Source organism: Lolium perenne, chromosome 7 (assembly GCF_019359855.2).
Source record: "Lolium perenne isolate Kyuss_39 chromosome 7, Kyuss_2.0, whole genome shotgun sequence".
NCBI classification, from domain to species: domain Eukaryota; kingdom Viridiplantae; phylum Streptophyta; class Magnoliopsida; order Poales; family Poaceae; genus Lolium; species Lolium perenne.
In genome coordinates this window covers 219,269,186-219,341,274 of record NC_067250.2, presented here as the reverse complement: position 1 = coordinate 219,341,274, position 72,089 = coordinate 219,269,186, and positions in this window count along the sequence as shown.

The window sequence follows — 72,089 nt, the reverse complement described above, 5'->3', positions numbered from 1 at the left end:
TATAGCAAGTAAGAAAGGAGTGTCAATGCCACCAGGACTTACAAAAAAAAAGGGAATTAGCACTTCGTAATCTCTTTGTTTTTACACATACCTTCTGCTCAGGAATCCAGGGCCTAGGGTCACATCAAGTCATAATCAGAAACCAAAGTCGGTTCCCATGTTCTCCAATTCAAAACGCGTACAAAATATTTCAGTGTGTGAAATAATTGTATTCAATAGGCAGGAGGTATATGCTACAGTGTTGAGATTTTGAATTAGACGGTTGTTAAGCTATTGATTATATGGAGTCGAAATTTGGTAGTATACATAAGTATCTTTGTTCACAACTCGCCTGTACAGAAGCAGGAACAGCTGTTGTGTTGCAGCACAACACAAAGGAGAAGCACTGTTCCGTTCATTGCACTCAATACAGCGATGAATGAACCAGACCAGTTGACAAGCTTCTAGACCTGGGCTATATGTAGAAAATTTGGAAATCAATGGATCACAGAAAATCATCAGTGTCAAGCTTTAATGCACTAGCCAATGCGACCAAAAGTTCGAACTTGAGACTATGGGCTCTGATACCATGTCAAGCTTCATCCACGAGCCAACGGAACCACAAGTCAGAACTGATGGAAAGGGCTAGGCAATCCACTTATAATATTAACAATCGGCCAGGTTCGGTTCAAAAAAATCCCCATCACAACCAGCAAACGACCACCCAGATCATAGCAATTGCATATAAATGCACCTACGAAATATGCTCAGACTAGGAACCATTTTTACAAGACGAAGGTAATGACCTGTCACTGTCCCCGTTCATCTCCAATTATCTAGCAGATACTCTTCTTACTACTTACTAGCATTCCTAACCTGCTCCAGTGGGGCCTCCTTGCATCTTGCTATCGTTCTAAAATTGTCGACTTCTAGTCTTAGCGCAGTGATGCAGCTCGTTCTACTTGGAGTTGCTCCTCTAGAACTTGAGCATGCAAATACTTTGACTTGGACATGGACTTGCACTTCAGTCTCCAAAGCATTCCGTAAGAAAGTGTTTTTGGCAATGCCTTTCTTTTTTATTGCCATAGAAAATGCCTTCACACATTCTTCATCGGTTTTTCCACACCGTTTTACCGGGTTTTGCCATCTCTAATTTCATATCTTCTGCAAAAAATTCAATTCGTACACATGTGTAAACATGATAGTTACTACTGAGAGAAACTTGTCGATAGTAGATTTATCATGTGTATGACCTACTTTTATTCCTACGGTTTGGCATGTCGATTCACATCACATGAATTTTAATAAACATATATAATATCATATTGACATGTACTTTACTACTCCTACAAGTTGGGATGTGAGTCGTCACAAAATTTCAATCTTTTAGAAGACTTACAAGAACACTCGTGCGACTTCTCCAATCACTTCAAGTTTGTTCTTCTTTCTTGATTCAAAAATCTATGGAATAGTCATCTCTTTATTTTTTTCCCTTTTACTTGCATTATTTAACATCTGAATTTTAGTACTACCATTTATAAATCGAATAACGTGGTTGAAATGGAGGATCATAATATAAGCTGCACACCGGTGTATATACTCGCATGATCTTTTACTAAAATATTTCTAAATAGCAGTATAAAACAACATGTCCTTACTTTTTGCCGAATGTGCACTATAAGGTTACGAGATCCCGTACGGCTAGGTAAAAGTAGTTTACCGCGGTTTTTCCGATTCTGTTTAGCCAAATTCTGCAAAGGAGACTAGTGAGACAACGCTATAAATAAGAATCCAAGATGTGATCTGGTCTCAGTCTTACAAATCATACCATATTCTTTGGATCAGACCAGTGCTTCACAAGATCTCCCCTTTGTTTGTCAATCATTTGCTTAAAAGGAGATATAGTTGGAACACTCCAAGGTAATCTTTCCGGTGAAGTATTTCTTCTTTAGCTTTCTGCAAATCTTGTTGTGACGATCTGAGAATAGACTCGTTGAGAACATGCTTTACTTCCTCTTGGTCCTCATCGAACTCGAACCTTAACCGTTCACAACAATATAAACCGTTGGTGCGATATACATAGAGCCAACAACAAGCTAGAAGGAACGGACGTGCCAATGTGGTATACTAGTATGAGTAACATTACCAAGAGAAAGATGACTTACGTGTAACCTCGTGCACTAATTTTTCAAAATGTGCAAGAGGTGTCTACGTGCTCTTTCCATGTTGGGAAGATAGGAATTTCATTCTGACGAAAATTCCTACATCCGATGCTAATTTACAAGATTCTTAAGGGTCCAGTGGCCTTCTCGCCACCTACGATAGATGAAAGGCGAAATCTTGATTCCATCCCAACAAGCTTAGCTACGAACATTTTCCCTCTTTGTTGGGCCCCTCGTTTTTCTTGATCGTGGTGCAACTACAAAGTTAAGCATTACATCAAGCTATCAAGGTAGATATATATATTTATATTTATATATATATATTTATTTATTTATTTATCTATAAAGTATAACTTTATAACGGAGAATGAAACTATAAGCATTGGAAAATGTACCTTCTTCGGTGTGGGGCTCATCCTCAGGGGAGTTGTCTATGGCAGGACTAATATGGGTCAAGGGTGGGAGATCATCAACAGTTTGTTGATGTTGTGCTAACGATGTTTGGCCGATTGTGGTTGTGTCACCGGGACTGGTACAAAGTGTGTCCTTGGGCAAGATTTCCTACCACAGCTCTGCTGATCCCAATTGTGGCTGAGAAGTTGCCGTGGAAACTGGTTCTGCTGCCAATTGTTGTTGAGAAGTTCTTGTGGAAACTGGTTCTTGCCAATTGTGGGCGAGAAGTTCTTGTGGAAGCGGTTACTGCTGCCAATTGTGGCTGAGAAATTCTTTGTGGAAGCCGGTTCTGCTGCCGATTGTCCATTTGGTTGTTGGATTGGTAACAGGTGGCTGATTCAACCTCTTGGGGTGTTCACCACGTTTTTTTATTTCAGTACTCTTAGCATTTTCGTTATTTTCTTCAACTAGTGCCATGAATCGCTGAGACTGTCTAGTAGCAGAAGCAGGTTTCTTTTTTGGGTGCAGCTTTGTTCTATCACCGATTCAGTGCATATTGAATGGTCTTCCTCTCATTGGTGGTTCTGCGAAATTCTTACTTGAAGCTGCAGATTCCTAGCACACATCAACGATATTTCAGTCGACAGAAGTACCATATTTGATGAAATGTACATGGGATAGAATGATGAACAGTCAAGGATGACGTGAATGCAGAAACATATATATTATGCAGTATGGAGACGGCGAGGTGGCCTGTGAACATGGTTGGTGGGATTCAGGATACAAGTATACAACACATGGAAGTTGCAACAGATATCTCAAAGTAAAAACACGTAAATCACCTGGTGGGGTTGAGGAGAATGGTCAGGCAAGGCATCTTCCTGAGTCAGCTCTCCAAGAGGCTCAGCAGGATCAAATTGTGAATCATAACATTGTTCTTTATCTTTGGGGAGGGGAAAGGGTTCTTCTCCGATTTTGTTCAGGTTTGCACTAGAGGCAATAGCGTTACAAATGCTTGTGCCCACACGGCTTGCATATCTTCTACATATATTCCGTATCCGTTTCTCTTTTAATTCATTCTTCTGTATTGCAATAATATCTAGCATGCATTACAAAAAAAATGCTAATGAGATGGCGGTGCAAGTAAGCAAAAAAATACTTTTCGAAATCACATGCATAACGAATGCGGCCATATCAACCTTCTTGGAAGTGGGCGCGTGTACGCTTTGGTTTCCTGCCGTGGACCATGGAGGCGCCCATCTCTCGATCCGGTGGATGGAAGGAGTTGGGTATTAAGATACGCGAACCCGGCGTGGGTGACGGTCGCTGACAAGGCGGGGGTGGAAGTCGGCTAGGGAGGAGCTCTTATGGTACCGTGGTCGGCGGTGGGGGGGGGGGAGGTGGAAGCTACTCCGGCTTGCTAAAAAGCAAGGGAGACGGTGGAACGTCGTCGGTCACTATGGTGGCCGATGAGAAGGCGATAGTGCTGGTGTGGGAGTGGGACGATGGGCCGGCGCCGGCGTGTGAGATGATCCGGTGGGTCATGCAGGGTGGAAGCGTGAGAGAGAGATGCGGGGTTCGGCGCCGCCGGTGATAGGTCTGAATTGAGCGGTCCGGGGGGATAAGATCGACACTGTACTTATTTCACATCGCTTTGAATTTTGGAAGCGGGAGGGGGGGATTTCGGCGGGAATTTTGGGGCGAGTTGAAATTATTACTGGTTGGTGGAAAACTGTGGAACCCTAGCCTACGAAATCCCAGTGTCTGAAAGCTGAGGGTCCTTTTGGTGTGGCTTTTGGCTTTTGGATTTTGGAAGCCAAAAGAATATAATATTTGTTTTTGGCTTCCAAAATCCAAAAGCCAAAAAGGCAAAAAAAAAGCCACAACAAAAGGGCCCTGAGTATGTTCGGGGTCAAGGGGATATGCTTGTTGGTTCTTGGGTGCATATGATCTCTTTATTTCGGAATTCATCTTCTATACATTTTGAAAAATGTCAAAAAAGAATAAAACGAAAAATGCATGTGTACTTCTTCGCTTGCTTTATACACATAAAATATTTCAATGGAAAATCGAATAGTAATTTGGGCTATGTAAAAAAGAGTTACTCCGTAAAAAATGTGCTAACCATAAGGCTTTTTATGAGACATGTTTTCTCTCTTTTTACATCGACCATGAAAAAACTTGTTTTTACATCAACCATGAAAAATACTTTTTTACATCGACCATGAAAAATACTAGGAATTTGCTAAGAGCATTCACAACGTGTAGCCAAAAGTGGTTCCATATTTGATTTTTGGCTTTTGGAACTAGTTCCATACATTGTAGAGGTAGTTCCAAAACCAGAAAAACAAGGAACCGGAGTAAGTAGGTGCTCCGATGCCAAATTTCACTTTTGGCATTTGGAACTAGTTCCCTACATTGTGAGAGTAGTTCCATATTGGCTTTATGTGTTGTTTTAGCTTGATGGCGGGTCCCACGTTATAAATAATTGGAACCACTACATTGTGGAGCTATTGCTATATTTCACACCAAAGCCAAATTCACCATCATATCAGATTTGGCAATAGCAACATTGTGGATGCCCTAAAGTTATATTTTCCATCTTGTACACAATTAAAAATATCTTTAAAACAAACAAATCTCTAATGTCTAGGTGTACCATCTCTACTAGTACTAGTATATACTAGTAAATTACACGTGCCTTGCACGTGAGAGCTCTTTTTTTTAGTGAAACAACTTCGACGCAGGATTTTGTGAAGCTTTTTAACTTAATTGGTCAAACATGCGAAGCATGTGCCATTTACTTGTACAACTTTATCGGAAAAAATTACTTGTACAAGCTAGTTCCCCTAAGTACTACCAAAGGCACATAAGTAAACAAAAGAACCAGGGACATCATCAACTGAAAACAACAATCTATTCATATAGCGGCTCTTGCATCACCCTTTGAAAATCATCTACCCGCAAAGATGAGTGCAGAGTTTCTGCTCGTGCTTTCACTGTTCCAAGATCGTCCGATTGATCTCATGGACATCTGCATCAGCCAAAGCGGTAACCAAGTTGCCAGCCACTAGCTCATGCAGATCAGCAACAAGATGTAGGCCATCTTGAATTGTAGAATTCCATCCTCGGTTCATTTCTTTGTTCCGCCAAGTGGCCACATCCAAGTCCTTTTGAAGACGCCTAATCTTAGCTTCCCCATTGCCACATCCTTCTGTTTTGTTCCTACAAACGTTTGCATCAACTGGAACTCGGACATCTGTGCTACAATGTCGCTTGGCGAGGACATGAGCGATCACTTGCTTCTGCGATTTGCCATGCATAAAATCAATCAGCAGATTAAAAGGAAATATGTTGGTTGATTCATGTCACCACTTTGAGCAACCCATGAGTTTCTAAACCTTAAATGGAGTCTAAAACATTGCAATAAAAGGGTGGGTGCATCATTTGGATGCAGAGGTCGGGCGACCCTATTTTCAAGAAAAAATTAGGAAATCTGAAATCTATATCTATATCTCTACCATCTATACCACTCCACTCCGGTTGACAGTTTGATCTCTTTCGGTACATTAGATTATGTCATGTTTAAAACACTATTAAAAAAATACCTCCTTAATGTTGAGCTCGGGAGGATCCGGATGTGCTGATCCTAGGCGGCCCCTCAAATGATTGCTTGCTAGAACAATAGGACCAAATCCCGCCTCCTTTCTACCAATGTCTGCATCATCGGCGCGCTCCTTTGTCTTTGTTAGGAACATGAGCAGTGGCTAGCTGCTGCAAATCAAAGTTCATCAAATCAATCAGCAAACAACACATATGAAATTTGAGCACTGCGGCTAAATACCTTCTTCTGACTGCCCCACGGAATCGTCCTTTTGGCGGCACATCACACGGGTGAAAAATCTCGGCAACGACTTGGGGTGCGGTGATTTTGTCCCATTCCACGATATGCGAGCTTTGCTGCAATTATCTTATTCTGCAAGATATTTTGCCTCCGAGATTCTTCGTAGGCATTCTCGAGGAATATCTAGCAGGCATTACAAAAAACAGATGCTAATAACAAGCGGTGGAAGCAAGCAATAAACTAGTCTCGGAAATCAAATACATAAAAAAAGCTCACGGAAAAAGTGTTCAACCTTGGTCGACCGGGGGAGGTGGCGCGTTGGCCGTTCGTTTTGGTTCGGTGGATCATGGTGGCGCTTTGTGTACCGATCTCGCCAGCCGGTAAGATGAACCGATGAGTCGGGGAAGCAGATCCGACGAAGCGGACGGAGTGTGGTTGACGGCGTCGTGAGCCAGCTCCGGCGCGGTGGATGTCGGCTACGGATGGAGGATCGAGAGGGAGCGAGACGGACTAGGTGCGAGGTAGGGAGAGGCCCTTGCTTGTGCGTGGGTGGGGCTGGATATAGGGGAAATGAAAGCCCTAGAAGATAGCATCCTGCTAATATCCTAGTACAAAACAATTGAACTAGAAAATCCCGCCAATATATGGTGCTGAATTGCGGGCGGCTCATAGCTTGTGCACAAATAAAATGGGAAAATCCAAAAAATGTACTAGTTCAACAAAAAAAACTCTAGTGGCAAAGTCGCTAGCTCGCCATGAGAAGATGCACTCCGCCAAAAAAATGTCATGAGAAGCTAGTTTGCTATGGATCTTGCATTAACCCTGCTCGATAAAATGGTGGGCACAAAAGACAAGCTAAATCAAAAATAATGGTGGTAGAAAGATGTAACTCTCAAATGTAAACTCTACTAAACAGGGCCAGCTCAAAAACATGCCTCATATTATTAGTACTTCCTCCGGTCCATATTAACTGCCACTAAAATGGATGTATCTACAAATACATCCATTTGAGTGGCAGGTATATGGATAGGAGTAGTAGATCAAGGAGTTGCGAGACAGTGGAGGAAATGAGGTGGGGAGGAGGAGGGTGACGACCAGACCCCCACCTCCACGGCACCGCATAAATAGAAGCTAAAATATGTGAAACAGTGGAGGAAATGAGGTGGAAAGGTCTTCTTTTTAGCCCCAAATATCACCGCAAGAGATCAAAAGTGACATGCACCTATTGCATGTCACCGTGTGACATGTGGTTTAAATTCAAATTTGAACACTGCGAACAAATCTGAAAAAAATCATGCATGTTCATAGATATTAAGATAACCCCTAAAAAATTGAAGTCAAAATTCGAAACATACATCGAGAAACAAAAAAGAGAAATCTGTCATGAATAGTTCCCGAATTCAAATCTGAGTTTCTCTATAGACTATTCACATCTGAGTTTCTCTTTTTTGTTTCTCGATGTATGTTTCGAATTTTGATCTGAAATTTTTAGGGGTTATCTTAATATGAGCTGTGAACGTGCATGATTTTTTTCAGATTTTTTCGCAATGTTTAAATTTGGATTTAGGCCGCATGTCACACGGTGACATGGTGCATGTCACCATGTCACCTAGCTACCGCTCGAGAAATGGAGCCCCTCTCCGCTGGGCTCCATAAAAGCTTCACTGCTCGTGTCAGACTGTTGAAGACACTGGCAAGTGCATGTCAGGGGGACAGAGAATAAATTTCGTCCACGCGTCGGCGCGTGCTGTCTACCCCAAACCCTAAACTCTGTCTTATGAAGTCAAAGCATGCATGAAGAGAAGTGGTTTTTGGTTTCAAACATGGAAATTTCAAAAACCCTCTCAAGAGCTACATTTTGGAGTGACTAATTTTTCATATTCATGATTTAAACTTGTTTAAATGGGCATAAAAATGGGCATAAAATTCAAAATAAATCAAAATAAATGAAACACCAAGGCACATAGTCTTCTTATGTCATATAGTAAGCATTCAATTAAGTTGATAAACAAGGTCTAGACATACTCAAACCAGAAAAATCATGTATCTACCCCCTAACCCTAAACTCTGTCTTATGAAGTCAAGCATGAAGAGATGTGGTTTTTGGTTTCAAACATGGAAATTTCGAAAACCCTCCCAAGAGCTTCATTTTGGAGTGACTAAGAAGCATACATGCATGCTTACCTTTTCATATTCATGTTTTAAACTTGTTCAAATCTTGGTCAAACCTAGGATTTGACCAAGATTCAAATGGGCATAAAAATTCAAATAAAATGAATACCAAGGTCTTCTTATGTCATATAGTATGCGCGCATTCAATTAAGTTGATAAACAAGGTCTAGACATATTAAACCTGAAAAATCATGTATCTACCCCTAACCCTAAACTCTGTCTTATAAAGTCAAGCATGCATGTGAAGATAAGTGGTTTTTGGTTTCAAACATGGAAATTTCAAAAACCCTCTTAATTAAGAGCTTCATTTTGGAGTGACTAAGAAGGATACATGCTTACTTTTACATATTCATGTTTTAAACTTGTTTAAGTCATGGTCAAACCTAGGATTTGACCAAGATTTAAATGGGCATAAAAATTCAAAATTAAACAAAATCAAAAACCAAAGCAAGTCTTTGCATATCATATAGTAAGCATTCAAGTTGATAAACAAAGTCTAGACATATTCAAACCAGAAAATCATGTATATATCTACCCCTAAACCTAAACTCTATCTTTATGAAGTCAAGCATGCATGAAGAGAAGTGGTTTTTTGTTTCAAACATGGAAATTTCAAAAACCCTCCCAAGAGCTACATTTTGGAGTGTCTAAGAAGGATAGATGGTTAATTTTTCATATTCATGATTTAAACTTGTTCAAATCTTGGTCAAACCTATGATTTGACCAAGATTCAAATGGGCATTAAAAATCAAAAAATTCAAAAAAATTGAAAAATCAAGGTCTTCTTATATGTCATATAGTAAGCATTTTTTTAATTAAGTTGATAAACAAGGTCTAGACATATTCAAACAAGGAAAATCATGTATCTACCCCTAACCCTAAACTCTGTCTTATTAAGTCAATCATGAAGAGAAGTGGTTTTGGGTTTCAAACATGGAAATTTCAAGAACCTCCCAAAAGCTTCTTATGTCATATAGTACTAAGCATTAAAGTTGAGAAACAAGGTCTAGACATATTCAAACCTAGGATTTGACCAAAAGATTCAAACATGGAAACTTCAAAAACCTCCCAAAAGTTTCATTTTAGAGTGAGTAAGAAGGATCCATGCTTACCTTTTCATTTTCATGATTTAAACTTGTTTAAATCTTGGTCAAACCTAGGATTTGACCAAGATACAAATGGGTGGGCACAAAATTCAAAAAAATTAGAAAAAATGAAAAACCAAATCACATAGTCTTCTTATGTCATATCGTAAGCATTCAAGTTGATAAACAAGGTCTAGATATATCCAAACCAGACAAATCATGTATCTACCCCCTAACCCTAAACTTTGTCTTATGAAGTCAAGCATGAAGAGAAGTGGTTTTCGGTTTGAAACATGGAAATTTCAAAAACCTCCCAAAAGCTTCATTTTAGAGTGACTAAGAAGGATCCATGCTTACCTTTTCATTTTCATATTTTAAACTTGTTTAAATCTTAATTTGTCAAACCTAGGATCTGACAAAGAGATTCAAATCGGCATTAAATTCAAAAAAAAACTCAGAAAAAGGAAAAACAAAAGCATATAGTCTTCTTATGTCATATAGTAAGCATTCAAGTTGATAAACAAGGTTTGGACATATTCAAACCAGACAAATAATGTATCTCTACCCCCTAACCCTAAACTTGGTCGATCTTCTGAAGTCTAGCATGAAGAGAAGTCGTTTTGGGTTTCAAACATGGAAATTTCAAGAACATCTCAAAAGCTTCTTATGTCATATAGTACTAAGCATTAAAGTTGAGAAACAAGGTCTAGACATATTCAACCTATGCAACTCAAGCATGCATGAAAGAGAAGTGGCGGTTTTGGGTTTGAAACATGGAAATTTCAAAAAAAAGCTTCATTTTAGGGAGACTAAGAAGGATCCATGCTTACCATTTTATTTTCATGTTTTAAATCTTGTTCAAACCTAGGATTTGACCAAGATTCAAATGGGTAGAAAATTAAAAAATTGAAAAAAATGAAAAACCAAAGTACATAGTCTTCTTATGTCATATAGTAAGCATTCAAGTTGTTAAACAAGGTCGATCTAGACATATTCAAACCAGACAAATCATGTATCTATACCCCTAACCCCTAATTAAACTCTGTCTTATGAAGTCAAGCATGAAGAGAAGTGGTTTCGGGTTTCAAACATGGACTAAGAAGGATCATTTTTAAAAACCCCAAAAGCTTCACATTTTAGAGTGCATAAGAAGGATCTAGGCTTACCCTTTCATTTTGATGTTTTAATCTTGTTTAAATCTTGGTCAAACCTAGGATTTGACCAATATTCAAATGAGCATAAAATAAGAAATAAAAAAATAAAAAAACGAAAGCACATAATCTTCTTATGTCATATAGTAAGCATTCAAAAGTTCATGAAGAAGGTCTAGACACATTCAAATCAAACAAGTCATCTACCCCTAACCCTACACTGTGTCTTATAAATGAAGTCAAGCATGACAAGAAGTGTGGTTTTGGGTTTCAAACATGGAAATTTGAAAAACCTCCCAAAAGCTTCATTTTAATTAGACTGACTGATTAATTAAGAAGGATCCATGATTAATTACCTTTTCATTGTCATGTTTTAAACTTGTTTAAATCTTGGTCAAACCTAGGATATATTTGACCAAGATTCAAATGGGCATAAAAATTCAGAAAAAAATCAAAAGAATGAAAAACCAAAGCATGAAAAGAAGTGTCGTTTTGGGTTTCAAACATGGAAATTTCAAGAACACATCCCAAAAGCTTCATTTTAGAGTGACTAAGAAGGATCCATGCTTACCTTTCATTTCATGTTATAGACTTGTTTAAATCATGGTCAACCCTAGGATTAATTTGACCAAGATTCAAGTGGGCAGAAAAATTAAAAAAATAGAAAACTGAAAAACCAAAGTACATAGTCTTCTTATGTACGTCATATAGTAAGCATATTCAAGTTCATAAACAAGGTTTGGGCATATTCAAACCATACAAATCATGTATCTACCCCCTAACCCTAAACTCTTTCTTATGAAGTCAAGCATGAAGAGAAGTGGTTTTGGGTTTCAAACATGGAAATTTCAAAAACCTCCCAAAAACTTCATATTAGAGTGACTAATTAAGAAGGATAGAGGCTTCCCTTTTCATTTTCATGTTTTAAACTTGTTTAAATCTTTGTCAAACCTAGGATTTGGCCAAGATTCAAATATATGGGCATAAAATTAAAAAAAATAGAAAAATGAAAAACCCAAGCACATAGTCTTCTTGTGTCATATAGTTAGCATTAAAGTTGATAAACAAGGTTTAGACATATTCAAACCAGACAGATCATGTATCTACACCCTAACCCTAAACTCGGTCTTATGAAGTCTAGCATGAAGAGAAGTCGTTTTGGGTTTCAAACATTTAAGCCAAAAGCCCCTTTTCAAATATTTCAAACTTATTCAAGTTTGGTTCAAATTTGAAAGACATACAAGTTATAGCACACATAGTGCATACATTTTCACACATACTGCACTAGATAGATGCTAACCCTATATTTTGAGGCCATTTGGATGAGGTAGAAAAAATTCTTGGATTAGAATCGTGTTGTTCGAACCCCGTAGTTGGATTTTTTTGAACCTTGATCTGTAATCTTGGGCAAAACCCTAGTTTAACCTATTTAATTATAGATTCGTATATCGATTTTTCTACCTTTTTATTATTACTATGCAGCACATGTGTGTTTGCCCGTCTAGCTAGAGAAACTCGGAGGAAGAGGGATCACTCATTCACTCGGAAGGTCAGAAGAAGGGAGAGCATTATGGTGTCTCCCCTTTTTCGGGTGACGATGTTGACTATTGTGCAGGGTTTGTCAGTGAGCAGGGAGGTGCGAGCGAGCGAGTCGAGCGAGGCCGAGAATGAGAGAGATTTGTTTTTTTTTTGTGTGTGAGAGGGACAACCGAAGGATCCTGAAGGACCCAGAGACTTCCAATACGCATCCTGATGCGTCTTCTCTTGACAAAGAAGATGGTTGGGAGTTTGCGTACCTATTGCACGTGACTTGTGCTCACTGAAGTGTGGGACCTCACGCGTGGGCACCACACATAAGTGACAGACCTGTTGGTGTAAAAACTCGGTTGATTATTATAGTGCATTAGAACAAAGTTTCCTATGGATTCAAGCGTAGGAAATCCAAGTTAACTCATTTAATTACATGACATTATTTTTTCCATGAAGCAAAGTTAACACATCTATCAATTGGTACATTTTGGAGTGACTAAGAAGGATCCAGGCTTACTTATTCGTTTTCACGTGTTAAACTTGTCTAAATCTTGGTCAAACCTAGGATTTGACCAACAAGATTCAAATGGGCAGAAAAATAAAATAAAAACAAAAAATGAAAAACTAAATCACATAGTCTTCATATGTCATATAGTAAGCATTAAAGTTGATAAACAAGGTCTAGACATATTCAAACCAGACAAATCATGTATATATCTACCCCTAACCCTAAACTCTATCTTATGAAGTCAAGCATGAAAGAGAAGTGGCGGTTTTGGGTTTGAAACATGGAAATTTCAAAAAAAAAGCTTCATTTTAGGGAGACTAAGAAGGATCCATGCTTACCATTTTATTTTCATGTTTTAAACTTGTTTAAATCTTGTTCAAACCAAGGATTTGACCAAGATTCAAATGGGTAGAAAATTTAAAAAGTGAAAAAAATGAAAAACCAAAGTACATAGTCTTCTTATGTCATATAGTAAGCATTCAAGTTGTTAAACAAGGTCGATCTAGACATATTCAAACCAGACAAATCATGTATCTATACCCCTAACCCCTAATTAAACTCTGTCTGATGAAGTCAAGCATGAAGAGAAGTGGTTTCGTGTTTCAAACATGGACTAAGAAGGATCATTTGTAAAAACCCCAAAAGCTTCACATTTTAGAGTGCATAAGAAGGATCCAGGCTTACCCTTTCATTTTGATGTTTTAATCTTGTTTAAATCTTGGTCAAACCTAGGATTTGACCAATATTCAAATGAGCATAAAATAAGAAATAAAAAAAATAAAAAAATGAAAGCACATAATCTTCTTATGTCATATAGTAAGCATTCAAAAGTTCATGAAGAAGGTCTAGACACATTCAAATCAAACAAGTCATCTACCCCTAACCCTACACTGTGTCTTATAAATGAAGTCAAGCATGAAAAGAAGTGTGGTTTTGGGTTTCAAACATGGAAATTTGAAAAACCTCCCGAAAGCTTTATTTTAATTAGACTGACTGATTAATTAAGAAGGATCCATGATTAATTACCTTTTCATTGTCATGTTTTAAACTTGTTTAAATCTTGGTCAAACCTAGGATATATTTGACCAAGATTCAAATGGGCATAAAAATTCAGAAAAAATCAAAAGAATGAAAAACCAAAGCATGAAAAGAAGTGTCGTTTTGGGTTTCAAACATGGAAATTTCAAGAACACATCCCAAAAGCTTCATTTTAGAGTGACTAAGAAGGATCCATGCTTACCTTTTCATTTCGTGTTATAGACTTGTTTAAATCATGGTCAACCCTAGGATTAATTTGACCAAGATTCAAGTGGGCAGAAAATTTAAAAAAATAGAAAACTGAAAAACCAAAGTACATAGTCTTCTTATGTACGTCATATAGTAAGCATATTCAAGTTGATAAACAAGGTTTGGGCATATTCAAACCATACAAATCATGTATCTACCCCCTAACCCTAAACTCTTTCTTATGAAGTCAAGCATGAAGAGAAGTGGTTTTGGGTTTCAAACATGGAAATTTCAAAAACCTCCCAAAAACTTCATATTAGAGTGACTAATTAAGAAGGATCCATGCTTCCCTTTTCATTTTCATGTTTTAAACTTGTTTAAATCTTAATTTGCAAACCTAGGATCTGACAAAGAGATTCAAATCGGCATTAAATTCAAAAAAAAAACTCAGAAAAAAGGAAAAACAAAAGCATATTGTCTTCTTATGTCATATAGTAAGCATTCAAGTTGATAAACAAGGTTTGGACATATTCAAACCAGACAAATAATGTATCTCTACCCCCTAACCCTAAACTTGGTCGATCTTCTGAAGTCTAGCATGAAGAGAAGTCGTTTTGGGTTTCAAACATGGAAATTTCAAGAACATCTCAAAAGCTTCTTATGTCATATAGTACTAAGCATTAAAGTTGAGAAACAAGGTCTAGACATATTCAACCTATGCAAATCAAGCATGCATGAAAGAGAAGTGGCGGTTTTGGGTTTGAAACATGGAAATTTCAAAAAAAAAGCTTCATTTTAGGGAGACTAAGAAGGATCCATGCTTACCATTTTATTTTCATGTTTTAAACTTGTTTAAATCTTGTTCAAACCTAGGATTTGACCAAGATTCAAATGGATAGAAAATTAAAAAAGTGAAAAAAATGAAAAACCAAAGTACATAGTCTTCTTATGTCATATAGTAAGCATTCAAGTTGTTAAACAAGGTCGATCTAGATATATTCAAACCAGACAAATCATGTATCTATACCCCTAACCCCTAATTAAACTCTGTCTTATGAAGTCAAGCATGAAGAGAAGTGGTTTCGGGTTTCAAACATGGACTAAGAAGGATCATTTTTAAAAACCCCAAAAGCTTCACATTTTAGAGTGCATAAGAAGGATCCAGGCTTACCCTTTCATTTTGATGTTTTAATCTTGTTTAAATCTTGGTCAAACCTAGGATTTGACCAATATTCAAATGAGCATAAAATAAGAAATAAAAAAATAAAAAACCGAAAGCACATAATCTTCTTATGTCATATAGTAAGCATTCAAAAGTTCATGAACAAGGTCTAGACACATTCAAATCAAACAAGTCATCTACCCCTAACCCTACACTGTGTCTTATAAATGAAGTCAAGCATGAAAAGAAGTGTGGTTTTGGGTTTCAAACATGGAAATTTGAAAAACCTCCCAAAAGCTTCATTTTAATTAGACTGACTGATTAATTAAGAAGGATCCATGATTAATTACCTTTTCATTGTCATGTTTTAAACTTGTTTAAATCTTGGTCAAACCTAGGATATATTTGACCAAGATTCAAATGGGCATAAAAATTCAGAAAAAATCAAAAGAATGAAAAACCAAAGCATGAAAAGAAGTGTCGTTTTGGGTTTCAAACATGGAAATTTCAAGAACACATCCCAAAAGCTTCATTTTAGGGTGACTAAGAAGGATCCATGCTTACCTTTTCATTTCATGTTATAGACTTGTTTAAATCATGGTCAACCCTAGGATTAATTTGACCAAGATTCAAGTGGGCAGAAAATTTTAAAAAATAGAAAACTGAAAAACCAAAGTACATAGTCTTTTTATGTACGTCATATAGTAAGCATATTCAAGTTGATAAACAAGGTTTGGGCATATTCAAACCATACAAATCATGTATCTACCCCCTAACCCTAAACTCTTTCTTATGAAGTCAAGCATGAAGAGAAGTGGTTTTGGGTTTCAAACATGGAAATTTCAAAAACCTCCCAAAAACTTCATATTAGAGTGACTAATTAAGAAGGATAGAGGCTTCCCTTTTCATTTTCATGTTTTAAACTTATTTAAATCTTTGTCAAACCTAGGATTTGGCCAAGATTCAAATATATGGGCATAAAATTAAAAAAAAATAGAAAAATGAAAAACCCAAGCACATAGTCTTCTTGTGTCATATAGTTAGCATTAAAGTTGATAAACAAGGTTTAGACATATTCAAACCAGACAGATCATGTATCTACCCCCTAACCCTAAACTCGGTCTTATGAAGTCTAGCATGAAGAGAAGTCGTTTTGGGTTTCAAACGTTTAAGCCAAAAGCCCCTTTTCAAATATTTCAAACTTATTCAAGTTTGGTTCAAATTTGAAAGACATACAAGTTATAGCACACATAGTGCATACATTTTCACACATACTGCACTAGATAGATGCTCACCCAATAGTTTGAGGCCATTTGGATGAGGTAGAAAAAATTCTTGGATTAGAATCGTGTTGTTCGAACCCCGTAGTTGGATTTTTTTGAACCTTGATCTGTAGTACTGGGCAAAACCCTAGTTTAACCTATTTAATTATAGATTCGTATATCGATTTTTCTACCTTTTTATTATTACTATGCAGCACATGTGTGTTTGCCCGTCTAGCTAGTGAAACTCGGAGGAAGAGGGATCAATCATTCACTCAGAAGGTCAGAAGAAGGGAGAGCATTATGGTGTCTCCCCTTTTTCGGGTGACGATGTTGACTATTGTGCAGGGTTTGTCAGTGAGCAGGGAGGTGCGAGCGAGCGAGTCGAGCGAGGCCGAGAATGAGAGAGATTTGTTTTTTTTTTGTGTGTGAGAGGGACAACCGAAGGATCCTGAAGGACCCAGAGACTTCCAATACGCATCCTGATGCGTCTTCTCTTGACAAAGAAGATGGCTGGGAGTTTGCGTACCTATTGCACGTGACTTGTGCTCACTGAAGTGTGGGACCTCACGCGTGGGCACCACACGTAAGTGACAGACCTGTTGGTGTAAAAACTCGGTTGATTATTATAGTGCATTAGAACAAAGTTTTCTATGGATTCAAGCGTAGGAAATCCAAGTTAACTCATTTAATTACATGACATTATTTTTTCCATGAAGCAAAGTTAACACATCTATCAATTGGTACATTTTGGAGTGACTAAGAAGGATCCAAAGCTTACTTATTCGTTTTCACGTGTTAAACTTGTCTAAATCTTGGTCAAACCTAGGATTTGACCAACAAGATTCAAATGGGCAGAAAAATAAAATAAAAACAAAAAATGAAAAACTAAATCACATAGTCTTCTTATGTCATATAGTAAGCATTTAAGTTGATAAACAAGGTCTAGACATATTCAAACCAGACAAATCATGTATCTACCCCCTAACCCTTAAACTCTGTCTTATGAAGTCAAGCATGAAGAGAAGTGGTTTTGGGTTTCAAACATGGAAATTTCAAAAACCTCCCAAAAACTTCATTTTAGAGTGACTAAGAAGGATACATGCTTCCCTTTTCATTTTCATGTTTTAAACTTGTTTAAATTATTATCAAACCTAGGATTTGACCAAGATACAAATGGGTGGGCACAAAATTCAAAAAAATCAGAAAAAATGAAAAACCAAATCACATAGTCTTCTTATGTCATATCGTAAGCATTCAAGTTGATAAACAAGGTCTAGATATATCCAAACCAGACAAATCATGTATCTACCCCCTAACCCTAAACTTTGTCTTATGAAGTCAAGCATGAAGAGAAGTGGTTTTCGGTTTGAAACATGGAAATTTCAAAAACCTCCCAAAAGCTTCATTTTAGAGTGACTAAGAAGGATCCATGCTGACCTTTTCATTTTCATATTTTGAACTTGTTTAAATCTTAATTTGTCAAACCTAGGATCTGACAATTAAAGAGATTCAAATCGGCATTAAATTCAAAAAAAAACTCAGAAAAAGGAAAAACAAAAGCATATAGTCTTCTTATGTCATATAGTAAGCATTCAAGTTGATAAACAAGGTTTGGACATATTCAAACCAGACAAATAATGTATCTCTACCCCCTAACCCTAAACTTGGTCGATCTTATGAAGTCTAGCATGCATGAAGAGAAGTCGTTTTGGGTTTCAAACATGGAAATTTCAAGAACATCTCAAAAGCTTCTTATGTCATATAGTACTAAGCATTAAAGTTGAGAAACAAGGTCTAGACATATTCAACCTATGCAAATCATGTATCTACCCCCTAATTAACCCCTAAACTTTGTCTTATGTAGTCAAGCATGAAGAGAGGTGGTTTTGGGTTTCAAACATGGAAATTTCAAAAACCTCCCAAAAGCTTCATTTTAGAGTGACTAATTAATAAGAAGGATGATACAGGCTTCCCTTCTCATTTTCATGTTTTAAACTTGTTTAAATCTTGGTCAAACCTAGGATTTGACCAAGATTCTTCAGAAAAAATCAAAAGAATGAAAAACCAAAGCACATAGCATTCTTATGCCATATAGTAAGCTAGCATTCAAGATGATAAACAAGGTCTAGACATATTCAAGCCAGAAAAATCATGTATATATCTACCCCTAACCCTAAACTCTGTCTTATGAAGTCAAGCATGAAAGAGAAGTGGCGGTTTTGGGTTTGAAACATGGAAATTTCAAAAAAAAAGCTTCATTTTAGGGAGACTAAGAAGGATCCATGTTTACCATTTTATTTTCATGTTTTAAACTTGTTTAAATCTTGTTCAAACCTAGGATTTGACCAAGATTCAAATGGGTAGAAAATTAAAAAAGTAAAAAAAATGAAAAACCAAAGTACATAGTCTTCTTATGTCATATAGTAAGCATTCAAGTTGTTAAACAAGGTCGATCTAGACATATTCGAACCAGACAAATCATGTATCTATACCCCTAACCCCTAATTAAACTCTGTCTTATGAAGTCAAGCATGAAGAGAAGTGGTTTCGGGTTTCAAACATGGACTAAGAAGGATCATTTGTAAAAACCCCAAAAGCTTCACATTTTAGAGTGCATAAGAAGGATCCAGGCTTACCCTTTCATTTTGATGTTTTAATCTTGTTTAAATCTTGGTCAAACCTAGGATTTGACCAATATTCAAATGAGCATAAAATAAGAAATAATAAAAAAAAAACGAAAGCACATAATCTTCTTATGTCATATAGTAAGCATTCAAAAGTTCATGAAGAAGGTCTAGACACATTCAAATCAAACAAGTCATCTACCCCTAACCCTACACTGTGTCTTATAAATGAAGTCAAGCATGAAAAGAAGTGTGGTTTTGGGTTTCAAACATGGAAATTTGAAAAACCTCCCGAAAGCTTCATTTTAATTAGACTGACTGATTAATTAAGAAGGATCCATGATTAATTACCTTTTCATTGTCATGTTTTAAACTTGTTTAAATCTTGGTCAAACCTAGGATATATTTGACCAAGATTCAAATGGGCATAAAAATTCAGAAAAAATCAAAAGAATGAAAAACCAAAGCATGAAAAGAAGTGTCGTTTTGGGTTTCAAACATGGAAATTTCAAGAACACATCCCAAAAGCTTCATTTTAGAGTGACTAAGAAGGATCCATGCTTACCTTTTCATTTCGTGTTATAGACTTGTTTAAATCATGGTCAACCCTAGGATTAATTTGACCAAGATTCAAGTGGGCAGAAAATTTAAAAAAATAGAAAACTGAAAAACCAAAGTACATAGTCTTCTTATGTACGTCATATAGTAAGCATATTCAAGTTGATAAACAAGGTTTGGGCATATTCAAACCATACAAATCATGTATCTACCCCCTAACCCTAAACTCTTTCTTATGAAGTCAAGCATGAAGAGAAGTGGTTTTGGGTTTCAACCATGGAAATTTCAAAAACCTCCCAAAAACTTCATATTAGAGTGACTAATTAAGAAGGATCCATGCTTCCCTTTTCATTTTCATGTTTTAAACTTGTTTAAATCTTAATTTGTCAAACCTAGGATCTGACAAAGAGATTCAAATCGGCATTAAATTCAAAAAAAAACTCAGAAAAAAGGAAAAACAAAAGCATATAGTCTTCTTATGTCATATAGTAAGCATTCAAGTTGATAAACAAGGTTTGGACATATTCAAACCAGACAAATAATGTATCTCTACCCCTAACCCTAAACTTGGTCGATCTTCTGAAGTCTAGCATGAAGAGAAGTCGTTTTGGGTTTCAAACATGGAAATTTCAAGAACATCTCAAAAGCTTCTTATGTCATATAGTACTAAGCATTAAAGTTGAGAAACAAGGTCTAGACATATTCAACCTATGCAACTCAAGCATGCATGAAAGAGAAGTGGCGGTTTTGGGTTTGAAACATGGAAATTTCAAAAAAAAAGCTTCATTTTAGGGAGACTAAGAAGGATCCATGCTTACCATTTTATTTTCATGTTTTAAACTTGTTTAAATCTTGTTCAAACCTAGGATTTGACCAAGATTCAAATGGGTAGAAAATTAAAAAATTGAAAAAAATGAAAAACCAAAGTACATAGTCTTCTTATGTCATATAGTAAGCATTCAAGTTGTTAAACAAGGTCGATCTAGACATATTCAAACCAGACAAATCATGTATCTATACCCCTAACCCCTAATTAAACTCTGTCTTATGAAGTCAAGCATGAAGAGAAGTGGTTTCGGGTTTCAAACATGGACTAAGAAGGATCATTTTTAAAAACCCCAAAAGCTTCACATTTCAGAGTGCATAAGAAGGATCCAGGCTTACCCTTTCATTTTGATGTTTTAATGTTGTTTAAATCTTGGTCAAACCTAGGATTTGACCAATATTCAAATGAGCATAAAATAAGAAATAAAAAAATAAAAAAAACGAAAGCACATAATCTTCTTATGTCATATAGTAAGCATTCAAAAGTTCATGAAGAAGGTCTAGACACATTCAAATCAAACAAGTCATCTACCCCTAACCCTACACTGTGTCTTATAAATGAAGTCAAGCATGAAAAGAAGTGTGGTTTTGGGTTTCAAACATGGAAATTTGAAAAACCTCCCAAAAGCTTCATTTTAATTAGACTGACTGATTAATTAAGAAGGATCCATGATTAATTACCTTTTCATTGTCATGTTTTAAACTTGTTTAAATCTTGGTCAAACCTAGGATATATTTGACCAAGATTCAAATGGGCATAAAAATTCAGAAAAAATCAAAAGAATGAAAAACCAAAGCATGAAAAGAAGTGTCGTTTTGGGTTTCAAACATGGAAATTTCAAGAACACATCCCAAAAGCTTCATTTTAGAGTGACTAAGAAGGATCCATGCTTACCTTTTCATTTCATGTTATAGACTTGTTTAAATCATGGTCAACCCTAGGATTAATTTGACCAAGATTCAAGTGGGCAGAAAATTTAAAAAAATAGAAAACTGAAAAACCAAAGTACATAGTCTTCTTATGTACGTCATATATATAGTAAGCATATTCAAGTTGATAAACAAGGTTTGGACATATTCAAACCATACAAATCATGTATCTACCCCCTAACCCTAAACTCTTTCTTATGAAGTCAAGCATGAAGAGAAGTGGTTTTGGGTTTCAAACATGGAAATTTCAAAAACCTCCCAAAAACTTCATATTAGAGTGACTAATTAAGAAGGATAGAGGCTTCCCTTTTCATTTTCATGTTTTAAACTTGTTTAAATCTTTGTCAAACCTAGGATTTGGCCAAGATTCAAATATATGGGCATAAAATTAAAAAAAACAGAAAAATGAAAAACCCAAGCACATAGTCTTATTGTGTCATATAGTTAGCATTAAAGTTGATAAACAAGGTTTAGACATATTCAAACCAGACAGATCATGTATCTACCCCCTAACCCTAAACTCGGTCTTATGAAGTCTAGCATGAAGAGAAGTCATTTTGGGTTTCAAACGTTTAAGCCAAAAGCCCCTTTTCAAATATTTCAAACTTATTCAAGTTTGGTTCAAATTTGAAAGACATACAAGTTATAGCACACATAGTGCATACATTTTCACACATACTGCACTAGATAGATGCTAACCCTATAGTTTGAGGCCATTTGGATGAGGTAGAAAAAATTCTTGGATTAGAATCGTGTTGTTCGAACCCCGTAGTTGGATTTTTTGAACCCCCGATCTGTAATCCGGGCAAAACCCTAGTTTAACCTATTTAATTATAGATTCGTATATTGATTTTTCTACCTTTTTATTATTACTATGCAGCACATGTGTGTTTGCCCGTCTAGCTAGTGAAACTCGGAGGAAGAGGGATCACTCATTCACTCGGAAGGTCAGAAGAAGGGAGAGCATTATGGTGTCTCCCCTTTTTCGGGTGACGATGTTGACTGTTGTGCAGGGTTTGTCAGTGAGCAGGGAGGTGCGAGCGAGCGAGTCGAGCGAGGCCGAGAATGAGAGAGATTTTTTTTTTGTGTGTGTGTGAGGGACAACCGAAGGATCCTGAAGGACCCAGAGACTTCCAATACGCATCCTGATGCGTCTTCTCTTGACAAAGAAGATGGCTGGGAGTTTGCGTACCTATTGCACGTGACTTGTGCTCACTGAAGTGTGGGACCTCACGCGTGGGCACCACACGTAAGTGACAGACCTGTTGGTGTAAAAACTCGGTTGATTATTATAGTGCATTAGAACAAAGTTTTCTATGGATTCAAGCGTAGGAAATCCAAGTTAACTCATTTAATTACATGACATTATTTTTTCCATGAAGCAAAGTTAACACATCTATCAATTGGTACATTTTGGAGTGACTAAGAAGGATCCAGGCTTACTTATTCGTTTTCACGTGTTAAACTTGTCTAAATCTTGGTCAAACCTAGGATTTGACCAACAAGATTCAAATGGGCAGAAAAATAAAATAAAAACAAAAAAATGAAAAAATAAATCACATAGTCTTCTTATGTCATATAGTAAGCATTAAAGTTGATAAACAAGGTCTAGATATATCCAAACCAGACAAATCATGTATCTACCCCCCTAACCCGGCCTAAACTCTGTCTTATGAAGTCAAGCATGAAGAGAAGTGGTTTTCGGTTTGAAACATGGAAATTTCAAAAACCTCCCAAAAGCTTCATTTTAGAGTGACTAAGAAGGATCCATGCTTACCTTTTCATTTTCATATTTTAAACTTGTTTAAATCTTAATTTGTCAAACCTAGGATCTGACAATTAAAGAGATTCAAATCGTCATTAAATTCAAAAAAAAACTCAGAAAAAGGAAAAACAAAAGCATATAGTCTTCTTATGTCATATATATAGTAAGCATTCAAGTTGATAAACAAGGTTTGGACATATTCAAACCAGACAAATAATGTATCTCTACCCCCTAACCCTAAACTTGGTCGATCTTATGAAGTCTAGCATGCATGAAGAGAAGTCGTTTTGGGTTTCAAACATGGAAATTTCAAGAACATCTCAAAAGCTTCTTATATCATATAGTACTAAGCATTAAAGTTGAGAAACAAGGTCTAGACATATTCAACCTATGCAAATCATGTATCTACCCCCTAATTAACCCCTAAACTTTGTCTTATGTAGTCAAGCATGAAGAGAGGTGGTTTTGGGTTTCAAACATGGAAATTTCAAAAACCTCCCAAAAGCTTCATTTTAGAGTGACTAATTAATAAGAAGGATGATACAGGCTTTCCCTTCTCATTTTCATGTTTTAAACTTGTTTAAATCTTGGTCAAACCTAGGATTTGACCAAGATTCTTCAGAAAAAATCAAAAGAATGAAAAACCAAAGCACATAGCATTCTTATACCATATAGTAAGCTAGCAATCAAGATGATAAACAAGGTCTAGACATATTCAAACCAGAAAAATCATGTATATATCTACCCCTAACCCTAAACTCTGTCTTATGAAGTCAAGCATGAAAGAGAAGTGGCGGTTTTGGGTTTGAAACATGGAAATTTCAAAAAAAAGCTTCATTTTAGGGAGACTAAGAAGGATCCATGCTTACCATTTTATTTTCATGTTTTAAACTTGTTTAAATCTTGTTCAAACCTAGGATTTGACCAAGATTCAAATGGGTAGAAAATTAAAAAAGTGAAAAAATGAAAAACCAAAGTACATAGTCTTCTTATGTCATATAGTAAGCATTCAAGTTGTTAAACAAGGTCGATCTAGACATATTCAAACCAGACAAATCATGTATCTATACCCCTAACCCCTAATTAAACTCTGTCTTATGAAGTCAAGCATGAAGAGAAGTGGTTTCGGGTTTCAAACATGGACTAAGAAGGATCATTTTTAAAAACCCCAAAAGCTTCACATTTTAGAGTGCATAAGAAGGATCCAGGCTTACCCTTTCATTTTGATGTTTTAATCTTGTTTAAATCTTGGTCAAACCTAGGATTTGACCAATATTCAAATGAGCATAAAATAAGAAATAAAAAAATAAAAAAACGAAAGCACATAATCTTCTTATGTCATATAGTAAGCATTCAAAAGTTCATGAAGAAGGTCTAGACACATTCAAATCAAACAAGTCATCTACCCCTAACCCTACACTGTGTCTTATAAATGAAGTCAAGCATGAAAAGAAGTGTGGTTTTGGGTTTCAAACATGGAAATTTGAAAAACCTCCCAAAAGCTTCATTTTAAATAGACCGATGATTAATTAAGAAGGATCCATGATTAATTACCTTTTCATTGTCATGTTTTAAACTTGTTTAAATCTTGGTCAAACCTAGGATATATTTGACCAAGATTCAAATGGGCATAAAAATTCAGAAAAAATCAAAAGAATGAAAAACCAAAGCATGAAAAGAAGTGTCGTTTTGGGTTTCAAACATGGAAATTTCAAGAACACATCCCAAAAGCTTCATTTTAGAGTGACTAAGAAGGATCCATGCTTACCTTTTCATTTCATGTTATAGACTTGTTTAAATCATGGTCAACCCTAGGATTAATTTGACCAAGATTCAAGTGGGCAGATAATTTAAAAAAATAGAAAACTGAAAAACCAAAGTACATAGTCTTCTTATGTACGTCATATATATAGTAAGCATATTCAAGTTGATAAACAAGGTTTGGACATATTCAAACCATACAAATCATGTATCTACCCCCTAACCCTAAACTCTTTCTTATGAAGTCAAGCATGAAGAGAAGTGGTTTTGGGTTTCAAACATGGAAATTTCAAAAACCTCCCAAAAACTTCATATTAGAGTGACTAATTAAGAAGGATAGAGGCTTCCCTTTTCATTTTCATGTTTTAAACTTGTTTAAATCTTTGTCAAACCTAGGATTTGGCCAAGATTCAAATATATGGTCATAAAATTAAAAAAACAGAAAAATGAAAAACCCAAGCACATAGTCTTATTGTGTCATATAGTTAGCATTAAAGTTGATAAACAAGGTTTAGACATATTCAAACCAGACAGATCATGTATCTACCCCCTAACCCTAAACTCGGTCTTATGAAGTCTAGCATGAAGAGAAGTCGTTTTGGGTTTCAAACGTTTAAGCCAAAAGCCCCTTTTCAAATATTTCAAACTTATTCAAGTTTGGTTCAAATTTGAAAGACATACAAGTTATAGCACACATAGTGCATACATTTTCACACATACTGCACTAGATAGATGCTAACCCTATAGTTTGAGGCCATTTGGATGAGGTAGAAAAAATTCTTGGATTAGAATCGTGTTGTTCGAACCCCGTAGTTGGATTTTTTTGAACCTTGATCTGTAGTACTGGGCAAAACCCTAGTTTAACCTATTTAATTATAGATTCGTATATCGATTTTTCTACCTTTTTATTATTACTATGCAGCACATGTGTGTTTGCCCGTCTAGCTAGTGAAACTCGGAGGAAGAGGGATCACTCATTCACTCGGAAGGTCAGAAGAAGGGAGAGCATTATGGTGTCTCCCCTTTTTCGGGTGACGATGTTGACTATTGTGCAGGGTTTGTCAGTGAGCAGGGAGGTGCGAGCGAGCGAGTCGAGCGAGGCCGAGAATGAGAGAGATTTGTTTTTTTGTGTGTGAGAGGGACAACCGAAGGATCCTGAAGGACCCAGAGACTTCCAATACGCATCCTGATGCGTCTTCTCTTGACAAAGAAGATGGCTGGGAGTTTGCGTACCTATTGCACGTGACTTGTGCTCACTGAAGTGTGGGACCTCACGCGTGGGCACTGATACGTCTCCGACGTATCGATAATTTCTTATGTTCCATGCCACATTATTGATGATATCTACATGTTTTATGCACACTTTATGTCATATTCGTGCATTTTCTGGAACTAACCTATTAACAAGATGCCGAAGTGCAGTTCTGTTTTCTGCTGTTTTTGGTTTCAGAAATCCTAGTAACGAAATATTCTCGAAATTGGACGAAATCAACGCCTGTGTTCCTATTTTGCCTGGAAGCATCCAGAACACCCGAGAGCCACCGGGGAGGGGGCACAGGCCCACAAAACCCTAGGCCGGCGCGGCCGTGGGGGCCCGCGCCACCCTATGGTGTGGGCACCCTTCGACCCTGCGGCGCCGCCTCTTCGCCTATTTAAAGCCTCCGTCGCGAAAACCCCGATACGTTCGACGAAACCCACAGAAACCTTCCCGGAGCCGCCGCCATCGCGAAGCCAAGATCCGGGGGACAGGAGTCTCTGTTCCGGCACGCTACGGAACGGGGAAGTGCCCGGAAGGCTTCACGCATCGACACCGCTGCCATCTCCACCGCCATCTTCATCACCGCTGCTGCTCCCATGAGGAGGGAGTAGTTCTCCATCGAGGCTCGGGGCTGTACCGGTAGCTATGTGGTTCATCTCTCTCCTATGTACTTCAATACAATAATCTCATGAGCTGCTTTACATGATTGAGATTCATATGATGATGCTTGTAATCTAGATGTCGTTATGCTAGTCAAGTGAATTTTACTTATGTGATCTCCTGAGACTCCTTGTCCCACGTGTGTAAAGGTGACCGGTGTGTGCACCGTGTGGGTCTCTTAGGCTATATTTCACAGAATACTTATTCACTGATGAATGGCATAGTGAGGTGCTTATTTATATCTCTTTATGATTGCAATGTATTTTGTATCACAATTTATCTATGTGCTACTCTAGCAATGTTATTAAAGTAGTTTTATTCCTCCTGCACGGTGTAATGGTGACAGTGTGTGCATCCGTGTTAGTACTTGGTTTATGCTATGATCATGATCTCTTGTAGATAGCGAAGTTAACTATTGCTATGATAGTATTGATGTGATCTATTCCTCCTTTCTTAGCATGAAGGTGACAGTGTGCATGCTACGTTAGTACTTGGTTTAGTCGTATTGATCTATCTTACACTCTAAGGTTACTTAAATATGAACATTGAATTGTGGAGCTTGTTAACTCCGGCATTGAGGGTTCGTGTAATCCTACGCAATGTGTTCATCATCCAACAAGAGTGTAGAGTATGCATTTATCTATTCTGTTATGTGATCAATGTTGAGAGTGTCCACTAGTGAAAGTCTAATCCCTAGGCCTTGTTCCTAAATACTGTTGCGTTACTACTGCTTGTTTTCTGTTTCACTGTGTTACTACTGCAAGGTAATACTACCACCATCAACTACACGCCAGCAAGCTATTTTCTGGCACCGTTGCTACTGCTCATATATATTCATACCACCTGTATTTCACTATCTCTTCGCTGAACTAGTGCACCTATTAGGTGTGTTGGGGACACAAGAGACTTCTTGCTTTGTGGTTGCAGGGTTGCATGAGAGGGATATCTTTGACCTCTTCCTCCCTGAGTTCGATAAACCTTGGGTGATCCACTTAAGGGAAAACTTGCTGCTGTTCTACAAACCTCTGCTCTTGGAGGCCCAACACTGTCTACAGGAAAAGGAGGGGGAAGTAGACATCAGGCACCACACGTAAGTGACAGACCTGTTGGTGTAAAAACTCGGTTGATTATTATAGTGCATTAGAACAAAGTTTCCTATGGATTCAAGCGTAGGAAATCCAAGTTAACTCATTTAATTACATGACATTATTTTTTCCATGAAGCAAAGTTAACACATCTATCAATTGGTACATTTTGGAGTGACTAAGAAGGATCCAGGCATACTTATTCGTTTTCACGTGTTAAACTTGTCTAAATCTTGGTCAAACCTAGGATTTGACCAACAAGATTCAAATGGGCAGAAAAATAAAATAAAAACAAAAAAATGAAAAACTAAATCACATAGTCTTCTTATGTCATATAGTAAGCATTAAAGTTGATAAACAAGGTCTAGATATATCCAAACCAGACAAATCATGTATCTACCCCCTAACCCGGCCTAAACTCTGTCTTATGAAGTCAAGCATGAAGAGAAGTGGTTTTCGGTTTGAAACATGGAAATTTCAAAAACCTCCCAAAAGCTTCATTTTAGAGTGACTAAGAAGGATCCATGCTTACCTTTTCATTTTCATATTTTAAACTTGTTTAAATCTTAATTTGTCAAACCTAGGATCTGACAAAGAGATTCAAATCGGCATTAAGTTCAAAAAAAAACTCAGAAAAAGGAAAAACAAAAGCATATAGTCTTCTTATGTCATATAGTAAGCATTCAAGTTGATAAACAAGGTTTGGACATATTCAAACCAGACAAATAATGTATCTCTACCCCCTAACCCTAAACTTGGTCGATCTTATGAAGTCTAGCATGAAGAGAAGTCGTTTTGGGTTTCAAACATGGAAATTTCAAGAACATCTCAAAAGCTTCTTATGTCATATAGTACTAAGCATTAAAGTTGAAAAACAAGGTCTAGACATATTCAACCTATGCAAATCATGTATCTACCCCCTAACCCCTAAACTTTGTCTTATGTAGTCAAGCATGAAGAGAGGTGGTTTTGGGTTTCAAACATGGACGTTTCAAAAACCTCCCAAAAGCTTCATTTTAGAGTGACTAATTAATAAGAAGGATGATACAGGCTTCCCTTCTCATTTTCATGTTTTAAACTTGTTTAAATCTTGGTCAAACCTAGGATTTGACCAAGATTCTTCATAAAAAATCAAAAGAACGAAAAACCAAAGCACATAACATTCTTATGCCATATAGTAAGCTAGCATTCAAGATGATAAACAAGGTCTAGACATATTCAAACCAGAAAAATCATGTATATATCTACCCCTAACCCTAAACTCTGTCTTATGAAGTCAAGCATGAAAGAGAAGTGGCGGTTTTGGGTTTGAAACATGGAAATTTCAAAAAACCCCAAAAGCTTCATTTTAGGGAGAATAAGAGGGATCCATGCTTACCATTTTATTTTCATGTTTTAAACTTGTTTAAATCTTGTTCAAACCTAGGATTTGACCAAGATTCAAATGGGCAGAAAATTAAAAAAATGAAAAAAATGACACCAAAGTACATAGTCTTATTATGTCATATAATAAGCATTCAAGTTGTTAAACAAGGTCGATCTAGAGATATTCAAACCAGACAAATCATGTATCTATACCCCTAACCCCTAATTAAACTCTGTCTTATGAAGTCAAGCATGAAGAGAAGTGGTTTCGGGTTTCAAACATGGACTAAGAAGGATCATTTTAAAAAACCCCAAAAGCTTCATTTTAGAGTGCATAAGAAGGATCCAGGCTTACCCTTTCATTTTCATGTTTTAATCTTGTTTAAATCTCGGTCAAACCTAGGATTTGACCAATATTCAAATGAGCATAAAATAAAAAATAAAAAATAAAAAAAACGAAAGCACATAATCTTCTTATGTCATATAGTAAGCATTCAAAAGTTGATAAACAAGGTTTGGACATATTCAAACCAGACAAATAATGTATCTACCCCCTAACCCTAAACTCGGCCGATCTTATGAAGTCTAGCATGAAGAGAAGTCGTTTTGGGTTTCAAACATGGAAATTTCAAGAACATCCCAAAAGCTTCTTATGTCATATAGTAAGCATTAAAGTTGAGAAACAAGGTCTAGACATATTCAAACTATGCAAATCATGTATCTACCCCGTAACCCCTAAACTTTGTCTTATGTAGTCAAGCATGAAGAGAGGTGGTTTTGGGTTTCAAACATGGAAATTTCAAAAACCTCCCAAAAGCTTCATTTTAGAGTGACTAAGAAGGATGATACAGGCTTCTCTTCCCATTTTCATGTTTTAAACTTGTTTAAATCTTGGTCAAACCTAGGATTTGACCAAGATTCTTCAAAAAAAATCAAAATAATGAAAAACTAAAGCACATAGCATTCTTATGTCATATAGTAAGCATTCAAGATGATAAACAAGGTCTAGACATATTCAAACCAGAAAAATCATGTATATATCTACCCCTAACCCTAAACTCTGTCTTATGAAGTCAAGCATGAAAGAGAAGTGGCGGTTTTGGGTTTGAAACATGGAAATTTCAAAAAACCCCAAAAGCTTCATTTTAGGGAGAATAAGGAGGATCCATGCTTACCATTTTATTTTCATGTTTTAAACTTGTTTAAATCTTGTTCAAACCTAGGATTTGACCAAGATTCAAATGGGCAGAAAATTACAAAAAATCAAAAAATGAAAAACCAAAGTTCATAGTCTTCTTATGTCATATAGTAAGCATTCAAGTTGTTAAACAAGGTCTAGACATATTCAAACCAGACAAATCATGTATCTATACCCCTAACCCTAATTAAACTCTGTCTTATGAAGTCAAGCATGAAGAGAAGTGGTTTCGGGTTTCAAACATGGACTAAGAAGGATCATTTAAAAAAAAACCCAAAAGCTTCATTTTAGAGTGCATAAGAAGGATCCAGGCTTACCCTTTCATTTTGATGTTTTAATCTTGTTTAAATCTTGGTCAAACCTAGGATTTGACCAATATTCAAATGAGCATAAAATAAAAACTAAATGAATCAATGAGATATGACCTCATGTTTATTTTCTATAGGATTATTTCCTATAGGATATGTTCCCATGAATCAAACAACTAGCTGGTGTAGGAAAAAATCCCGTAGAATCAAACAACTAGCAATAAAAAATAATTTATCTCTCATTCCTCTGTCGTGCATGTGGGTACACCAATAGCATATACATGTTGGTCCCATCTTAATGCTAAGGTTCAGTTCATCATACATAGTGGGAAACTTCACAAGATAAATGGGACCCAAGTTATGGCGAAAGTTAATATTATTACTATATATATACACACATAGTTTCATTCGATTTGAATTATAGGTTTGTGAGCAAATATATATTTAGTTTGAACTAGTGCTCGAGTACGTAAGAAGCTATTTAATCACAAGCTTCATAGATTTTAAAACAAGGCATCTACATATTCTTGGATTTTTTCAAAATTTTCAGAATAGTTTTTTTAGCTTGAAATAAGAAATAGTTTGGAACGTTGGATCTCAAATGGATGGTAGATGGTGGCACATAGTCACAATGTATCTTGGAAGCATCAAGTCAGAAGCTCTGTCCGGTTTCCAAACCAAGCTAAGAAAGGCATTGAAAATGAAGTTCTGCTCTAAAACATCTCTCATTCCATTTTGGTGCTCGCGCAGTTGCATGCTGCCCACGTGTTAAGGTACGTGTCTCTGGCATGTAGAGAACTACGATTATTGGCGAAAAATATATCGAAATGGAAAGCGTAAAAAAAAACCTCTCTGGTCAACCTGATGTGACGAGACATCAACACACCAAACGTAAATGTCGCAAATTTATAGATGGGTGGCGTGCTAGTATACCAACATCAAATCGGCGCCCGGTCGCAGCAGCAGCCTAGAGTACTACCTAGTTTTTGCCCCTTGCATGTCTATCATATTCTTCTTCACCCTCCCGAATCACGCGCACGCGCGATATCTCGATCCCCACCACGCCGCATCGTTCCGCTCGCCCTCTCCTCCGAAATCCCCAAGCGCGGTTGCATCCGCCATCCACCTAAATCCATCTTCACGTGATGAATTATTCTAGGCTTTGCCGGGGCGGCGGGGAAGGCCACTGGGAGGCTCTAACCGGCGACAACACCGACCTCATCGCTGCGCATCTGGACGTTACCTACACCGTCCGACTTGCCGCATGTTCCAGGGAGCTCTACGACCGGATCAGCAAGGATGAAGGTAAGATGCACCATTGGGGTGAACCCTGCCTGCTGATGCCTCCGCCTGCTTATTGGTTCGATGAACACTGGGATTGGGCGACAGCATCTCGTCTGCATGATACCGTGTACGACCTGGTGCCCCTCGACCATCCTCGCCGTTCTGTCGCCCTGCCGTTCATGCACGACAGAAAATGGCTTGGCGCGAACGGCGACTGGATCGCCGCCGCCGATCATCATGGGTACCAGTGGTGCCTCGTGAACGTCTACACCGAGCGACATATCCCCCTTCCATCCCTACCTGCTTCGAAGATCGATCATAGTAGTTTTTCATATCAACCTACATACTCTTTTAACTGGGGTCCAGCAATTTATTTGTTGAAGATTGTAATCTGCCAAGTGCCCACAAAAGGTGGGAGGTACGCAGATTACAAGCTCATCGCCTTGTTCGACAAAACGATTTTCTACCTTGAAGGGGGTGGCGACTGGAGAATGCCCATGCTGGAGGCCCTTACACCTGCACCTGATTATCCAAATTACTGTGATGCCATTGAATTCGGTGGCCACATTTTTGCGGTGGACGAAACTGACGGCTCCACGTACTTCTGGGACACTGCAAATGGTATTTTTTCATTCCTTTTGCATTGTATGATACACTGCCTTAATCAATGAAGTTATTAATGAACTACCTTGTTTATATTTTACCTTTCTTAAATGACTTAATGATCACACCCCCTTTTGCTGAATATGAATGAACCGTTGCTTGCAATGAATTAGTAGTACTAATTAGCCACCAACAAACATAGTATGCTCAGTATGTGATTGCATTCCTGAATTAGTAACTCTACGCCAATGCAGAATATGGATGTAATTAACCAGTATCTCAAAAGATAACGTAGCACTATGAAGGCACCCTTTTTGATAACCTTTTACACCCATTGTTTCATATATAACTAATTGATTTTGCCTCCAAAAGGAGGACGAGAGACCCCCGCCATCTGCATCAGAGAGATGCATAAGGACTTTCATAAGTATATGACTTAACGATCACATCCTTTATCTGAATATGAATGAACCGTTGCTTGCAATGAATTAGTACTAGTCAGTCATCAGCAAACATAGTATACTCCGTATGTGAATGCATTCCTGAATTAGTAACTCTATGCAACTGCAGAATATGGATGTAATTAACAAGTATCTCAAATGTTAACGTAGAAACAGAAAAATAGAAGAAAATCGTTTGTAATTACATGCGTAGCTTATATTTTCTAGAGATCGGGGAAAAAGCGTTGATTGGATGTACCTACATGCAGATCAAACAGTTCTTTGTTTATATCGGTGAACAATCTGCAAAATGGTATAATTAATTTTGTGTTTGATACATTATTTCTCCCATTTTCTTGAATAGATTTCAGTTTCCCACAATTATCTTTGATTAGTGATTGTGACGTCCCCTCATTCAAAATAACTCAGGTTATCTTTTTCCTAATCAAGTGTTATTTAAGTTTGAGTAAGTTTACGACTAATATCTACAACCTCATATATATATAAGATTTAGCACCTGCGGGCCTAGCAAAGTTAGCTGCCTGTAGTCCCATGTATAGTTCTTTCTTTTTGCTTTCTCAGTTTTTCGTAGCCTTGCTACAATCCTGTATGCTCTAATATATAATGATGCACGACTAGGCATGTGTTCGAGAAAAGAAAATCTAAATATCTTTTGTAATATATGAGCCTATATTGATGTTTTAGATGTTGGTAGTATAACTTTCGATAAACTTGAACAGACTTAAATCAGTTTAACTTAGCACAACCATATGGCGTACCTTTTTTAGAACGCGAAAATGAGGTAAAGAAATACTCTGTGTACCCTTAACTATCAATAGTAGAGAAGAGATTATGAACCTTCAACTCTAAAATGCAAATTCTTCTACTGAATGGATAGCTGCATCTGATACCTATTTTGCAAATGTTACCAGACTTGGGGTTAGCTATAAAAATGCATTTCTTTCTTGTCAAGCTTAATGCACTACCAACACAGCCAAAAGTCCGAACTGATCGCAAGGGCGGCAATTTTAGGATAAATTGCGAAAGCCAGGACTCGAACTCGAGACCCTGGCTCTGACACCATGTCAAGCTTCATCGACTAGCCAACGCAACCAAAAGTCCGAACTGATAGAAAGGTCTAGGCAATCCACTTATACAGTTAAACATTTCTTACCCTTCGGGTGGTCACAGGGAAGCTCTCTAATAGATCACTTAAGACAAAGGGAATTAACTACAGCACAGGACTTAAACTTAAGATGATATATATTTGTCAAAATTTGAATCTATCTATATGCTTTCACTGTCTAGATACATCTGAATTTGGACAAATCTCAGACACTTTCGATTGGGACAGAGGTAGTATATAACTGTGTATACACTAACTAGTGTCTAGTTTTGGCATCAATAATAACCTAGATGACACAAATGCTAAAACTGCAAGAATGCTCGATGTCAGTCACAGAAACATTATTGCAGTACCACTTTAGTATGTAAACATCAGTCGAAGTAACAGAAAGACTCAAATAGAGTTAGCTACTGAATTCATTCTTATCCTGATGTAGAGTTATTTTCTATATATTATTGAGACGTTTACGATGCTTAGTTTCCTGTTGGGCTTTTCATACGGACAAATCATTAGCTGAAATGGGCAGCTACTATTTTTAGATTATATCAACTAAGGCAGTCATTGTTACTTTTCTCTGTTCTTACTAATTCTTGTTCATGAAACTATAGTTCATATTACATGTGTCAAGGTGAGACGATTGCTAAAGTAGAATTATCTGCATTTACTTTGCCGTGCTTTCCCTGAAAATAGTCTGTTGTTTTTGGCTACTAATTCATACGCTCACATCTTCACATGTTAAACATGGATGTACACTAGACCAGCTTAGATGAGGCAATTGTCCACTTTTGCTGGTGTAGCAATTTTAGTATTTCATCTTACACTCAATTACTTCAGGGTAGCCGTCTTTTGTTTTCAGATGTCTTTTAATAGATCAAATTCTGAAGGATGCAATTACCTTCCCACGGTCAGTTTCCTACATGGGGTAGCTAGGCTGAGCATTTGGCTAAGTATATGAACTCTTACTTTCTGGCTTGGAGACATGAACCATCGGTATTAGTAGATGGCCTAGCAATTTAACCGATCGCACAAGATACACACCAAGGAGTGATAACAAATGGCATCACAAAATTGTGTTCTGTAAAAAATAATCCTGAAGTTGTGTTGTGATCTATTTATGAGTTGCAGCAATATGTGCAACGGATTCATTCTGTACACATCAGGATTAGACAGTTTTGTTAAATTAAATGTTGATCTCTTCACAGTTGAGATTGTTTCAGACTTCCGGATAGCATGATGTTTGATTGCGTTGTCTCAGGGCTTAGGGAAAGTGGGTATGTGCCTAATATCAGCTCCCTTAACGTTGTAAGGGCAGTTTGAGAATCGGTGAGTTTGAGCATCATTTATTCAAAAAAAAATCATGCTACAACTGCTAAACTTCACTTCATGTTGTGCCATCATCATTGCTGATGAAAAGCCCATAAATATTTACAACTGCTAAACATTTACTCCATCTCACAGCTTAAGGTGTAAATAAATTGGCGCTACAGTAGGATTAAGTAGGGTTGGCGTGGAAATTAGCTTCCATACTTGCCCCTCATAAATCTCTAATAACTCACTCCTTTTACTCCGTATTTCTCTCTCTTCCCTAAAGTAGCCGCATCAGACTCCTCGTTAACTACCATCTCATGCATGCACCGTATACAACCAATGAGGCACCGGTTTTAGAGGAGATTGACTGGAGGAGCGATTAATTCAGCGTGAATACCGTGTGCATGCCATAGCTGGGTCAATCGTCTCCTGTTTTTAGCAAACGAGAAACGGTGAGAGGGGCATCTTCGGTAGAAATAGGATAGAGTTCGCCCTACGCCTTATGCTTTGATCAAAAATCGAATTTATTTTTACGCCTTAAGCTCTGAGATAGAGGGAGTATATTAGTTAGACACGCCGCGCCGATCATTGCTAGTGCCTTACTATATGACATAAGAAGACCATGTGAAGGAGACATGCATCACCTTTTTTGGTGATGTAACTAGTCGTCCTGTAGCCCTTGTCAAATTCCTCTGATACTGATGGGAGAGCCTGCTCACCCTATACGCTAGTACAGTAGTAGTAGTTGCATTTTTTGGGCTCACACCGGCGAAGGGCGCGAATCGGGCGCGTCGGCGCCTCGCGGCACGACGGTTTTTGCGTGTGGGGTCGCCTTGTCAGCGGGAGGACGCGACTGTTCGCATCAAAGGCGACGCGGGAAGGTTGGTAGTCCCCGGCGTTTAATGGTCTCCCGCACCTAAACCTAGGCGGCCACGAGGGCAGCGGCCGGACACGCGGCGTCCGGGGCCGCCTACCCTCGTAAATGAGGGTAGTTGCCTACCACTAGCATAAAGTACCTACTACGCCGTCCACCCCCGCGGTGCTATCCTCTCATTTCCACCACCGCTTATGCTCCATTCTCTCCTCTCCACCTCAAAAATGCCGCGCCATCGGAAAACGAGGTTCTGTAGGCTTGGCCTCAAAGTCCGCGCGCAGCCTCCACCACCATCGCAGCTGGAGCCGGAGCCGGAGCCGCAGTCCGACGCGGAGTACAGCTCCGATAACGACGAGGACCCACGGTTGAAGGAGGAGTACAGCGAGCACGACCTCCGGATCTTGGAGGCTTCCCAACGGAAGTTCTGCGAGGACAGGGCTCATCGCCATTATGAGGCGTTCGCCCGCCAGCAAGCGATACTCTTCTTCCGGAAGGAGATTTCTCAGCTAAGGACTGAACCGCTGGGACAGCGCCGCCGGCAAGGTCTTTTGACGGCGTCCGCCATGCTCGACCGCCTAGAGCGCGAACAGTGGCTGCGCCAGTGTTGAAGTGCTGGGTATTCATTTTCAACCTGTGTATTCATTTTGCCAAAATCCTCATGTATTTGCCAAATTTTTCCCTGATTTATGAGGAAATTCTAAGGTTTTGTCAAAATCTTGGGTATTCAGCTGCATACGCAAGAATACCCCTGGGGCCGCCCCTATCGCGAAGCATGGGACCAGAAGCGGGCACGGACGTAGGCGGCATAGGCGAAGAACGAGGACGAGGCAGACCCGTCGCGCGCCCCAACCGACGTCCATTAGATTAGGATTAAGTTTAAGTTTTATTTAGGCCTCCCCAACCGACGGCATCACTTGTGTTCATGTAGTATTATTATGGTGGTGTACTTGTGTTCATGTACTTGCTTCAGACATGTACTGATGTGTTTGTTGAAGGAGACATGCATCACCCTTTCTTGGTGATGTCTTCCTGTAGCCCTTGTCAAATTAAATTCCTCTGATACTGATGGGAGGGCTTGCTCACCACACCCGTCAGGATGAAGTGGAGAGAAACTACTCGTCCCTTGTTGGACACGGACCATTGGAAACTTATTTTCATTATCAATCCTACGTATTATTTTTGTGGCATATATCTTATATTACACCTTGTCAGTGCCCATGATGATGGATTTGGGTGTCTAGGAATAGGAAGGAGGACACTAGCGAATAAACAAACCGGTCAGCCAAACTGGGCAGCCGATGAAAAGTATGATCAAGTGCGAATCGTCGAAATTGCAATACAATAATTTCCGCGGAAAATATATGTTGATATGAACTTGCAAGTGTGGGCTACCCACAAACTATTTGCAAACACGGGCTATGCATCCACCATGCCATGCTATGTATAGTTCTATTCCTGTTGCTTAGTTTTTTCCCAGTTTTATGAGTTGAAGCTGATATACCGTTCCTACGAAATAGCCAAACTAGATCCAGAGGCATAATGTTCAGATTGTGGGCTTCATAAGTATACCATTTGGGTCCATTTTTATTGTTGCATTGTTCAGGCAACAAGATCAAGCTTGTAGAGAGCTCATCTTCGAAAAAAAGGGAGCTGCCCTGATGATCAGGCCACCAAACGCCAGTGAGCAGACCCGCCCTGGCAGCTTCTGCAAGTTACTGGATGGGCTCATCCCCAGTGCTTTTAAGCCCTGGTTTGAAGGTTTGTGGCCAGAGACCATCAAGCTGAAGATCTCCACCGATTGCATCTGGGAGGTCGGCCTAAAGGAGGAAGATGGCAAGATTGTTATGGACGCACGCTGGTCAGCGTTTGTCAAAGCACATGACTTGAAGATAGGATACTTCACAGTATTCAAGAGGATTGACACCAGATCCTTGAAGGTGCTCGTATTTGATCACGAAAACTGCGAGAAGGTCATCAAGTGTAAAGGCAATCATGCACCACTGGAGGAACAATATGGATCATAGCTCAAATAAGGTGGTGCATGTTCGGTTCTAATTACCACTTTTTTGTAGAGAGGTGGTCAATAAGTATATTTACCACTCTCTTCGATGATGCATTTGTGGTCAACATGATGGTACTCTTATATACTATGTGCGTGGCTCCTCCACACACAATGTTATGTTAAACATGAAGGCTCAATCTGTACTCAATGTCTCTAGTTACATTAGTTAATGCTTGTGTTGGCTGTATTGTGAAGAACACATGCTTTGTTCAGTTATGCAGTGAAGTCAAAATGCTGCATTTGGTTCCTCGCAAACGTATGCATGCACCAACAAACTCCCCTTCCATAGTTTTCCAACAAAGTGCAAACCTCCAGCTGGCAAACATATTAGGCGCCAATGTGCAACCTTGAGTAACGATGAGGCTTCCACCTGCCCCATGTAACCAGACATTTTTTGTGTGTCAGGCTAACCTTACCAATAGAAAAAAAAGTACAACTTCCCCCGCTTGGGCCAAAATTTCCCCTTTTGGGTTGCCGTCTACATGGTAATTGATGTGGGCCTACTTACTAGGACTATAATGCCCAATAACTACAAACGGGCAACTCAAACACTTTCGGCCCCTTTTCTAATACAACACGGATACTATGATTCACCACAAAAAAACAGGGACATTCTACGTACAAGTTGTTTTTAAAGTGATCAAATATCAGGAGCCAAAAATAATTCAAGAAAAGAAACTTGAGTGTACATAGAGGATGACATGCGGGTCCCATTTAGCAGCAGCGGTATCACCGTTTGAGAGGCTGCACGGGATCGAAAGAAAAAGGCAAGTGACCAAATACGAGGTGCCAAAAAAATCCAAGAAAAGAAAGTTTTATAGTACATACAGGATGACATGCGGGTCCCATGAGCCAGCAGGTTCCTCAACGTTTCAAAGGTGGCATGAGATCGAAAGAAAAAGGCAAGTGACCAAAAATCAGGGGGTAAAAAAAATCCAAGAAAAGAAACTTTATTGTACATAGAGGATGAAATGCGGGTCCCATGAGGCAGCTACTTACTCAACGTTTCAGAGGCGGCATGAGATCGAAAGAAAAAGGAAAGTGACCAAATATCAGGAGCAAAAAATAATCCAAGAAAAGAAACTTTTATTGTACATAGAGGATGACATGTGAGTCCCATTTTGCAGCAGCGGTCTCAACGTTTCAAAGGCGGCATGAGATCGAAAGAAAAATGCAAGTGCCAAAACATCAGTAGCAAAAAATAATCCAAGAAAAGAAACTTTATTGTACATAGAGTATGACATGCGGGTCCCATTTTTCAGCAGTGGTCTTAACGTTTCCAAGGGGCACGGGATCGAAATAAAAAGGAAGTGACCAAATATCGGAGCCAAAAATAATCCAAGAAAAGAAACTTTATTGTACATAGAGGATGACATGCGGGTCCCATTTTGCAAGAAAGTCTCAAGCGTTTCCAAGGCGGCACGGGATCAAAAGAAAAAAGGAAGTAGCCGAAATCAGGGGTAAAAATAATTCCAAGAAAGGAAACTTTTATTATACATAGTGGATGACTTGCGGGACCCACGAGCCTTCAGCTTCCTCAACGTTTCAGAAGCGGCATGATACCGAAAGAAAAAGGAAAGTGACAAATATCAGGTCCCAAAATAATCCAAGAAAAAACGTTTATTGTACATAGAGGATGACATGCGGGTCCCATTTTGCAGCAGCGTTCTCAACGTTTCAAAGTTGGCATGCGATCGAAAGAAAAAGGCAAGTGACAAATATCAGGAGCCAAAAATAATCCATGAAAGAAACTTTTATTGTGCATAGAGGATGACATGCGGGTCCCATCATGCAGCAGCGGTCTCGACGTTGCCAAGGCGGCATAGGACCAAAAGAAAAAGGAAGTAGGCAGAAATTAGGGGGTCAAAAATAAACTCCAAAAAAAGAAAGTTGATTGTACATAGAGGATGACATGCGGGTCCCATGAGTCAGCAGCTTACTCAACGTTTCCAAGGCAGCAGGGGATCAAAAGAAAATCAGAGGGTGAAAAAAATCCAAGAAAAGAAAGTTTTATAGTACATAGACGATGACATGCGGGTCCCATGAGCCAGCAGGTTCCTCAACGTTTCAAAGGTGGCATGAGATCGAAAGAAAAAGGCAAGTGACCAAATATCAGGAGCCAAAAATAATAATCCAAGAAAAGTAATTTTTATTGTACATAGAGGATGACATGTGGGTCCCATTTTGCCGCAGCGGTCTCAGTGTTTCGAAGTCGGCATAAGATGGAAAGAAAAAGGCAAGTGACAAATATCAGAAGCCAAAAATGATCCAAGAAAAGAAATTATTGTACATAGAGGATGACATGCGGGTCCCATTTAGCAGCAGAGTTCTCAACGTTTCCAATGCAGCAAAGACAGGGACCAAAAAAGGAAGTAGCCAGAAATCAGGGGGTCAAAAAATCCAAGAAAAGAAAGGTTTCAATTGGGCTGCATCTGGCCGTCTGGGCCTTCGAACTATCCTGCTGACGCCTTTGGACTCGTACAGTTTCAGCCCACTCCAAAACAGGAAAGTCCTATGCTTCGCAAAAACAAAAAACAAGGAGATTCAACATATAAGTTTGTTTATTTAAAAATAAAGATTTTTTTGTCCGTTTGCAATAGCTCAGAGCGAAATACACTGTTTATTGTCTGCAAAATAACCAAGATATCACATGTTTTTGTACGGGGAGGCTGACATCGGGGACCCATGAGCCAGCAGCGTCGTCAACGTTTTAAAGACGGCAGAGGATCGAAAGAAAAAATAAACCAAAAATCAGTTGGTAAAAAAATAAAAAAATAAACATTTATGGTTCTGAGAGGATGACATGCGGGACCCATGAGGCAGCAGCATCCTCAACGATTCCAAGGCGGCAGGGGATCAAAAGAAAAAAAAGGAAATATCCAGAAATTAATTAGGGGTTCAAAATAAATCCATCAAAGGAAAGTTTTATTGTTCATAGAGGATGACATGTGGGACCAACCTGCCAACAGCGTTCTCATCGTTTCAAAGGGGGCAGGAGATCAAAAGAAAAAGGCAAGTAGCCAGAAATTAGGGGTAAAAAATAACTCCAAGAAAGGAAACTTTTATTGTTCGTAGATAATGACATGCGGGACCCATGAGCCAGCAGCTTACTTAAAGTTTCAAAGGCGGCATGAGATCGAAAAAAAAAGGCAAGTGACAAAATATCAGGAGCCAAAGATAACCCAAGAAAAGAAACTTTATTTACATAGAGGATGACATGCGGGTCCCATTTTGCAGCAGCGGTCCCAACGTTTCAAATGCGGCTTGAGATCAAAAGAAAAAGAAAGTAGCCAGAAATTAGGGGGTAAAAAAAAATCCAAGAAAATAAAGTTGATGGACATAGAGGATGACATGCGGGTCCCATGAGCTAGCAGGTTCCTCAATGTTTCAAACGTGGCATGAGATCGAAAGAAAAAGGCAAGTGACCAAATATGAGGAGCCAAAAATAATTCAAGAAAAGAAAGTTTTATAGTACATAGAGGATGACATGCGGGTCCCATGAGCCAGCAGGTTCCTCAACGTTTCAAACGTGGCATGAGATCGAAAGAAAAAGGCAAGTGCCCAAATATCAGGAGCCAAAAATAATTCAAGAAAAGAATCTTGATTGTACATAGAGGATGACATGCGGGTCCCATTTAGCAGCAGCGGTCTCACCGTTTGAGAGGCTGCGCGGGATCGAAAGAAAAAGGCAAGTGACCAAATATCAGGAGCCAAAAATAATCCAAGAAAATAAATTTTATTGTACATAGAGGATGACATGCGGGTCCCATTTTGCAGCAGCGGTCTCAACATTTCCAAGGCGGCACAGGACCAAAAGAAAAATGAAGTAGCCAGAAATCAGGGGGTGAAAAAATCCAAGAAAAGAAAGATTTCAATTGGGCTGCATCTGGACATCTGGGCCTTCGAACTATCCTGCTGGGCCTTTTGACTCGTACAATTTCAGCCCACTCCAAAACAGGAAAGTTCGGATTTTTCTAAAAAAAACAGGAAAGTCCTATGCTTCGGAAAAACACAAAACAAGGAGATTCAACATATAAGTTTGTTTATGTAAAAATAAAGATTTAATTTATCCATTTGCAATAGCTCAGAGCGAAATACAATGTTTATTGTCTGCAAAATAATCAAGATATCACATGTTTCTTGTACGGGGAGGCTGACATCGGGGACCCATGAGCCAGCAGCGTCGTCAACGCTTTAAAGGCGGCAGGGGATGGAAAGAAAAAATAAACCAAAAATCTGTTGGTACAAAATCCAAGAAAAGAAACATTTTCGTTCTAAGAGGATGACATGCGGGACCCATGAGGCAGCAGCATCGTCAGCGTTTATTGTTCATAGAGGCTGACATGTGGGACCCGTGAGCCAGCAGCGTCCTCAACGTTTTAAAGGCGGCAGGAGATCGAAAGAAAAAATAAGCCAAAAATCATTTGGTAAACAAAATCCAAGAAAAAAAACATTTACCATTCTGAGAGAATGACATGCGGGACCCATGAGGCAGCAGCATCCTCAACGATTCCAAGGCGGCAGGGGATCAAAGGAAAAAAAAGGAAATATCCCGAAATTAATTAGGGGTTCAAAATAAATCCATCAAAGGAAACTTTTATTGTTCACAGAGGATGACATGTGGGACCGACCTGCCAACAGCGTCCTCATTATTTCAAAGGGGGCAGGAGATGAAAAGAAAAAGGCAAATAGCCAGAAATTAGGGGTCAAAAATAACTCCAAGAAAGCAAACTTTTATTGTTCGTAGAGGATGACATGCGGGACCCATGAGCCAGCAGCTTACTCAACATTTCAAAGGCGGCATGAGATCGAAAGAAAAAGGCAAGTGACAAAATATCAGGAGCCAAAGATAATCCAAGAAAAGAAATTTTATTGTACATAGAGGATGACATGCGGGTCCCATTTAGCAGCAGCGGTCTCAACGTTTCAAATGCGGCTTGAGATCAAAAGAAAAAGAAAGTTGATTGTACATAGAGGATGACATGCGGGTCCCATGAGTCAGCAGCTTACCCAACGTTTCCAAGGCGGCAGGGGATCAAAAGAAAAAGGAAATAGCCAAAAATCAGAGGGTGAAAAAAAATTAAAGAAAATAAACTTTTATAGCACATAGAGGATGACATGCGGGTCCCATGAGCCAGCAGGTTCCTCAACGTTTCAAACGTGGCATGAGATCGAAAGAAAAAGGCAAGTCACCAAATATGAGAAGCCAAAAATAATTCAAGAAAAGAAAGTTTTATAGTACATAGAGGATGACATGCGGGTCCCATTTAGCAGCAGCGGTATCACCGTTTGAGAGGCGGCAGGGGATCGAAAGAAAAAGGAAAGTGACCAAATATGAGGTGCCAAAAATAATTCAAGAAAAGAAAGTTTTATAGTACATAGAGGATGACATGCGGGTCCCAGTTAGCAGCAGCGGTATCACCGTTTGAGAGGCGGCAGGGGATGAAAAGAAAAAAGAAATTGCCAAAAATCAGAGGGTGAAAAAAAACCAAGAAAATGAACTTTTATAGTACATAGAGGATGACATGCGGGTCCCATGAGCCTGCAAGTTCCTCAACGTTTCAAACGTGGCATGAGATCGAAAGAAAAAGGCAAGTGAAAAAATATCAGGAGCCAAAAATAATTCAAGAAAAGAAAGTTTTATAGTACATAGAGGATGACATGCGGGTCCCATTTAGCAGCAGCGGTATCACCGTTTGAGAGGCGGCAGGGGATCGAAAGAAAAAAGAAATTGCCAAAAATCAGAGGGTGAAAAAAAACCAAGAAAATGAACTTTTATAGTACATAGAGGATGACATGCGGGTCCCATGAGCCTGCAGGTTCCTCAACGTTTCAAACGTGGCATGAGATCGAAAGAAAAAGGCAAGTGAAAAAATATCAGGAGCCAAAAATAATTCAAGAAAAGAAAGTTTTATAGTACATAGAGGATGACATGCGGGTCCCATTTAGCAGCAGCGGTATCACCGTTTGAAAGGCGGCAGGGGATCGAAAGAAAAAGGAAATTGCCAAAAATCAGAGGGTGAAAAAAAACCAAGAAAATGAACTTTTATAGTACATAGAGGATGACATGCGGGTCCCATGAGCCTGCAGGTTCCTCAACGTTTCAAACGTGGCATGAGATCGAAAGAAAAAAGGCAAGTGAAAAAATATCAGGAGCCAAAAATAATTCAAGAAAATGAACTTTTATAGTACATAGAGGATGACATGCGGGTCCCATTTAGCAGCAGCGGTATCACCGTTTGAGAGGCGGCAGGGGATCGAAAGAAAAAGGCAAGTGAAAAAATATGAGGAGCCAAAAATAATTCAAGAAAAGAAAGTTTTATAGTACATAGAGGATGACATGCGGGTCCCATTTAGCAGCAGCGGTATCACCGTTTGAGAGGCGGCAGGGGATCGAAAGAAAAAGGTAAGTGACCAAATATGAGGTGCCAAAAATAATTCAAGAAAAGAAAGTTTTATAGTACATAGAGGATGACATGCGGGTCCCATTTAGCAGCAGCGGTATCACCGTTTGAGAGGCGGCAGGGGATCGAAAGAAAAAGGCAAGTGACCAAATTTGAGGTGCCAAAAAAAACTCCAAGAAAAGAAAGTTGATTGCACATAGAGGATGACATGCGGGTCCCATTTAGCAGCAGCGGTCTCAACGTTTCCAAGGCGGCAAGGGATCAAAAGAAAAAGGAAATAGCCAGAAATCAGGGGGTCAAAAAAAATCCAAGTATAGAAAGAATTTTGGTTCATAGAGGATGACATGCGGGACCCATGATCCTGCATCGTAAACGGCTCGATCGGAGAACGTTGAACGAGATGGCGCGATCTAGAAAAAAAACAATGCCAGAGAGGCTGCCATCTGGGCCCTACATCCCTCGGCGGTGCGGATTTGCGTTGACTCGGCCGGCGAACCCGAGATTTCGAGATGCACCACGTTCCGGGCCACCATACGCGACGTTTTGGCCGCTTTCGTCGGGCTAGGTGGCCTCAAAAACGAGAAAACAAAAGTTTTGACATGCACCACGGAGGGACCAAAAATCGTCGGCCATGGTACACCAGCAACCACGGCGCGACTTCAACTTCGTCGGCCATGGCAACTTTTCTTGTAGTGTGAGGCGCTATTTGCAAAACAGCATGCTATATCGCCCTAAAACTTCATAGTGTTAGCGCGCTCTTTTTTTCAGGCAAGTTGCTTTCACTTTTTCGTGGTGATGAACTACAGTCTGTTGGTTCCACTTCTAAGTCAGAAGATAATATCGCTAATGCTAATATGTTTTAATAAATAATTTATACTATGTTGTTGCCTTGTGAAATGTTGATGTTAGCCTTCTAAAATACTTGAGATCTATTTCTATATGTGGTTATGTATGTATGATTCAGTCACTTTTGGACTATATATATATCTATTCGCTCTAGTAAAATTATTTATTTTTAGGCTATATTTAGTATTATTTTGAAAATGCTATTTAAAATATACCACACTATTACCACGATATAGCGTTCATATCGTTTGAAGGAGGCTGCCGCTAATTCATTTAGCACGCTATTTTAAAACTTAAGATGCGTTTGGCGGCCTGCATCCAGGCTGGTGGGGAAATACCGTACCCAAGTGCTTAAAAGATTGCACCTTTTAGCAGGAAAACATTAGGGCACGTCCAACACAGGCGCTACTGCAAGGGCGCTAGGAATTATTTCCTCGTCGTTTGGCGGTTGGAGAGGTGAATTCCTGCGGTAGGCCTACTGTCGACGCAAAAGAAAGCAGGGCGTGAAACTCTTTTCACCTGTCCTAGCTAAAGCACCGGAACCAACAGGAAGTCAGTCTGCCATCAGCAATTAGCGTTGCAACGAGAGTACCTAGAGGATTTTACAATCTTTTGACATTCATTTGTTCTCTATTAGCGCCATATAGTATATAGCATTGTAATGCCCTTATACTCCTCTCAACATTAAAAAAAAGGTGTGCATATACTAATAACAGTTGCTGAAATGAAACTAAAAATAAACAGACCTGCACGGTTTACGAAGGATGGAAATACAGAGTTCATCACCATCCGTTTTAAATTATAAGATTAGATTACTTCAATGTGGGCTACATACACACTAAAATGAGTAAACAGACACACTGAAATGGGTCCAGGTATATAAGATTCAGAAAAAAGGAAGAGCATCTTAAGATACGGAACAGATTACTGAATTGTTCAAACATATCGTACAAAAAAGATTATTTTCTCCAGAAAGATTCATGGCTCAGTTTAGGGTTGCATCAACGTGCGGATATTTTTCAAACTAGGCTTAAACCACATTGTCGCCTGTCGGGGAAATCCCCAACCATCTTTTGGAAGGGTGATTACTCCCATGAGCTCATTTTCCCCTTGCTGCAGGTTACAACGACAAATACAACTAAATGCTGGTTCCCGAAATGCATAGTACGCGATGTACACACAATTTGACCTCATGAACGGAGTCAATGTTCCATCAGGAGCATTTCCATCATTTATCTTCAGGTTCATTGGATAATTCAGTGCAATGAACAGAGAGTGTGTGCCAAGGCTGTCAACTCGACTCCAATTGGGTCCAATCAGGGATAGATCTTTCTCAAAAATATGTATGACAGGGGCAGGATACTCTCGCAGGATAAGGCCATTACCATGATGCAGAACTTCTGCAGGCTCAAGGTGATCATTCCTACGTATATACCGATCATCATGGATGATCATCAAGCGCTTGCCATCGGCTGATCGAGCTAAAAACCATCTGCCAGACGGTTCCTTCATCGGTGATGGGATCACGAATGGCAGGGCAAGGTGGGCATCTGCATTGTAAACGGAGACAAAAAAAAATAGTGTTTGAATGGCTCAGGAAGACAAAAATACCAGTAGCTGCAACTTCACATTTGTAGGATCAAATGGAGGATGCAGTCATTATACTTGTATAAAAACTCGAAGAAATAAAATTGTTCCCATTTGAGATGTATGTTAATTACACTCATATTCATTGATGGTAGATACATGTCTCAACCTTATCTGATCCATGATTGTAATGCTTTGAGTACATCGAATATTCAAATAAATTGAAAGTTTGCATGCATCAATTGATGAAGAGGCCAGGGCTAAGCTCCTTATTCATATTCTGATAAGAGCATGCAGTAACTAATTCAGGAATGCATTCATATACTGCAATAATCTGGTTTGGGTTGACAGATTAGTGCACTGCATATACTACTGTAATTCGTTTGTAGCAATGGTTCAGTCAGGTTAGGATAATTAAATGGTGCACAGTCATTTGAAAGGTGAAAAAAATCTTATTGACCAATTAGTTAATTCAGTTACAATATATCATGAATGGGCTTGATATTAAAATTTATTGCGAAGTATATCATATGGATTGAAGAATTACCGGCCTGTGATTGATCCCAGCAATATGTGGTGCCGGTCCACCCATCCACCGCAACAATGAAGCCGTTGGTAGCAAGAGAGAATAACCTCCACTCCTGGCTACCATTAGCCAGGTAAGCGAGTCCAGAATTGAATAGAGCGATGAGCTTGTAATCTGAGTAATGTCCAGCTTTTGTGGGCACTTCGCAAATTACAATCTTCAACAAAAACATGGCACGCCCATACGTCATGTACCTTTCAGGAGGCAAGTCGGGGAAGCCAATCCATTCCTCCCGAAAAATGTTGCAAGTTTCCGACGATGGTAGGGAGATTTCTTGGTGCGTGTAGATATTCGCGAGGAACCAGTTCCCACCACTGTCCACACCGGCGATCCAGTCGCCGTTCATGCCAACCGAGAATCTATTGTCCATGAACGGCAGGATGGCTGTGCGCCGAGGATGGTCGAGGGGCACAACGTGGTACACTGTGTGGAGCGCACTACGATCATCATAGTGCCAATGGGCAGAATCGGGCATCAGCAAGCAGGGTCCATCCCAATGGTGTAGATCCCTGTTGTCGGCGACATGGCGGCACAGCGTTTTGGAGCATGCGGCCAGCCGGACGTCGACTGTAACGTCCAGACTCTGGGCAATGAGATTGAACAGCTCGGCGGGGAGCTTCCCCCAGTCGCCATACAGCTGGTCATCGTTCGATGCCGCCATGGAGACGAGAAGGATTTAAGAGGGCGGAAGCAAGTATGTGTGATTGGAGTTTTGTAGGAGAGTCGAGCGGGAAGGAGGAATGCTGCGGTTCTGCGGAGGGGTGAGGAGAGAAAGCTATGCAAATGGGAGATCTAGAGGATGAAAAAATTTGCTAGCAGCGCTTGGCGAGTGGAGAACGATGATGGAAGTGGAGAGCCAAGGATGGAAACGATGGAGGTGAAGAGTAGGAGTGGATATGACTTTTTTTATTCTTCAAAGCTTTGCATCGAGGCGCCGAGTAAAACTTCGGCTAGGATAGCACGCCACTACGTCCTGGTGCAGTTACTGTCCCGTCAAATCAGTTTGACCACAGAAATGGTTTCTTTATTAGTACAGTATAACTTAATTTTTTCGAACAATATATACTACTCCATTTAATATACTCACTCCGATTCATATTACTTGTCAAATGATATGGATGAATCTTGAACTAAAATGTGTCTAGATATATCCATATTATAGTCAACTAATATGAATCGGAGTTTGTTTGGTTCAAAGGATTTCTAAAGGTATCTTGTACGGAGTAGGATTTTTACACATAGGGATTTTTCCTATAGAGCTTGCTTGATTCAAAGGATTGAGAACCCTCCAAAATACCTATGGATTGCTTTCTCTACAATCCTATCTCTTGGTAATATTGCTATGTGTCTATAACAACTATGAAATGAACTCAATCTCAATAGAAATTTCCTTTGTCTTTCCTAATCAAACAACTAGTTATTTTATGTCTTTGTTTACAAATTAAGATAATTTTTAGGTTATAGGTAATCATCGAGCTTATGTGATCATCTTTTATGATCAAACTTACTTGATCAGCCGCGGAGGCGCAAAGGAGCAGTGGTGTGCATTAATACGGCCGCATGGGGAAGGCACAGCTAGCGACGATGAGACGTATCGCCAGCATTGGCCTAGGGAACCGTCGCCACCATTAATAAAAGCTATCCCTTTGGGCACCATGTCTCCCACTACTCGTGTCACGCGCGCATGTGGGTTACGGATGGATGGGCTGGGGAAGCCGGACAGAAAACATGACAACCAGGGGGAAAATGAATAAAAATAATACAAAGTCGAAAATATTATTAGATAGAAAGTTTGACTAAGTTTTCACCAAATGCATTAATATGCAAGATACAAAATCAACATTATTAGATAGAAAATAAATTATATTTTCATATGGTGTCTACAAAATATTATATGTGCTGATAGGTTTGGTCGAGCTTTACTTGGTTTGACTTTTCAAGAAAAATATACTAAGCTTTAAGCATTGGAACGGAGGTATTTTTCGAAGCACCTACATGTCTTTAGAAGACAAAAGAAAACATGGAGTAAGGTTGTTTTTTGTGCAAAAGTTTACGTCAAAATCTGGTTATTTGTGTAAAAAGAATCTCAAATTGTGTTATGTGTAAAAACTGCACCAACAAGTGGTGGTATGTGCAACTTCCTCCGTCACACAAAAGGCAAGCCATTGATTCATACTTAATTGTGAATAATTACAAAAGTAGTAGGCAACTAATAAGCGCACATGATTAAACTGCTATGCGAGATCTTCAGCCACCAGAAGTCGTTCCCGCGCCTCTCTAGCTTTGAAAATCACGCGTTCTGTGACTTCCATCAAAGAGACAAGCTGAGCTTTGATCCGTTCTCCCAGATGAATGGCCTCGTCACAACTCCTACGAGCGCAGGCCGTGATCTCATCCACTTCTAGGAAAGACACCGCCTGCCTGTACCGAAATATCTTGATCCCTAACTCTCTGTTCTCCTCCCGCATGCTGGCAAGATCCAACTTCATCCTCCGACAGGATAAGCAAGGGGAGTGATCCTGCCAAAGGTAACAACAAACATATCGAGCGTTACCGGCAAACGAAATGCACAAATTAGCTGATTAACGAATGTGGTCACTAACATGTACGACAGACTTAAGTGGTGTCTACATGTCAGTGACTCGAAGTACCAAAAACCAGCAACCCAAAGTCAGCTAATATTAACCTCCGTCTTCAGCCCCTTCATGCTCTTGAACGGCGGGGAAGCTGGCAACTTATCTTCTTCTACGACCTCTCGCTGGAACCTGACGTCGAAGGATGAGAGATCCTGCGAACGGATGTGCTGCGCCTGCGCGTGCGATTCCCCAGGGCGCTTCTGGCGTAACTCGGAGTTCTCGGCGCCGAGATGCGGAAGTTCCGCTCCCGGGGCCTTGTTGACCCTAAGCCGAGATAGCTCATGTGTAAGCCGACGAAAAATGTTCAAAATGTTATAGATCAGGCATATCATTACCAGTGCAAACGAGGTAAGTGAATCTCCGGGATCTCGCCCAACGACCGCGGTTGGTCCAATGCCACCACATCTTCTCCGAGATTGACTAACTCCTTTACATCATCTTCTCCGAGCTTGACCATCTCCTTTACATCATCTTCTGCTCCGAGCTTGACCATCTCCTTTACATCATCTCCTGTGAGCTTGATCATCTGCCTCACATCATCTTCTCCGGCGATATCGACCCTCTCCTGCAGAAGATAACAGATATAAGTCCGAGTATGTGGTGACCCTGCATACCACTGCATGTTTTAGTATGCCAGTCGTTGATATAACATTCACGAAGTACCATTCCGCAAATGTTACATCCCTCAGAGTAGTACAACAGAACATAGCAGGTCCATAACTCATTCACATATTATTACAATTAACATACACATGTCATCTCGGAGCTCCTCTTGGGTCCTAAGAGAAGTATTCCTGGGTTCGAGGCGAACCCAACTTAACTTACAATATAAGTGTCTCATTAAACTAAACATTTATTTCATCGAGCAGCTAAATACTAAGAGTTCGGGCTGCTCGGTTACTACTATTATCGGATATCTCTAGGCTTGATCTCCTCCGGAAGCCTCCCCGGATCCGTAGACTATGAGATAGTCTACACCTTCAACTCCTCCTGAGAGGTCTGGTTCCTCGTAGCCGATGATCTCGGCTCCTTCATTGCTGTCGTAGTCCTCCTCCAGACGATCCAGACAATCTAAGCATGGGATTTAAGAGTGGTATGAGTACGAGCGTACTCAACAAGTTCATTATAGATAAGAGGTGTTTAATGCACTAGCTACGATATTAGACCAGAAAGTCTAATACCAATGCAAGTTTTGATAAACATTTCTTCAAGAGATTGCTTTTATTCCAAAGAGCTATGTCCGTCAGCCTTCACCGGTTTACTAGAACTTCATGGAGCTCCTTTCTGGCCGCGTTCGCAGTTCCTCAATCCCGGAACAGGGAGTGACAGGTCACAGTTCTTTACACTCTGCAGAGGTGTGTTGCTTTACCCATAAGAGATCTTAACCTTGGTGCCAACCGGGCAGCTTTCCCGTCCACACTTCCTTTGGTGTGAGGCCCGGTATAAGGTCTAGCCAATCATGTTCCTCCGCTACCTCGAACACCCACCCTTTGTTGCATGCCCCGACCCTGGGTCCACGCCGATCCCATTATTCCCGTAATTTCAGGGTGGACCCCGACCACGACGACAGTGCTGGGCTCTACCATACACTCCTACGCCGGTAGCTGCAACCCATCATAGATCGCATTACCGTGGGGAATTAGAATGGGATCCCCACCCTCCGGTTGTTCCGCAAGACACAACTGCTACGGCAAGCAATGCTTTACCGTGGGGAATTAGAATGGGATCCCCACCCTCCGGTTGTTCCGCCAGACACAACTGCTACGGTAAGCGCATCCGTTGATGAACGAGAGGTGGAAACACTTTTGACTACTCCGTCCCACTCCGGATCTTATGGTTAACACGGGTATTACGGCACAAGAATCACTGGCGACATTTGTTGTTTAATCCTAGATGGATATAAACCCGTGCAATGGAACCTCCACCATATCAACACAATCCATGGTTCCATTGCCCACCACATAGTCATATTCATAGTTATGAAAGTAGTGGTTTTGATTTTTGTGCAATAGTGATAACCATAATACTTTTGCAAGTAATTTGATAAAAATACTCAAATGACATGAGCAAGTGATGAACTTGCCTGAACACTGCAAAGTTTTGCAGTTGGAAGGTGTGGACTGACCCTTGTCCTCTGTCTCTGAAAAATAGCATCATTGTCCGATAAGGGCAATGGTTAAAGAAGCAATTATGCATGATTCTATTTTTAGGGTTTGTTCCCCCCTTCCGATGTTGTTATTAATTCATGTAAGAGGTTAATACTAAGAATAATTTGAGGATACTTGATTTGAAGTAAGATACAACCTTGAAATGTTGTCAAGGTGTTTTTAAAATCCAAATACATTAATGGACTTATTTTCATTATAGAAAATTAGGTGTGTGATTTAAATGATTATTTAAATCATCAAAATAGGACTTACTCTAAATTGTCTTCAAAAATTCTCTTTGATATTTTCTTTAAATAGAGAATTTTATGCTGATCAATTTTCATATTTTTACTTATTTTTTTAGAGCTGTATTTTATTTTATAAAATTCTTGGAGATTCTCATTTAAATGGGTATTTTGGAAATGTCCAAAATACCCCTCGGGCCCACCTGTCAGGCGGCCGAGCTGGTTAGGTTGGACCAGCCCAGTGGGCTCGGTCCAACCGACCCAGTCGCTTCGTCGCCCCCCTCGCTCGCGAACCCTAATTCCCCTTTCGCTCTGGCGACGCGCGCGTCGTCGCTCCCTTCGCCGAATTGTTCCGGCCGACTCCGGCCATTGCCGCCGGCGAGATGCGGCGCATCTGATCCGCCGTTCGACGGCGCTTCAGATCCACCGCGCCGATCTGTGCTTCGCCGCTCCCTCGACGCGTCCCCTTCGCCTCTGCTCGCCAGCCGTGATGTGCTGTGGCGAGTTCGTCGCCGCCGACGCTCCTGATGCTGAGGCCGTGTGCCTCGCTGTGCCTGCGCTGGAGCCTCCGCGCTACGGCGACCGCCTGGCTTGGCCATGGCATGGCGCTGCCGTGGCCAGGCTGTGCCGCCGTACCGCCATGGTGACGCCGTCGTGCTCCGCTCCAGGTTAGTACGCCTCCATCTTTTCCCTTCCTTCCTCCTCCTCTATGCCATGCTCCAGTTACTAGCCTGCCTCTCCTCATGGAGATGCTGGCTCGGCCGTGCTGCTGTTGCTTCTGCGCCTCTGTGTGCTTTGCGCCACGCCAGCTCTGGTGCTGTGCTAGCTGCTGCTATGCGTATGCTGCTTCTGTGCATTTGCCATGGATTCTGGTTGCTGCTGCTCTTCTACTTTGCTCTATGCACTACTGTTGCCTGCTATATTCCTACTTTGGCCTTTCTGTGATTGTTCATGAACATCCAGTGATGCTCATGGCCTGCTGGCTGGCTCCTGTGATCATTATTGCTACTAGGATATCCTGTGTGTGCATAATCTTATCCCTGGCTTGATCATTATGCATGATCCTTGTAGTATGCAAGTGCCAGTGTCTCTGTTCTTGATGCTATCTTCACCAATTACTCAAGTGTATACATTTATGGTGTTCTGGCTTGTTGCTGTGTGAAATTCTTGTAAATTTACAAGTGCCAGTACCCCAGTGTGCTCTTCTGTGTGCTATAATTACATGATTATGCTCAATTGAGCATTGTTACTGACTTGGCAGCTCCATCCCTTGATGGAATGTTTCTGGATACAATCATAAAATGGTTTATGATTTAGTGTTAGCGCGCTATTTTTTTCAGGCAAGTTGCTTTCACTTTTTCGTGGTGATGAACTACAATCTGTTGGTTCCACTTCTAAGTCAGAAGATAATATCGCTAATGCTAATATGTTTTAATAAATAATTTATACTATGTTGTTGCCTTGTGAAATGTTGATGTTAGCCTTCTAAAATACTTGAGATCTATTTCTATATGTGGTTATGTATGTATGATTCAGTCACTTTTGGACTATATATATATCTATTCGCTCTAGTAAAATTATTTATTTTTAGGCTATATTTAGTATTATTTTGAAAATGCTATTTAAAATATACCACACTATTACCACGATATAGCGTTCATATCGTTTGAAGGAGGCTGCCGCTAATTCATTTAGCACGCTATTTTAAAACTTAAGATGCGTTTGGCGGCCTGCATCCAGGCTGGTGGGGAAATACCGTACCCAAGTGCTTAAAAGATTGCACCTTTTAGCAGGAAAACATTAGGGCACGTCCAACACAGGCGCTACTGCAAGGGCGCTAGGAATTATTTCCTCGTCGTTTGGCGGTTGGAGAGGTGAATTCCTGCGGTAGGCCTACTGTCGACGCAAAAGAAAGCAGGGCGTGAAACTCTTTTCACCTGTCCTAGCTAAAGCACCGGAACCAACAGGAAGTCAGTCTGCCATCAGCAATTAGCGTTGCAACGAGAGTACCTAGAGGATTTTACAATCTTTTGACATTCATTTGTTCTCTATTAGCGCCATATAGTATATAGCATTGTAATGCCCTTATACTCCTCTCAACATTAAAAAAAAGGTGTGCATATACTAATAACAGTTGCTGAAATGAAACTAAAAATAAACAGACCTGCACGGTTTACGAAGGATGGAAATACAGAGTTCATCACCATCCGTTTTAAATTATAAGATTAGATTACTTCAATGTGGGCTACATACACACTAAAATGAGTAAACAGACACACTGAAATGGGTCCAGGTATATAAGATTCAGAAAAAAGGAAGAGCATCTTAAGATACGGAACAGATTACTGAATTGTTCAAACATATCGTACAAAAAAGATTATTTTCTCCAGAAAGATTCATGGCTCAGTTTAGGGTTGCATCAACGTGCGGATATTTTTCAGACTAGGCTTAAACCACATTGTCGCCTGTCGGGGAAATCCCCAACCATCTTTTGGAAGGGTGATTACTCCCATGAGCTCATTTTCCCCTTGCTGCAGGTTACAACGACAAATACAACTAAATGCTGGTTCCCGAAATGCATAGTACGCGATGTACACACAATTTGACCTCATGAACAGAGTTAATGTTCCATCAGGAGCATTGCCATCATTTATCTTCAGGTTCATTGGATAATTCAGTGCAATGAACAGAGAGTGTGTGCCAAGGCTGTCAACTCGACTCCAATTGGGTCCAATCAGGGATAGATCTTTCTCAAAAATATGTATGACAGGGGCAGGATACTCTCGCAGGATAAGGCCATTACCATGATGCATAACTTCTGCAGGCTCAAGGTGATCATTGCTACGTATATACCGATCATCATGGATGATCATCAAGCGCTTGCCATCGGCTGATCGAGCTAAAAACCATCTGCCAGACGGTTCCTTCATCGGTGATGGGATCACGAATGGCAGGGCAAGGTGGGCATCTGCATTGTAAACGGAGACAAAAAAATAGTGTTTGAATGGCTCAGGAAGACAAAAATACCAGTAGCTGCAACTTCACATTTGTAGGATCAAATGGAGGATGCAGTCATTATACTTGTATAAAAACTCGAAGAAATAAAATTGTTCCCATTTGAGATGTATGTTAATTACACTCATATTCATTGATGGTAGATACATGTCTCAACCTTATCTGATCCATGATTGTAATGCTTTGAGTACATCGAATATTCAAATAAATTGAAAGTTTGCATGCATCAATTGATGAAGAGGCCAGGGCTAAGCTCCTTATTCATATTCTGATAAGAGCATGCAGTAACTAATTCAGGAATGCATTCATATACTGCAATAATCTGGTTTGGGTTGACAGATTAGTGCACTGCATATACTACTGTAATTCGTTTGTAGCAATGGTTCAGTCAGGTTAGGATAATTAAATGGTGCACAGTCATTTGAAAGGTGAAAAAAAATCTTATTGACCAATTAGTTAATTCAGTTACAATATATCATGAATGGGCTTGATATTAAAATTTATTGCGAAGTATATCATATGGATTGAAGAATTACCGGCCTGTGATTGATCCCAGCAATATGTGGTGCCGGTCCACCCATCCACCGCAACAATGAAGCTGTTGTGCTCGATGGCGTCACTGTAATCTACACCCCAACTAGCAAGAGAGAATAACCTCCACTCCTGGCTACCATTAGCCAGGTAAGCAAGTCCAGAATTGAATAGAGCAATGAGCTTGTAATCTGAGTAATGTCTAGCTTTTGTGGGCACTTCGCAAATTACAATCTTCAACAAAAACATGGCACGCCCATACGTCATGTACCTTTCAGGAGGCAAGTCGGGGAAGCCAATCCATTCCTCCCGAAAAATGTTGCAAGTTTCCGATGATGGTAGGGAGATTTCTTGGTGCGTGTAGATGTTCGCGAGGAACCAGTTCCCACCACTGTCCACGCCGGCGATCCAGTCGCCGTTCATGCCAACCGAGAATCTATTGTCCATGAACGGCAGGATGGCTGTGCGCCGAGGATGGTCGAGGGGCACAACGTGGTACACCGTGTGGAGCGCACTATGATCATCATAGTGCCAATGGGCAGAATCGGGCATCAGCAAGCAGGGTCCATCCCAATGGTGTAGATCCCTGTTGTCGGCGACATGGCGGCACAACGTTTTGGAGCATGCGGCCAGACGGACGTCGACTGTAACGTCCAGACTCTGGGCAATGAGATTGAACAGCTCGGCGGGGAGCTTCCCCCAGTCGCCATACAGCTGGTCATCGTTCGATGCCGCCATGGAGACGAGAAGGATTTAAGAGGGCGGAAGCAAGTATGTGTGATTGGAGTTTTGTAGGAGAGTCGAGCGGGAAGGAGGAATGCTGCGGTTCTGCGGAGGGGTGAGGAGAGAAAGCTATGCAAATGGGAGATCTAGAGGATGAAAAAATTTGCTAGCAGTGCTTGGCGAGTGGAGAACGATGATGGAAGTGGAGAGCCAAGGATGGAAACGATGGAGGTGAAGAGTAGGAGTGGATATGACTTTTTTTATTCTTCAGCAGCTGCATCGAGGCGCCGAGTAAAACTTCGGCTAGGATAGCACGCCACTACGTCCTGGTGCGATTCTTGTCCCGTCAAATCAGTTTGACCACAGAAATGGTTTCTTTATTAGTACAGTATAACTTAATTTTTTCGAACAATATATACTACTCCATTTAATATACTCACTCCGATTCATATTACTTGTCAAATGATATGGATGAATCTTGAACTAAAATGTGTCTAGATATATCCATATTATAGTCAACTAATATGAATCGGAGTTTGTTTGGTTCAAAGGATTTCTAAAGGTATCTTGTACGGAGTAGGATTTTTACACATAGGGATTTTTCCTATAGAGCTTGCTTGATTCAAAGGATTGAGAACCCTCCAAAATACCTATGGATTGCTTTCTCTACAATCCTATCTCTTGGTAATATTGCTATGTGTCTATAACAACTATGAAATGAACTCAATCTCAATAGAAATTTCCTTTGTCTTTCCTAATCAAACAACTAGTTATTTTATGTCTTCGTTTACAAATTAAGATAATTTTTAGGTTATAGGTAATCATCGAGCTTATGTGATCATCTTTTATGATCAAACTTACTTGATCAGCCGCGGAGGCGCAAAGGAGCAGTGGTGTGCATTAATACGGCCGCATGGGGAAGGCACAGCTAGCGACGATGAGACGTATCGCCAGCATTGGCCTAGGGAACCGTCGCCACCATTAATAAAAGCTATCCCTTTGGGCACCATGTCTCCCACTACTCGTGTCACGCGCGCATGTGGGTTACGGATGGATGGGCTGGGGAAGCCGGACAGAAAACATGACAACCAGGGGGAAAATGAATAAAAATAATACAAAGTCGAAAATATTATTAGATAGAAAGTTTGACTAAGTTTTCACCAAATGCATTAATATGCAAGATACAAAATCAACATTATTAGATAGAAAATAAATTATATTTTCATATGGTGTCTACAAAATATTATATGTGCTGATAGGTTTGGTCGAGCTTTACTTGGTTTGACTTTTCAAGAAAAATATACTAAGCTTTAAGCATTGGAACGGAGGTATTTTTCGAAGCACCTACATGTCTTTAGAAGACAAAAGAAAACATGGAGTAAGGTTGTTTTTTGTGCAAAAGTTTACGTCAAAATCTGGTTATTTGTGTAAAAAGAATCTCAAATTGTGTTATGTGCAAAAACTGCACCAACAAGTGGTGGTATGTGCAACTTCCTCCGTCACACAAAAGGCAAGCCATTGATTCATACTTAATTGTGAATAATTACAAAAGTAGTAGGCAACTAATAAGCGCACATGATTAAACTGCTATGCGAGATCTTCAGCCACCAGAAGTCGTTCCCGCGCCTCTCTAGCTTTGAAAATCACACGTTCTGCGACTTCCATCAAAGAGACAAGCTGAGCTTTGATCCGTTCTCCCAGATGAATGGCCTCGTCACAACTCCTACGAGCGCAGGCCGTGATCTCATCCACTTCTAGGAAAGACACCGCCTGCCTGTACCGAAATATCTTGATCCCTAACTCTCTGTTCTCCTCCCGCATGCTGGCAAGATCCAACTTCATCCTCCGACAGGATAAGCAAGGGGAGTGATCCTGCCAAAGGTAACAACAAACATATCGAGCGTTACCGGCAAACGAAATGCACAAATTAGCTGATTAACGAATGTGGTCACTAACATGTACGACAGACTTAAGTGGTGTCTACATGTCAGTGACTCGAAGTACCAAAAACCAGCAACCCAAAGTCAGCTAATATTAACCTCCGTCTTCAGCTCCTTCATGCTCTTGAACGGCGGGGAAGCTGGCAACTTATCTTCTTCTACGACCTCTCGCTGGAACCTGACGTCGAAGGATGAGAGATCCTGCGAACGGATGTGCTGCGCCTGCGCGTGCGATTCCCCAGGGCGCTTCTGGCGTAACTCAGAGTTCTCGGCGCCGAGATGCGGAAGTTCCGCTCCCGGGGCCTTGTTGACCCTAAGCCGAGATAGCTCATGTGTAAGCCGACGAAAAATGTTCAAAATGTTATAGATCAGGCATATCATTACCAGTGCAAACGAGGTAAGTGAATCTCCGGGATCTCGCCCAACGACCGCGGTTGGTCCAATGCCACCACATCTTCTCCGAGATTGACTAACTCCTTTACATCATCTTCTCCGAGCTTGACCATCTCCTTTACATCATCTTCTGCTCCGAGCTTGACCATCTCCTTTACATCATCTCCTGCGAGCTTGATCATCTGCCTCACATCATCTTCTCCGGCGATATCGACCCTCTCCTGCGGAAGATAACAGATATAAGTCCGAGTATGTGGTGACCCTGCATACCACTGCATGTTGTAGTATGCCAGTCGTTGATATAACATTCACGAAGTACCATTCCGCAAATGTTACATCCCTCAGAGTAGTACAACAGAACATAGCAGGTCCATAACTCATTCACATATTATTACAATTAACATACACATGTCATCTCGGAGCTCCTCTTGGGTCCTAAGAGAAGTATTCCTGGGTTCGAGGCGAACCCAACTTAACTTACAATATAAGTGTCTCATTAAACTAAACATTTATTTCATCGAGCAGCTAAATACTAAGAGTTCGGGCTGCTCGGTTACTACTATTATTGGATATCTCTAGGCTTGATCTCCTCCGGAAGCCTCCCCGGATCCGTAGACTATGAGATAGTCTACACCTTCAACTCCTCCTGAGAGGTCTGGTTCCTCGTAGCCGATGATCTCGGCTCCTTCATTGCTGTCGTAGTCCTCCTCCAGACGATTCAGACAATCTAAGCATGGGATTTAAGAGTGGTATGAGTACGAGCGTACTCAACAAGTTCATTATAGATAAGAGGTGTTTAATGCACTAGCTACGATATTAGACCAGAAAGTCTAATACCAATGCAAGTTTTGATAAACATTTCTTCAAGAGATTGCTTTTATTCCAAAGAGCTATGTCCGTCAGCCTTCACCAGTTTACTAGAACTTCATGGAGCTCCTTTCCGGCCGCGTTCGCAGTTCCTCAATCCCGGAACAGGGAGTGACAGGTCACAGTTCTTTACACTCTGCAGAGGTGTGTTGCTTTACCCATAAGAGATCTTAACCTTGGTGCCAACCGGGCAGCTTTCCCGTCCACACTTCCTTTGGTGTGAGGCCCGGTATAAGGTCTAGCCAATCATGTTCCTCCGCTACCTCGAACACCCACCCTTTGTTGCATGCCCCGACCCTGGGTCCACGCCGGTCCCATTATTCCCGTAATTTCAGGGTGGACCCCGACCACGATAATGATCTGGGCTCTACCATACACTCCTACGCCGGTAGCTGCAACCCATCATAGACCGCATTACCGTGGGGAATTAGAATGGGATCCCCACCCTCCGGTTGTTCCGCAAGACACAATCGCGCTACGGCAAGCAATGCTTTACCGTGGGGAATTAGAATGGGATCCCCACCATCCGGTTGTTCCGCTGCACACAATCGCTACGGTAAGCGCATCCGTTGATGAACGAGAGGTGGAAACACTTTTGACTACTCCGTCCCACTCCGGATCTTATGGTTAACACGGGTATTACGGCACAAGAATCACTGGCGACATTTGTTGTTTAATCCTAGATGGATATAAACCCGTGCAACGTAACCTCCACCATATCAACACAATCCATGGTTCCATTGCCCACCACATAGTCATATTCATAGTTATGAAAGTAGTGGTTTTGATATTTGTGCAATAGTGATAACCATAATACTTTTGCAAGTAATTTGATAGAAATACTCAAATGACATGAGCAAGTGATGAACTTGCCTGAACACTGCAAAGTTTTGCAGTTGGAAGGTGTGGACTGACCCTTGTCCTCTGTCTCTGAAAAATAGCATCATTGTCCGATAAGGGCAATGGTTAAAGAAGCAATTATGCATGATTCTATTTTTAGGGTTTGTTCCCCCCTTCCGATGTCGTTATTAATTCATGTAAGAGGTTAATACTAAGAATAATTTGAGGATACTTGATTTGAAGTAAGATACAACCTTGAAATGTTGTCAAGGTGTTTTTAAAATCCAAATACATTAATGGACTTATTTTCATTATAGAAAATTAGGTGTGTGATTTAAATGATTATTTAAATCATCAAAATAGGACTTATTCTAAATTGTCTTCAAAAATTCTCTTTGATATTTTCTTTAAATAGAGAATTTTATGCTGATCAATTTTCATATTTTTACTTATTTTTTTAGAGCTGTATTTTATTTTATAAAATTCTTGGAGATTCTCATTTAAATGGGTATTTTGGAAATGTCCAAAATATCCCTCGGGCCACAATTGTCGGGCGGCCGAGCTGGTTAGGTTGGACCAGCCCGGTGGGCTCGGTCCAACCGACCCGATCGCTTCGTCGCCCCTCGCTCGCGAACCTAATTCCCCTTTCGCTCGGCGACGCGCGTCGTCGGCTCCCCTTCGCCGAATTGTTCCGGCCGACTCCGGCCATTGCCGCCGGCGAGATGCGGCGCATCTGATCCGCCGTTCGACGGCGCTTCAGATCCACCGCGCCGATCTGTGCTTCGCCGCTCCCTCGACGCGTCCCCTTCGCCTCTGCTCGCCGGCGTGATGTCTTGTGGCGAGTTCGTCGCCGCCGCCGACGCTCCCGATGCTGAGGCCGTGTGCCTCGTTACTGCGCCTTTGGAGCCTCCGCGCTTCGGCGACCGCACAGCTTGGCCATGGCTTGGCGCTGCCGTGGCCAGGCTGTGCCGCCGTACCGCCATGGTGACGCCGTCGTGCTCCGCTCCAGGTTAGTACGCCTCCATCTTTTCCCTTCCTTCCTCCTCCTCTATGCCATGCTCCAGTTACTAGCCTGCCTCTCCTCATGGAGATGCTGGCTCAAACAAATCTTCTTTGTTGCTTACAACGCCTCTGTGTGCTTTGCGCCACGCCAGCTCTGGTGCTGTGCTAGCTGCTGCTATGCGTATGCTGCTTCTGTGCATTTGCCATGGATTCTGGTTGCTGCTGCTCTTCTACTTTGCTCTATGCACTACTGTTGCCTGCTATATTCCTACTTTGGCCTTTCTGTGATTGTTCATGAACATCCAGTGATGCTCATGGCCTTTGGCTGGCTCTGTGATCATTATTGCTACTAGGATATCCTTATGTGTGCATAATCTTGTCCACCGGCTTGATCATTATGCATGATCCTTGTAGTATGCAAGTGCCAGTGTCTCTGTTCTTGATGCTATCTTCACCAATTACTCAAGTGTATACATTTATGGTGTTCTGGCTTGTTGCTGTGTGAAATTCTTGTAAATTTACAAGTGCCAGTACCCCAGTGTGCTCTTCTGTGTGCTATAATTACATGATTATGCTCAATTGAGCATTGTTACTGACTTGGCAGCTCCATCCCTTGATGGAATGCTTCTGGATACAATCATAAAATGGTTTATGATTTAGTCTGTGATTCAATTGTTGCTTATCTGTGGCTGTTTAATGTATAGAATTAATGTGGAATACCAGTGATTGATTCTAGCTTGTCTTGGCATGCTTTAGCAGGCCCTGATGATCAAATGATCATCACATGCTTGTTGCCTGTGCCTTACTGTTGCCCTCTGTGTGATGTGTGTGTATCACACAAGCTTGGCCTGATGTGTGATGGTGCTAGCTCAAGCATCAGTTGATGCTTGCAATGATCCTTTAGATCATCTGCAAGGCTCTGGTGCTTTGATTACTTGTGTAGTTCATTTATCTGTATTAGCTTGCTTTATTAAATGGATAAATGATGTGAACTGCCTTGCAGTGATGATCATGTTAATTAAATTAGCTAGGGCTAGTTGGATGACAACCACTGGTTGGTACCCTAGCCCTCTACTGAACCCTACTGGGTGATGATGTGGTGGCTTAAGGTTTTGGTTATGGGTTGAGGTGGCCCTGGCAGCTCTTTGATGCTGTCATGGGTAGCTCCCCTTCTCTGTGGCTTGTTGTGACTTGGTGGATACAACTCTGGCAATCCCTGTTGGATTTCCAGTGCTCTTTGCTGTTGACAAACTAGAATAGGCACAAGTGCCTATCTGTCTGATGGTTAGCAAACCATGTAGTGCTAGGTGAGTTGGAATGGCTAATTAGGATCAAATCCATGATGGATTTCTCTGGTTGTGTCACTGTGTTGACACAACCAATGTTCCCTTGGTTATTTTCCTTCTAGCCTTTGCTTTATTTACTGGCACCAAATGGTTTTGCAACCAAGTGATGATACATCCAGGGTTTCCTACCCTTATTTGATTCTGTGATGCATGTGTATGCTTATTGATGAGCAAAGCATGTGTTTGCTCAGGTTCTTTTGTGTATACCTCACTCCAGCTCCTAGAAAATGAGTGTTGGTGTAGAGGATTGCTGTGTTGTTCTTGTGGTTGATTTACTTGCCACTGCTCCTCCTGGTGATCTTGTGGGGCTTGGTTCGGTCTTTGTGGTGAGTTAGCGAGATTGAGCAATGATGGCTGTTCTTGTGTTCTTGTGTTCTTGTGTTCTTACCAGTGAAGCCTGTCGATGGATATGGCTTAGGGTTTGCTTCTGAAAAGCTTATATGTGATGCTCCCTTGCTTCCCCTGGTCGACAGCTCTTGCTTGTCACTTTGGTGACTCACTGTGTGTGTGTGCTGCATGCACACAGCCCTGTGAGCAGGTTGTGTGTGTGTAGGCATGTGCTGTGCACCTGGACCTGGAACATGACTATGGCATGGATCAGCTCGGCCACTTTGGTCCTATCTGCTCATTTTCTATTTTCATTTGATTTCTAACCTGCCAAGTGGCTATGCCACTTGGCATAACTTCTTTTTTGTTGTGATTTTGTGCAGGGATCAACAATTGATCACAATGGACATGGAGTTCATCAAATCCAAGATCAAGTGAAGATGATCTTGTAATATTTAGACTAGGATACATCCTTGTACTTTTCTTTTTATTTTCTTTTATTTTTTTCAATTTCACCAATTCTTGTAATGTGTTGTAATATTCATTTATTTCCATTATGAATATTGTAATGACAATGTATCTTGTGTGTTAATCAATAAAGCTCAAAGTTTCCCCTATTGAGCTTTACTTTATTATAATTGTTCATATTGTTTATTATTGATTATATACTTAATGAATTTCCTCACAATTGAATTATTTAGGGTAATTATTTAATGTTTGAATTTGAAATTCAAATTCATCATTGGTTTGAATTCAACCATATCACTCTATTTAGAATTCAATCATGCAAACTCTCCCCTCTCTTCTCAAAACCCTAAACTAGTGAAGTGAGATGCAAGTTTGTCGCACTCTTGAAACCCTAACCCTGTAAGGTGTCGAGAGAGAAACTTGTCCCCCTTCGATGCAGTTTTTGTTTAAAAGCGCGAAATTTCCCCAGAATTTACTATGCAATGCACATCCCTTTCTAAAATCTACCCCTCGATCGTCTCTAAACCTGGGACATTACAGCCTTTCCCCCTTAAAGAAAACTTCGTCCCGAAGTTGTGGTTGTAATACCTGAACAGCTCGGGGTATGTTTTCCTCAGGTCTTCCTCTTTTTCCCAGGTGGCTTCCCTCTCGGGGTGATGCTTCCATTGTATCTTGCAATACTTGATCGCTTTATTTCTGAGTTGTTTCCAGCTCTCCTCGAGGATCTTGGCTGGCTTCTCGATGTATGTCAAGTCTGGTTGTAACTCGAGCTCATCATGTGAGATTGGTTCATCTGGGGTCTTCAAGCATTTCCAAAGTTGTGACACATGGAATACATTGTGAACTTGAGCTAACCTTCCCGGTAGATCCAATTCAAAGGCTAAACCTCGATTCTGACTCAGTATCTTGAAAGGTCCTATATATCTAGGACTGAGCTTTCCTTTTACTCCAAACCTTTGGAGTCCTTTCATTGGGCTTACCTTAAGATAAACCATGTCTCCAACTTGTGGTTCCCATGTCCTCCTCTTCTGATCGGCATAACTCTTTTGCCGACTTTGAGCTATCTTGAGCCTGTCTCTGATGATGTCAATGATTTGTTGTTTTTCCTTGACATAATCAGGGTTGAACTCTTTGCTTGCTCCGGCTTCATACCAACATATCGGTGATCTACACTTTCTTCCATACAAAGCTTCAAATGGTGCCATCTTGATACTGCTTTGATAGCTGTTGTTATATGAAAACTCTGCTAGTGGTAAGTGCTCTTCCCATGATCCTCCGAAGTCTAGGGCACAAGCCCTAAGCATATCTTCTAAGATCTGGTTGGTTCTCTCGGTTTGTCCACCGGTCTGGGGATGATAAGCGGTACTATAGTCCAACTTGGATCCTAAAGCTTCGTGTAGTTGCTTCCAAAATGCTGATGTGAACACGGATCCTCGATCCGATACGATCTTCTTAGGCACTCCATGCTTACTCACGATCTCTTTGATGTAAAGATCGATGAGTTTCTCTCCTTTATCCTGCTGGTTTACCGCTAAAAAGTGGGCGCTCTTCGTCAACCGGTCCACGATTACCCATATCATGTCCTTCTTTTTATTGGTCATGGGTAGTCCGGTGATGAAATCCATCCCTATTTCCTCCCATTTCCACTCTGGAATAGGTAAAGGTTGTAACTTCCCTGCCGGACTCTGGTGTTCAGCCTTCACTCGCTGGCAGGTATGGCATTCTGCCACATATTGTGCTATCTCTCTCTTCATATTATTCCACCAGAATAGTTCCTTTAGATCCATGTACATCTTTGTACTTCCCGGATGTATGGAATATGGTGTTTGATGAGCTTCCCGGAGTATTACTTCCTTAATTTCAGCAATATCCGGAACGCAAATTCTTTTCTGGAACCATAAAGATCCAGATTCTCCTCGGTGAAACTCTGATGGTCTTCCCTCATCTATTCTTCTCATCTCTTCTACAATGAATGGATCGTCCAACTGACCCATCATTATCTCATTCTTCAGGTTGACATTAAGCTCATCGGCTACTTGCAACGCCGATAATCCTTCATGGGCTTCTTTCTCCCAAAGTTGTATTTGGGCTTGGCTTATTTCCTTCCTCAACTCCGGTGATATTTCTTGTTCCACTCCTCCGGTACTCTTCCTACTCAGGGCATCTGCTACAACATTAGCCTTCCCTGGTGTGTAATTGATTGTCAGATCATAATCCTTGATCAATTCTAGCCATCTTTTCTGCCTCATGTTGAGTTCCTTCTGAGTGAAGAAATATTTGAGGCTTTTATGGTCTGTATAGAGCTCACACTTCGCTCCATAGAGAAAATGTCTCCAAGTTTTGAGTGCAAACACGACTGCTGCTAATTCCAAGTCATGTGTTGGATAATTTACTTCATGAGGTCTGAGTTGCCTCGATCCATAGGATATCACTTTCCGATCTTGCATGAGTACGCAACCCAATCCATGCTTGGATGCGTCACAGTACACGGTGTAGTCCTTGCCAACTTCAGGAACCGCTAACACCGGTGCCGTGGTGAGTTTCTCTTTTAGAGTTTGAAAGCTCTTCTCACACTCCTCGGACCACACGAATGGTGTGTTCTTTCTTAACAGCTTTGTCATTGGTCCTGCTATCTTGGAGAATCCTTCAATGAATCTCCGATAATATCCTGCCATTCCTAGGAATCCTCGGATTTCCTTGACAGTCTTGGGTGCTTCCCATTCTAGAACTGCTGCTACCTTACTCGGGTTAACAGCTATTCCATCTTTACTAATAACATGACCAAGAAATTCTACTTGATCTAGCCAAAATTCACACTTACTAAGTTTGGCATAAAGTTGATGTTCTCTTAGTGTTTGCAACACTAACCTCAAATGTTCAGCATGTTCGGACTTGTTCTTAGAATATATCAAGATATCATCGATAAATACGATGACAAACTTGTCTAGATATGGCATGAATATCTTATTCATGAGATTCATGAATATTGCTGGGGCATTGGTCAATCCAAAAGGTACTACAAGGTATTCATGATGTCCATACCTTGAGACAAAGGCAGTTTTCGGAACGTCTTCCATCTTGATCTTTATCTGGTGATAACCGGATCTTAGATCAATCTTGGAAAAGACTCCCGCGCCTCTCACTTGATCAAATAGATCTTGTATTCTTGGAAGTGGATACTTGTTCTTGATTGTGATGTTGTTCAGATTCCTGTAGTCTCCGCACATCCTTCTTCCTCCATCTCTTTTATCCACGAAGATCACAGGTGATCCCCATGGTGAAACACTCTCCTGAATGAATCCCTTTTGTTCCAAGTCATCCAATTGCTCCTTAAGTTCTTTCAATTCCTTAGGCCCCATCTTATATGGTGCTTTGGCAATCGAAGCTGTTCCTGGGATTAGGTCGATAGTGAATTCTATCTCCCTATCTGGTGGCATACCAGGTAATTCCGCAGGAAACACATCCTGGAATTCATTTACTACAGGTATATCTTCTAACTTCACCTCCTTCATGCTGTTCAGCTGTAGCTCAACTTCAATCTGGGTATGTTTGTCGCCTTGGTAGATCATTCTACTTCCATCGGGACTTTTCAATGATACCGTCTTGTTTACACAGTCGATCAATGCTCCATTAGCTTCTAACCAGTTCATACCAAGAATGACATCAATGTCCTTCATCGGTAAAATGAACAGGTCCGCGTCAAACGCGCACTTATTGATCATAATGACTTGTTTTTGTTTGGCATGGGTTACTACTATCGTTCCCCCCGCAGAAAGTATGGTTATGGGTATATCTAACTTAGTGCAACTAATCCCATGTTTGATGATGAATTGTTGAGATATGAATGATGTAGTTGCACCAGTATCAAAACGTACTTTGCCAGGATGAGTGAGTATCTGGAGCGTACCTATCACCGCCTGGTCAGAGTTGACCACCTCCTCCAGACTGGTACAGTTCAACATGCCGAAGGGCTTCTTATTCTTCCAGTTGCCTCCGGCGTTTCCTCCTCGACCTCCACCTCCTGACTGACCTCCACCGCTATTCTTCTTGGGGCAGTCCTTCAGCATGTGCCCCTCCTGGCGACAACCAAAGCATATAATCTTTGGCTTCTTGCAGTCCTTGGCGAAATGCCCCGTGAATCCACAGCTTCTGCAAACTATTTGATTTGCGATGCGGAATGCCTGATTCTTCCTACTACCGTAGTAGTTGCTGTTGTTGTTGTTGTTGTTGTTGCTGTATCTGGGCTTGAAACTCAAGCTGGTATTAGGCTTGTTACTAACAAACCTCTTAGGCTCAAACTTGGCCTTTTTCCTCTTCTCCTCCTGTAATTGCTTGAAATCATCTTCTAGAGTGATGGCGGCATCCACCAACTCTTGGAACTCCGTCGCTCTCATCATACGGAGCTGTACTTTGAACTGGGGACTTAACCCCCTCAGAAATCTCTTCTTCTTCTTGTCCTCGGTGTTGACTTCTTCAACAGCGTACCGGGACAGTTTAGAGAACTCCCTGACATAGGTCAGGATTGCCTTGTCCTTCTGCTCGAGACTTTCAAATTCTCGACGCTTCAGTTCCACAATACTTTCAGGGACATTGGATTCCCTGAACTTCCTCGTGAATTCCTCCCAGGTAAATACCTTTCCAGCCGGGTAAACGGCTACAATATTGTCCCACCATGATGCGGCAGGTCCACATAGCAGATGGGTAGCATAACGAACCTTCTCTTGGTCGTTACATCCAACGGTATTGAGCTTTCGCTCAGTATCCATCAGCCAATCTTCCGCGTCCATTGGCTCGGGCGCGTATGCGAAAGATATAGGCTTGGTGTTTTGGAAGTCCGCTAATGTAACTCCCGGGTTCTCAGGTCTCTCCACCCTGTTTTGCTGCAACAAATCCTGAAAGAATTTGTTCTGCTGCTCCAGTGTTACACGCTGTCGCTCCTCTACCAGCTGCATGTACTGGATAAAGTTTTGCTGCGTCATGGGTGGTGGTGGTGGTGGAAACTGATCTCTGGCTGCACCCTCAGCTTCTTCCTTTTGTTTTGCTTCGCGCTCCATGCGCTATGCTTCAGTCTCGTCTCCTATCGTTCCCGACATAACCCCCTAGTTCTGCAACACAAGATGATACTCATAATTACTCCATGCGCAAGTTTTCTGAGCTCAACTTTGTGCACAGAACTAGTCACGCAATGGAAATCAAGAAGCAAATCCAAATCATACAAAACATATACCCTGTATATACATACTTAAGTGGTCTTATTACAATACTCAAGTCGATGTGAGTATGCAAACTCACTTATTAAAGTATATGTACAAATTTATACAAATATTACAAACTATAATACACGTGGTACTTGTGTATTATAGCCTCGCCTCCCTTGGTGGACTCTAGTCGATCTTCACTCCCGGTACATGATACGTCCAAAACGTATCTACTTTCCCGAACACTTTTGCTATTGTTTTGCCTCTAATTTGTGTATTTTGGATACAACTAACACGGACTAACGCTGTTTTCAGCAGAACTGCTCTGGTGTTTCGTTTTTGTGCAGAAATCCAACTTTCGGGAAAAACCTCGGAATTTATGCAGAAGGCCCTATTTTCCCAGGAAACTAACGGAGCCAGAAGGGCAATTGTAGTGGAGGCCCGAGGGCCCCACACCATAGGGCGGCGCGGCCCAGGGGGGGCCCGCGCGGCCCTGTGGTGTGGCCCCCTCGGCCGGCCTCCGACGCCCTCCTTCGGACTACTTATTCGCCTCGACCTAAAAACACCCGGAGAGAAGTCGAAGTCGCCAGAAACCCTCCAGAACGCCGCCACATCGCGAAACTCCGTCGCGGGAGCCAGAAGTCTCCGTTCTGGCACTCCGCCGGGACGGGGAATTGGAGGAGATCATCACCGCCATCACCGCCAACGCCTCTACATCAACCAGCCATGTTTCCCCCATCCATGTGTGAGTAATTCCCCCGCTGTAGGCCGAAGGGGATGGTAGGGATTGGATGAGATTGGTCATGTAATAGCATAAGATTGTTAGGGCATAGTGCCTAGTGTCCGTTATTGGTACTTTGATGATATTGTTGCAACTTGTTATGCTTAATGCTTGTCACTAGGGCCCGAGTGCCATGATCTCAGATCTGAACATGTTATTGTTTCATGAAGATAATCATTGTTTATGGTCTTACCTATAAGTTGTATACACATGTCGCTGTTCGGAACCAATGGCCCCGAAGTGACAAGAATTGGGACAACCGGAGGGGATGGTAGCGATGTGAGGATCACATGTGTTCACGGAGTGTTAATGCTTTGCTCCGGTACTTTATTAAAAGGAGTACCTTAATATCCAGTAGTTTCCCTTGAGGCCCGGCTGCCACCGGCTGGTAGGACAAAAGATGTTGTGCAAGTTTCTCATTGCGAGCACGCACGACTATATATGGAACACATGCCTATTGATTGCTTTGTACTTGGACACCGTTTTATTATTATCTGCAAATGCCCTGTTATGATTGTTACATGAGTTTCTCTCATCCATGCAACGTCCGTCATCCGTCCCCGTGCCTACAGTATTTTAATCCTCGCCGTTTACTAAAATCACTACCGCTGTCTCTGTTACTCTGCTGCTTTGTTATTTCACTACTGCTCTTGCTATAAAGCGTTACCTCGATAAACTCTTGCGAGCAAGTCTATTTCCAGGTGCAACTGAATTGACAACTCCGTTGTTAAGGCTTCCAAGTGTTCTTTGTCTCCCCTTGTGTCGAATCAATAAATTGGGTTTTACTTCCCTCGAAGACTGTTGCGATCCCCTATACTTGTGGGTCATCAAGACTATTTTCTGGCGCCGTTGCCGGGGAGCATAGCTTTATTTGGAAGTTCACTTGGATTAATATTGTTCGCTGCAAATTCTCCATCATGGGTAAACCTCACGATACTAAGATCGCCATATTACCATCCACTACAAGAAAAGGTACAATTTTGAATACCTCTGCTGCTCTTGATTCACCATCTGTGATTGATAAACTTGTTTCACCGTCACATGCTTCGCATGTGGGTACATCTGCTGAATTTGAACACTCTCATAATATTGATAATGTTTCTGCTGTGCTTGATGATAGTGGTTCATTGGGATCCTTTCTAGATGCTACAATTGCTAGGTCTAGACAAATTGAAAATACTGAAACTCCTAATGCTACTACACCTGTTAGTTCACCTGAACTTGGTTATTTTAGTGATGATCCTGAGGAAGATTATGTGGAGCTTAATGATGATTTTATTGAAAAATGCAATGCTACTACTGATGCAAGAAAAATTAAAAAGTTGCTTGCAGAACATGCTGTTAGATATAAACTGTCTCCTGATCCTAAATTTGCCACATCTCCTATAAACATTAGGGATAAAGATTATGATTTTTCTCTTGATCTATCTCATATAGCTATTGTTGAGAAAACACCCTTTTGTGGTACTGAAAAAGAAAGTGCTATTGAACACATGACTGAGCTATCTACTCTTAGTAGCTTGTTTTTACGATGATGTTAAGATGCGTACTTACTTTGTTGCTAAAATATTTCCATTCTCATTAAAGGATGACGCTAAAACTTGGTATAATAATTTGCCACCTAATTCTATTAAAAGTCCGAAAGAATTGCTTGATGTTTTCTTCCGCAAATACTTTCTGCTAGTGCTCAACATA